The following is a 68,192-nucleotide window of genomic DNA, read 5'->3' on the forward strand; positions in this document are numbered from 1 at the left end:
TTACTGTGCAGGATCTGCTCAGCTAGAGCCTCAGTTGTGTCCACACACCCTACTTTACCCACTGTAGTAAGTCACCCTTATCACATTCAAGGGCAGCTGTGGCCTAAAGGTTAGAGAACCGGGCGTGTGACCGGAGGGTTGCCGGTTTGATTCCCTTGAGCAAGGCACTTAACCCTAATGCTCCCCGGGCGCAGAGGAATGCTGCCCACTGCTCCTGCGTCTGTTGTGTGTTCACTACTGGTGTGTTGGATGGGTTAAATGCAGAGGACAAGCTCACTGTTCACAGTGTGTGTGTGCAATCACAGAAACTTAAACTTATAAGTTTATATCATTTAAGATTAGGTATCCCCCAGTGGCCAAAAACAGTCTCATCTTTTTTTTTTTTTTTATCAAGTTTTGGGTCCTGATCATTTTAGCAGGCTAAACATCATAGGTGTGACGTGACAAGTCACCGACATTTTGAGACCATGAGATTCTACAGTGCTGATTTCCAAGATAACATTCTGTGTACTGAGAATTATGGTGGAGGTGACTTGGCATCAGAACCTATTTTGAATGTTAAAGTCAAAAACATGACGATGATATGGCAGTGAAATGGAAGCTGATAGACTGCTTACTGTTATACAGGATATTGCATGTAATGACTGCCATAATACAAACCGAGATAAGAGGAGCTTGTTGTGATGTTTCATTGCTCTAAATAATAAGATGATGGCTTAGATGTTGCTCACTACTCTCACCTAGTGGATGGCATTATGCATGAAGACAGTTTTATGAATTATCAGCTTGTGATAAAATTGTGCGAATTACAGTTCTGCTGACCCTTCTCTGAATTGTATTCCCAATATTACTCTTGTATCTACATGCATAGACACATATTCTTTTTCACACATACAGACATGCTAGAACAAGTATGAACACACACACACACACACACACAAACACACAGCTCAAAAAATGTTTTTGTGTGAAGACTGGTTATTGCTGCATTAAAGTGATTTTTTTTTTTTTTCAAATTTCAGATATGATTGATTTTCTGCACTCTCTGAATTTTGCTTAATACTGATCGGCCTTGTAATAGACTGTCAGATATGTGTAAGGAATACAGTTTTCATAGAATACAGCACAAACACTGCTGTCATGTGGAGATTTAAGAAATAATAGAACTGACCAAAAATATTTCCTTTTTTAAATTTTTTCGAGGCTACTCATGTATTCATAAAGCTCTCACACATTTCATAATCGTGGATTGCAAAATATACAATCAGACAAAAATGAATACACAGGAAAGACCGTCTCTTAGTCGAAACGTCATAGTTTCATATGTTTTCTGACGTAGCTAGAAGAATGCAGGGGTCCTTCTCAGTTTTCCAGGTGTAGTTAAGGCCCTGAGGTTATTCTACACTGCCTTTCCAATATTTCACAATCTCACTCTTTCCACCCCCACGTTTCTACCACAAGACCTAGACTGGCAAGGAAAGAGTAGAAACAAGCGCCTCAGAATGTGGGTGGACAGGTTTTTTTCATGGCCTCCGTTTCTTGTAGCCTCAAGTCTAACTAGGCCTGTAAAGCTCCACCATCTCTTGAGTCTCTCACTCTACTTCTTACTCTTAACCCACTTAAGCCTGCATCTCATGCTTTAAGCTTGTTGAAAAATAACAATGGTAGAGAAAGAGAAAAACAGTCTTTCATCAGTAGGTTGGACATGTTAAACTCCTAAGTAAGAATTATGCTGTCTTACAAGTATTTTGTCCAGTGAATTCCTGATAACTTCAGTTAGATAGAATCAGTAAGTGAACAACAGTGAACCCTGTGATATTACACATTGCAGCTCTTTTCTCTGGGTTTCAACTCCCAAACATGAGTCCCAAAAATAGACAGTTACATCGACTTTGCACATGGTGTTGCCTAAGTCTGAAATTCAGTACAATTAAAATATTAACAAAAGGTTATCAGGCTAAGCTATCAGTTAACTTGGATAGAAGTGAATCTGTCTTGTTTGTTCTTTAAGAGGACACCTCAGAAAACCCCAGGTTTTAACATTATACTGAGCAATACTAGTTGTACGCCCAGGAAATATTGGGCGTGACCATGTAAGATGTGAATCTGGCCTTGAAAGTTCTTTCTAAAATTAGTAAAAGAATAGAGTTCATAGGAAAACGTTGTGGACGTTTCATGACAAAACTGCAAAGGGTGTTGTGCAACCTTATTTTAACAAAGGTGGCCCAGTATAACTCAATAAGTGCAAGTCTCAAACAATCCAACTTTATACCCATGCAGATACCTCTTAATTTCTTACCTGATACTGAAATGAGAGTGTCTCTCCTTAAATAAGAATTCATAGGATTACTCATAAAAATGAGTTAGATTTAAGAGCATGGTTAGATTAATACCATTTAGTCCTTAACAGCCACGTTGTAGTGTAAGCTGCCCATATACTTTGAATCTATATCATGCATAAGTCTCTTTAAGCCCAGCATTAAAACGTGCCTAAGGAATGACCCCTGAATAGCAGTACATGATTGTAGCCCAGGCATATCTTTATTGTATATGTGTACCTTGAGGAAGTTGTGCTTTACATGTTACAGGAATGATGATAGAAACTTTTAAAGTCTGTACTGTTAGTTATACCATCATGTTGTGTGACACATAGGACTACAATTGTCCTCCTTAACAGACAGTTCTCTTTGTTATGTTTTACCTTTAACTTATTTTCATGTTCTCTATTCTAATAATCTAACAGCTTGCTCAAGTAATGCAGTGCAATGCTGATTTGGGGAAACCCACTTCAAATTTCAAACAGCAGATTTAGAACAGCATATATCTATTAACTTATGAGGTATTGCAAAATTAAACAGGCAAGTTAAACATTAATAGTTCATAGTGTTTATAAGACAAGGCTAACTAAGGACAGTTAGCCAACCATGGATGAGAGAAAACATCAGAAATGCTTCAGATTTTGATAGACTACCAGCTGACCATGAAAAAGTATGCATTCTCAATACATGAAAAAGCTAAATATTACCAATGAAATGTTGTTCATGTGGATGACACTGTTTTTTAGCTCTCTAAGTGTTAGCTGGAAGCTGAGATCTCTAAACTTGTGAGTTTCGCTGTTACACATTTACTAATGCCTGAGGGTCAGTTATTGACATCAGAATTCCCCTGACCATCACCGTGCACCGGAGCCCTGGTATACACATAAGTATGTGTGTGTGTGTGTGTGTGTGTATCATGTGTGTATGTGTGTGTGTGTGAGAGAGAGAGAGAGAGAGAGAGAGGGAGACAGAAATGGGGGGGGGGGGTGACACCGACAGAGAGGGTGAGAGAGAGAGAGAGAGACTGAAACTGCAAAGTGTGAAAAACAAAACAAAAAAAGACCTAGGGGAATTCAAGGGGGCAAGGGATTTGCTTGCATAGAGAATGTTTTCCTTGTGTTTGAGTGCCAAAGGACCTTCCCGTGAACCTATTTAAAGTTCAGACAATGATGTCATGCACTGCGCCCATGTCACAGACCACAGCACACAAACGGATGGATCAATAGACACACATTTCCTCACAGACTTTACTTACTCTTCGTACGGCCTTCAAATATCCCACCTAATTGGGAATTCATGACGTAGTCAAAATTCCGCAATACTTCATCTCTGTGATGGCTTTATCGATAGGAACATACATTATGTGCATGCTAAAGCTGATCAGTGAAGTCTCTGAATGCTGCCCTCTCTCTCCACATGTATGTGATCATAAGTGCGTGCCGAATTCTAGATTTCATTTTTGACAGTGCATACATGTTTCATGACATGAACATGTGTCAGATGTGAGGTGTTTTTAGTCTAAGAAATACTTGAAGCTCTTAATCAACTGGAAGATGAAACCAAGTCTCCTGTAAATGAATGCATGTGCTTCCCTCTTGTGGGTTAAATGAGTAAGTACAATTTATTTCCACACAGTAGGGTGCAAACTTGTTCATTTTAAATAAATAAATAACATCAATATAAAAAATAACCTTGTCATCTGAGATTCTCAAAATTTTTGGAAGGATAATTTAATTAAAAACCAACATTATTTAAGCTACAGTATGCAAAACTTCTCTTTGAACATTAAATTGCTGTATAAAGTAGATGTCTGTCCAGGAAACATCACTCTTTAATGTCCATTCCAAAACAAGTTGTATTTATGCTTATTTGGTTTTCTAATTGTGTAATCATGTGAATACAAAATGAGTTTAAGATAACAGATTTCATCAAAACATATATGAAAGGTCAATCTAAAAAACAGATGCCAAGAAAGAACACTGAGCCACATCCTAATTGTTTTGACTGTACTATGCTCCTTGTCATTTGATATTTCACTGACACAGATGTATTATCCTCAAAGAGCACATGCACTACAGATGGTGAAAGGTCCGTCATTACTCCACTGCAAAAAGACTTTTGGACCTGTCTGTTCTTCTCCCTGAAAATCTAACAATCATCAGATTGTAATAAAAAAAACAAAACAAATAAAAGTCATTACTTTTACGATACTTAAATCTTTCAAATGCTCCAGTCATAACATAATAAAATATTTTGCAGTATATACTCTTCTTATGTTGAGCTTTTGCTTGACACACACAGGAAACTGAGACCCGTTGCAAAATCAAAATGGTAGAATCAACTTCAGCCCATAGTAATATTAGAGATAGTATTCTGACATAAACACTAAATCAAAGACTAATCTAATAAAGAAAAGTAGGTCTGCCAAAACTTGTATTAGTGCTGTCTACAGGTCTAGACCCCCATATCATCTGTCTATCAGCCGTCTGTCCTAAAACCAGAGACCTTTTTATAGAACTCTACAGCAGCTGCCAAAGTGTGTCTAACACCCTTACCACTCCCATCTCGACCCCCTCCCCCCTCCCCAAAACCTTTCTGTCCTACCTTCACAAGCAGTCCTGAACAAACACACATACAATCATAAATACTGAACACACAGCCTCTACACATCAGTCATGGCAGACAAGAGCAGTTCCAAGGTTAGCTCCAGGCTTGCAGCGAGGAGACAGGAGAAAATGCTGGAGAAAAAGAAAGAAACAGTGACGAAGGAGGAGAAGGAGGAGACGAAGCCAGAGAAGGAGGCAAAAAATGAGATGAATGGAAATGGAGAGCCCATGGAGAATGGAGCAGAGGCTGCCGTCAATGGGGCTACCGCTAACGAGGAGAATGGAGAAACTAAGGTGGAACCCATGGAGCTGCCTCCGTTTGAGATCATATTAGGGTGGGTGAAAACGTGTGCTGCATTTATTTGACATTAAAATGCATGATTTCACTACAACACCGGAATATAAGGTTTGTTCTAGTATTACACGTCTGTTGTAATACTGAATTTTGCAGTGCAAGAAAAGAACTTACAAAAAAACCCTAAAAATAAATACATACATAGTAATTAAGCTTTAATTAACTTTATTTAACATTTGATGTTCAATTAACAAGTGATCAGAAAGTGTCATTGAAATCGCTATATGAGTGCTAGACACTATTCTCTATGATTAGGCATTCTTCTCATCTTGCTGGATTCTGCACAAGTATCCATTTACAAAGTGATAAAACACTGACCTTTCTTTTTGTCCTTTACATATTTGTCTTAAGGAAAGGGAATGGGAAAGCCCCTAGCATGTATCAGATTCAGCTTGCTCAGTGCAGATGTCATGATGGTCTATCATAATTGTGGGAAGGTTAAAAGATGAGCATGTCTATATAGGTCTACACACACACACACACACACACACACACTCACTCACGCACACACACCCAAAAGATTGAGAATTCCCTTGAGGTGAAGCTCCATTGTTATGCTTCTTAAAAGCTTAAAAGCCATTCATGTCAAGTACAGCATGTTCAGAATGGGTGCTAATATCAGCATTTGAATTTTTTTTTCTTTCTTTCTTTGCACCCACTGGTTTTCTAGCTCTTATAAGGTTGTAATCCTTAAAAAAAAACATATCCCCAGAGGCATCAAACGCACACCTAACACGGAATGGAGTTGAATTCACAAGCTTGGAAGTTTATTACACAGTCCAATTTACAACTCACCCAAAACGGGCTGCGCACCACGTAAAAAAATCTATTGACCAGCACAACGTTCACTGAAGTCAAGTGAAAAGTAGACCTCCCAAAAAAACCCCAAAAGTCAGTCATCTCTTTTCTCCTTCTCCTCGTCGCCCCCCCCCCCCCCACCCCCCAGCCCCGTTTTCATTTCAAAATAAAAGTTGTAGCACATTTTAAGTGCTACATGGTGAACAAAATCATATACTTCAGAAAGTTCTGAAACAATGTGATTAAGAGGTCAACTAACTCTGTTGTGGTAACAGACTGACAGCATCCCCCCCCCACCCCCCACCCCCCACCCCCCATCACGCACACACTCAGTTTATTACTCATTTTTAATTACAATTGACGCAGAACTTCTTACTACAGGTACTTTTTATTATTTTATTATTTTTATTATATTGTATTCTTATTTTTATTACTTTATCACAGGTACTTCTGTATTATGTCCTTTTATTGTATTTTTATTTTATTACCTGACTGAGAGATCCACACAAGAATTCCAATGCCCTTGTACACGTGTACCTGGGCAAATGGCAAATAAAAATCTTGAATCTTGAATCTCTACCTCTGACCAAAAACACTTGGTTGCAAATGAATCTTTCACAAAATCTTGCACTGCCATCCCGCCCACCCCATGAAAGGTCAAATACTCCCTCAAGGTCAAGCTACACTGTTACGGTTCATTCCAGTCAACACAAAGAGTATGTTCAGAATAATTGCTAATAAGTGTTAATCTCATCTTTTTTTGCTAAAAACTTGGCTACACATGGTTGCAAATTTATCTTTCAATGGCACAGTGATCCTGAGCAGACCTCAGAACTGACTCTAGAATACTCAACTGATCACAAATGGAGAGATTGTTTAACTATGAAATTGTGAAGTTGAGGTTTCATGATCCTCATTTTCACCTGACAACTGTTTTTCTGAATTAAAGATAAGGCTGTGAGATACACAATAATGGATCAAATGCCCTCAGTATAATCACCAAACTAATACACCACAGTAGACAACAGCAGCTGTGTTGTCCTCACACAGACAGGGTGCACAAGAGCCAGGGAAAACAGGAATAGAAGGCATTCAGAGACTACCTATTTTAGCAATACATATTGGAATTAACAAAAGTGTTACCAATGAGAAATTGTCGCTCTGTGTATTGTTTACCATGTGCTCTCTCTCTGAAGGACATGAATAATTATGGAGAGGTCATGACCGTACCGGATTTCTACAGTCAACACTTCTGTCGATCAAAACAAACATGGAAAAAAATTCTGTGGACTAACACAACTGCATGCAGTTTCAAAACAGGCTTCATATTAATCTGCCACACACCACACTGTCTCCAGATGACTCAGCCTTAATAACAACTTTAAATTGGGTTGTGGAAGCGAGAGAAGATTGGTTATCCAGTCTCTGTTGAGACAGTAGTTAAAATTAGCCTTACTGGCTATTCCATCTGTCAGCATGTGAAGGACCCTCTTCTCTTTCCACATCTAAATCCAATATCTCAAGCTCTTAACACACTTCAGAAAGAACCCGTATCCCCTGGATGCCATTCCCATTCAAAGCTACCCATCTTTAGACACCAGAGTTTCAAATGAAAATGTTTACCAAGTCCACAATGGCACATTTTCAATTGCTAATGCACTGACATGATGGAGTGTGGGCGTGTAAACAGACAGTCATGAGTTCAAAGCCATTTTGCGGCAATGGAATGCCAGGCACCTAACCCATATAGCTCAGGCAAAAATACTCAATGGTGTCAGTGGAATACACATATACAGGCCACACTATCCCTGAAGTGTTCTGAAGTACATAGATAATGGTAAAGGATTTACATACTTTGGTTGTTATTTTTGGAAATTACTAACCTAACTTCCTCTCCACAGGGATCGGATTGACCCCTTTTTCTTCAAATTCCAATTCAAGAACGTTGAGTACTCCTCAGGCCGGAATAAGACCTTTCTCTGTTACTTGGTGGACCAGGGTAGTAGCAATGAGGGTTTGCTGAGGGGCTATCTAGAGGATGAGCACTCCGGGGCCCATGCGGAGGAGGCTTTCTTCCAGCAAATTCTACCCAAGTATGATCCAGCCCTTAACTACACAGTTACCTGGTATGTATCATCTAGCCCTTGCGTCGCTTGTGCCACCAAGCTGGTGGAAATACTGAAGGAACGCAAGACCCTCCGTCTTAGCATCTTCGCTGCCCGCCTTTTCAACTGGGAAGAACCTGAAATTCAAGCAGGGCTGAAGGCATTAGCGGCTGCCGGTTGCAAGCTGCGCGCCATGAAACCTTTGGACTTCTCTTACACCTGGGACACCTTTGTGGAGAATGAGGACCAGAGATTCACCCCTTGGGAAGACTGCCAGGAGAACTATGAGTACTACCAGGAGAAGCTGGCAGACATTCTGCAGTGATAGTGAGTGACATCACAGGAAGCTACCTTAGTAGCCTCCACAGGCCCTTCCTCACTGTTACTGTAGTTTCTGAGGGGATTCTGTAGCACATTTGAGGCAAGGGCAAGGTAATCAGCACATCCTTTTACCAGGCTCTCTATATGAAACCCAGACAGAAATGAGGCTCCACTTTTTTGGTATGACCAGTAAACGGTATATTCATTTATGCATATGTGTTCACCAACGACAAAATATCCTCAACAGTTTTAAGATTTGTGATAAATCTCTCTGAATTTGTGGACTGTTGCTATTGTAAACCCAGTGACCCTCTCCGTTCCATCTAAAAACAGAACAATCTAGAACATAAATAAAAGCAGTGGCACACCTGTCCATGATTTAGAAGCCAGTCCAAGACTAACAGATGTGCAATACATCAGGTCAGGTGTTAGTCAGAAGCAGCACCGAGTAGTATGTTGCATGCAAAGGCTTGATTGCAAAACTAGCTCACATTACAGCACCTCATGATGACTCAGGTCTGAGAAGCAACATGTTAGCTCTAGCCTGGCAACAGTTCCTGGCAACCTTATTTATATTTTTCACGTCTTCAGAAGCATTAGGGCTTGGAATTGAACTCTGAATTTCAAAATTCATGAGCAAGACAAAGTTCAGCTCGAATTTGAGGAAAATAAGTTGCTTGTTCAGTTCACAGTTTTTCTCATCCTCAGGGTATGCACATTTGCTCAAGACAATTATAAGAGTAATTATGATTCCCAATATCTTTGCTGGATCTCAGTGGATAGTTTTGATAAATCTGGAAGCATTCATAATCCAAATTTAAATTTTTTGCTGATCCCAGTACAGACTATAGCAGCAGAACACAATAAACTCATGTGCACCTTGCTATCCAGTTACAGCTGAGAATGCATTTGCTTTCATTTGCACTGGCAGGCATAATGCAGCTGATCATCAATGCTGATGATGCATTCAGTTTTCTGCTGTTCAGGATATATGCATTAAATATAGATATATAATGGTAAATATTTTTGTTAAGCTTTGAAATGCACTGACAAGGGTTGTATTTGAAATATGCCATGTGTATACAAACTACCCTTTTTAAAAAAGGTTTTGTTTGATTTTTAATTTGCCAAATAACACTCTATTGCAACAATTATACTGAACTAGCTATGGTGACATCAGTTAGTCCAGTGTATTAGGACATTAATAAATTGTCCTTCAAACCCTTAGATTTTTTTCCCCAATCCTGTCAGTCAGTTAGACACGATCCATGTAGAAATTAATAATCATAACAGCACTGTTTTTTTATCATTACTGCAGGTAGCTGATTATATTTTGATAAGGATATGTAATATTAGCAGCTAGAACTCCCACCCTGTGTCATAGTGTCATACCTTGACTCTGTCTGATGCATTTAACTGCTCACAGCGTGTTCTCTTTGTCTCTCTGTTTTTTTCTCTCTCAAACAGTATCAAGACCATGAATAATGGATCAGTCTGATCTGATTTTCCAACTCATCTCTTTCCTTGTGTAAAGAACATGTCTGCCTGTAAGTGTGTGTCATATTTACCCCGCACAAGAATCTGTTCTTTCTGTAATGTAATGCTGCTTCCCTCAACACACCCTGGCTGAAGACAAGGCTAAAATGACAAATCCACATAAGCAAGTGCTTCTGATTTAGATAGAAGAGAAAAACATAACTTTTATGACAAAATGTGTCTCTGTAATAAATGATTACCTTTATTATGCACTAACAATAGAGAGGTCTTTTCAAGGCATTTATATAATGTAATGTGTTTGTGTATGTAGGCATAGATTGCAAATATTGTAACATCTGTAATGACAGAAAAGCAGCACACTCTACTGTAGCCATGAATATATGAAGAAAGAGATAATCAGTAGCCAGTTTTACAGATTCAATTTTTTGCTGCTCTTAAATATATGATTTATATCTGAAAATGTAATGAAAATTTATATCTGAAACTGTCTATATACACTTTATTTGTATTTCACATTTTATAGAAAATTGATTCAACTGACAAATTGTTAATGTAGACTTAAACTTAGTAAATTGTATTTTAACAAAATGTCAAATCAATATGTCTAACCAATTAAATTTTGTTATTTCAGTGTGCCATTCAGCATGTTGACTCACAAATCATCAACTGATTTTCAGTATTAGAACAATCACATTGAAAGAAGTAGTTACCTAATGTTTTTCACATCACAACTGAACTTTTTTTATGGATTAAGTGAAATTTACAGTTACTACAAATACAATGTCTGGAAAGTTCAACCTGGCAAGAAATGAAATAAAATTGTTTTAATCAACACTTTTTCTCATGGTTTACACAGAGCAGGTATCACTGCATGATATTTTGGTCATGCACGAGGACTGCATTTTGCTCTCATTTGGTACAGCATGATTCACAACATATGAATTTCTAAATGACCACAATGACAGACTAGTAACATGTCATTACCAGAGCCATCTACATCTTTTCTTTGTCCTTTATTTAACCAGATAAATTACTGAGAACAAATTCTCATTTACGATAATGATAAATAACAACTTTTACTCACTTGGCAATTTTGTGAGGCTGTGAAGAGCGGAAAGGATTTCCAGCGGTTTAACAAGAAGCTCTTTAGCTGCCCTTGCATACAGCACTTCTTCAAAAACAAATCCAAATGTCGGCTAAGTGTCAATGTTAGCAGCATGAGCTATGCAAGATTAATACATCATGAGAATCTTATTTGACTCTCATTCACAAAGCATGTAAATCAGTGAATCGTTCTATCAAACAACATTTTCAAGATGTTCAACATCAGTCATGAAGAGACTAACGTCCAGCCACTGGAGAATGTTCCGGAGTGTCGGAAGTGTCACTCCTTACACATTTAGAGGGCTGAAACTAAACTAATCTCTCTCTGTATTTACTTAATAATGCAAACAGTTCTATCCCGTATGAACAGATGAACTATAACACAAAATACATATTGTTAAGCAAAATTCAAGCTTGATAGGGTGTGGAATTGATGGGAAACTCTGCGCAGCTGCAGCTATTGGCAGACTCACATACTGACATTTGTACAGTGAGAAGTGTTGTCAAGCAACAGTCCATAATGGTGATGGAAAGCCGCAGGGCTGCGACAGGGCTATTTTTTGCCACCGGGAAGGCCAGCTGAGAAGTGGGGTCTGTAGAAATCACTCAGAAAGGTCTCCATTGCCCCCTTGGGGCTGCTGCTGTCTTCATAAGCCTGACTGAGGAGTTGCAGGGGACCCCTGGAGCGCCAGTTGGAGCCTATGTCATTCACGGCGGTACGTGTCTGGGCGGTGTGGAGCCCCTCTATGGCGCTGGAAAGCCAGATGAGTCTCTTCAGGCTTTGGATAGTTCGGCCACGATCGTGCATCAGCTGGTGCTCAGTCACTGCCCGCCTACACAAGATAATAATAAAGAGATTTGCTGCCATGTACATGAAGAATTTTTTGCCTTTAACTTTAGGCTATTCTGAAGCACTTTACACTTTACATTTGTGATTTTAATCAATATTTTCAAGCGATGGTTGTTCAATGTCAGACAAATGTCATAAAAAGAGATTGGGTGTAACTACTCTGAAAATGAAGCACTGTGATTAAAGTATGTTAAAAATTAACCACTACACTGAAACACTTATACTTGGTGTCTGCCACTGCACATACTGAAATAAAAAAAAAGATCAGTTAATAGAGAGTTCCATCACAAATATGACAATATTCATGGAAAGCCTCGGCAACTTGGCAATTTGTAACTACAAATAATTGAAAATGAATAATTAAGAATAACTTACCATGAATTGCACTTGGCTCACAAAAACAATTATAAAACAATATCACAAATTCCATTTGCTCTCCTTTCTCAACCAGACTTAATCTGTTTAAAAATAGTTTTGTTGTTTGTTACTGAATTGTTCCATCAAAAAATTGTGATCAGTGAGTATGATAACTCCAGCGCTTTCTCTGTATGATGTTCCAATATCATGCAGTCTTTCAATGTTGTCGTGGCAGATTCATGCTTATACTGCCCTTACACTAATTAAGATAACTAATAATTAAATGGTGGAGATCTCTCAACACTTACCTTTCATTTTCCTGACAATAAGCAACTGTAAAAACAGCAAGGGCCATTATAGCGACCAATTGCAAGGACCACTGAGACATGAGCATGGTCTTCAATTACATAACAAAGAGAAAGAAGATGTTGTTTTAATATCATAGACAGAAGTAAATATTGGTATTATGTAAATGTAAAAAATGTACAGTTTGACTTATAAGATAAAATGAAAATGGGATGGAATGGAAAAAAGTGAAAAAGGACAAAAAGTGACAAAGTACAAGTGAAAATCTCACATAACGCATTTAGTTTACTATGACATAGTATCAAAAATCTAGACAATATTTAACAAACCACATCACAAGAATCACAATTTAGTGGCTACATGTTTTCCATATTAGTTATAAAATAACATTAGAGGTACTCACCTAGTCCCTGTTGTTGACAGGTGAGTAGATCGTGGAACTATCCCTGATCTCTTGAGACACTTAACTGTCAGCATGTGTGTTGCCATGGCTTTTATACACTGCCCTGACAAATCCACCAACCATTCAAAATGCAAGATGCTACCTCATATGTATTTGGGTTTAAACAGAAGCTGTCACTCACCTCTGACACTCCAATGAAAAATGAATATATTAATTGATTTTTTTCAGAGGTCGCGTTCAAGCGAAGAAGCAAAAATACTTTATTAGGATTAAAATGCATTGCATGTCTTTTATTTAGTCATTGATATGCTGCCCTCTATCTCAATAAAAATGAATAAACTCTTTAATCCAGCAATTGGCTTATCATATTTGCTGAGCTCTACTGTGCGTCTGTGCTTTGCCTTTCTTATGCAAAAGCGTAAACAACTACTCAACACAGGACTGTTAATTTGCATTTTTATTCATTTAAGAGGATAAAAACTTAAAAGGAATGTTTACTTCAATTTTGTAATACAGCCTTATGCAGACTATACAAAGATTTATGGTTTGATTCTTGAATCTGAAGAAGTGCTGTGAGGAGAATTTCTAACATACAGTTTTGCAAATAGTAAATCAGTAAAAACGTCAGGAGACAATGACAGAATCCAGAAATTGTGGTGACAGGTTGCAACTGTCACACTGTTCAGTATCTATATATGGCCTGGACATTGTTCCGATTCAATCCTAGTTAAAATGCCTTTACCTTGGAACTGTATTTGAGCTGTGATACCAAACCCGTAAATTATACTGGACACACTTAGAGAATTGTTGAGGAACCTCTGTCGTCTTGACAACACTTCTTGGCATTGGTTTCCCTCAGTCAGAAATGTGGAATGACTGGGTGCAAGTCTATGAGGGAGTAGGAGCATAGGACCATACGTAGCATTACATTGCCTGACTAAGAATTCCTTTTTGTTCAAAGGTCTCTGACTAGCAACCAACAAAAAGCTAAAAAAAGCACGACACCCAAAGGCAAAAAGAAGATAATCAAGCAATTTAACGATGAGAGGTACACTGTGTTATTGAGGTACTTCTATTAAAAGTATGCTTTTAAAAATGATTTGGCATGTAAAACAACATCAGCAACAAGAAAAGTTATAGTTTGTTGCATATTGTGTGCATCAGAGTCCAAACTGTTGAGCGGGGTAAATCTCTTTGAGTGCACATTTTATATTCAATATTTTACTTTTTAAACATCTATATATGGTACTATAGTGAATTGCTCTTACAAAATTAACAGCAAAAACTAAAATAACTAAAATAATTTGGTGTCCATTGCCCTTGTTATAGCAAGTTATTGCAGTTGTGACCAATGTCCTTCAGAAGCACAAATCATATTGTCTCTTTTGGTTATACTGCAATAAATTTCATGACTGCAGATTTATTCAACAGCTCCACTTTTTTGAGGAGTTCATATAAAAGTAAAATCTCAGCCATTCTCAACAATGACCTTCCGAAAGATCAGAGGAACCCAGTCACAATAATGAGACACAGGTCAGGGATTAGGACATGCTAAAATGAAATGTTAAGAACAGGATGGTGTATGGCACCAATTTTCAATTTTGGCACCAATTTATCACAATGTTCAACAAGTGGAACAAAATATAGAAGCAACACTGACAAAGCTTCATGGCCTTGGGAGGATTCTACAACAGAACAGAACTTTTTCCACAATGATGGCTATACCCACTTGAATACTGATGACATGACGTGAATTTACAGAGTTTTGAAAAGATAAAAAGGTCCGAAGACTTGGGTCTAGTATTATTTGACCTAAGATAATTACATCTGCTACCAAAACTTATCAGCTAAAGGATCTGAGGGCTTCTTCGCCTGTTATAAGGTAACGTCGTATATCTGTGTGATTTACTTAAACTAATAATAATAATAATAATAATAATAATAGTCAATATGGAGAACGGTCTTCAGCTAAGTGGGGAAACTATCTGCGAAATGCTCGAAAATCTTATCTTGTGACTGAATGAAATCTACCGCTAGATAACACAGCCTAGCGGCTGTCGCGTTTTTGGCAGTATCTCATCTACAATAACAGGAAGTTGCGTTCTCTCTACGGCGATAAAGTCCGTAGGTTTTCCGCCTTCAACGCCATTTCAGTGGATCGGAGAATTTGAAGAAGCAGAAGGAAGTAACAGCGAGGTTCGGTCGAATCAAGGATAAGGTAATTTCTTATTTGATGTAAATTTCGCTAACGCCAATGTGTTTGTGTGTACGCTTTGATTTTTATCTATCTGATCCATGGCCAAGCTTTTTCAGTTTTATGCAATATTGCTTTTGCTGAGGAATTACGAATGCAGCAGCCATTTTCGATGGCTAGCTAGTTTTAGCCGTGTGGTGCTCTGTCTTAGCTTTTCAGCTAATTTGGCTATTGAATTATAGCCGCGCGGTTACTATCGTGTTAACTGGCTAGGCTAGCCAATTAGCAAAAGCTAGTTCTTACGAGATAGCCTTACTGCTAGTGCAAGGTTAGCCTTATATTTAGTAAATTATATTGCCCAATATTGTTTTGATAGTCTGTTTGGAAGCTAAGCATTTTGCATCTGGCGACTTCTGTAAACTGTATTCATAAGATTGCTCCTAATTAGTTCGGGCTAGCTTGTAGTTCAGAGGTACAACACATGCGTATGCTAATATATATAGCTAAGATCCAGCGGGTTTCTGCGCCATTTTGGATTACAAACAAAGGCTGAGATGTAGTTGCAGGTATCGTTGGAGGAAAAGTAGCTCGTTAGATTCGAAGTACAGTGAATTGGTTTAAACTGTGCGCGCCAGTTTAATTAATTGTTTTATTCCGTGTTACATTTGAAAAAGGAGAATTTGACAACATTAATGCGACTGGTTGCTAACGCAACGTTATTTCGTGTATCAGACAGCGGTGTCACATGCAAGATACAGTCAGCTACATCGCCTCATCCCTACAGTATTTTAACTAACCACAGACTAACATTATCCTGTTTACTGTGCTAAACTGGGTCAGTCCCCATGAGAGATCAGATAGCTAGGTAGAGACTGTGGTAGCGGGCAAGACATGAATAAATATCTTCGATCCATCGTTTTCTTTAGACGTATAAGTAGTAAGCTCTTATTTTAACATTATTCAAGTATTTGAGATGACATGGTCCTGTTACACTCGTAGGTCTTTTGGAGAATTTCCATGTGCTACGCATTTCCACACCATGCACCCCGTTTGAAGCCGCCCATCCTCCAAGGCCTTTTTTTGCCGTTTTGAAACATTAAGCACGCTTCCTTATTTTCAGACGTGTCTGACGCAGATCGGGCAATTGAAAACCATCCTTTTCAAATATTACTTTGAAAATCGTTAATCTTCCCTGTTTGTAAAAGTTATGTTTTGTGTGTGTGTCTGTGTGGAAAATGTGTATTACATGAAATTCTAAATGGATAATTCTTCTTTCAGTCTCTCATTCACGTTTGTGGAGTAACATTTTTTGTTTTTTAAAGTGAGGCCTAGTGAAATGGGAGGTAATTACACCACTTTTCATATCTTGCATGCCAATATGTCACAAAATTAGAGTCTCAGCCAAGATTCTTTACATGTTTTAGGTGATGCATTTATGTTGCCTTTTGTATGCGTACTAACAACATAAGGGGCTGGGCTTATGGCAGTTTGCATTTTTGCAGCAGAAATTTGCATAAGGATAGACTGGTTGAACTGCATGTTAAATGACTTGTTTATAATGTGGCTTTTTTTGAGGTGTCAGTCAAGTCTTCTAATATAGTTAATCCCAGTATGACACTGTAATGAAAATACGTTTGAACCTGTTACTTAGGTCTGCTGTCAACTGTACTGCTCCTGTTTTCAGATCCAGCCATGCACAGAGACTGTCCTCTTGACTGTAAAGTCTACGTGGGGAATTTGGGAAACAATGGGAACAAGTCAGAACTGGAGAGGGCTTTTGGATACTATGGTCCCCTTCGCAGCGTCTGGGTGGCCAGGAATCCCCCTGGTTTCGCTTTTGTCGAGTTTGAGGATCCTCGGGATGCAACAGATGCTGTGAGAGAGCTCGATGGAAGGTAAAGTGACAAACTGCAAGCAGGGCTTTTTCACACAACGCATGCTGCTGCTCTCTTTTGCATTTTACCGTGGTTTTGATACTTGAGTAACATTTCACTGTTGGGAAGATTGTAGTAAAATGGTCCTAGTGATGCCTCTGAAAATACTCTGACCTCAGTTTTCACTTCTGCTTTGCCTCTTGTTTTTACGTTATCTCACGTTTAGACGAAGTCTAAGTTTCAGTGTGTTTCGATCTCATTTGAATGATTTTCAGAACACTGTGTGGATGCCGAGTAAGGGTGGAGCTGTCTAACGGGGAGAAGCGCTCCCGGAACAGGGGTCCACCTCCGTCATGGAGTCGACGTCCACGAGATGACTATCGGCGCCGTAGCCCACCGCCAAGGCGCAGGTAACCCCCGTCTCCCCCCTCTCCCAGCCCACAGCCTGTGATATCAGTGCCAACTGTATGCGACTGATATTTCTATGACTCTCTTCCCAGTTTAACCTCCCCCATCCATGATGCTCCTGTTTCTTCCAAGCTCCGTGTCCTTTTGCACGTGATGTTATTCCAGACTTTTTTTCTGTTAATCTCGGGTCATGTTTCAAGGATTATGCTGCTGATGGCTTGCAATTTCTCCAGCAGTTTTCATCCCCATTGCCATTGATTATCATTAAACATTTCAGGGCATTAGACCCAGAGGTTTGGTGTAGTATGCTAATGCTTATGACTGGGTTGCTTAGATTTTTTTTTTTCCCCTTTTTTTTTTTTTTTCCTTCGTAATTACAACAATAGTTGATTAATCGGTTCGTAATTTATAGGGGTTTGGAAGTCTGCGTGACTTGGAGGCTTGTTTAAAAAAAACAAACAAACAAAAAAAACAAAACAAAAACAGAGCCAAATCGCAATGAATAAGGTAGCTCGCTGCCTTTTTGGAATGGCTTGTTTCTCTACCATTATACACATGCACTTGTTCAGTGCCAGCAACCCAGTCCTCTAGCTGTAGAGATATTTATGTAACTGGGGGTTAATTGATGCTAGTTTGGTTGCTATGAAGTCTTTTGTTTGATCTTCTGAAGGTTGTTTTTTTTTTTTTAATTTTTTTTTCTATATACCATATATATTAATAAAAATGAACCCCGTTGCAGAGTCACCACCATGCCTCTTCTCACCACCCTCTGAGTCAGTCAACTAGTCCTCTTTCAGCATCATGTGACCGTTGACCAGCGTGCCCAAATCAGCTTGGCTGGTGTCGTGTCACATGACCCAGGCATGGCCAGTCGTCAGGTCGCACCAGCCCTATGGTTCCTGAGCATGCTGTTCTCAGCCTCCTCCTCCAACCTTAAGCCAATCGGCAGCGGCCCACCTCACATTCCCGACCAATCAGCGTTTTACGTTCCCAAATGTCTACACTACAAACCACCAGCAACAGCCTTCGGCTATGCAATAAAAGCAGGAAAAATCCACTGCCAGCCCCCCTCCGCAAGCCAACTAATCACCTCGCAGCATCTGGCCAGTCCTATTCAGCCAATTCTGCCTACCCGGCCGACTGTCTGCCTCCCCTTCGTCATTTCTAGCTTGTTGAAAACCAAAAGACTAGTAAGTTTTTCCTGCTTCATACAGTTTATACACAGTTGTGAAATGAAGAGAAAGCTGCTTCTTAAAAGGGTAACATTTTATGTGAATCAAAAAGAGTTGGTATGAAAATTGGTGAATTCATATTCATTGTTTAAAAGGGGAAGATCTCCTCTGGGGACTTTTTTTTTTGTTTGTATGTTTTTTTTTTCTGCACAGTGCACCCAAGGTCCATATATGAAACTTATATTCAGGTCCACACATAGGAGCAGGTTACTTTACTCACTTGAGCATTCTGGTGCAGTGCTCACCTTGTTGACATGTTTTGATCCTTGGTATAGGTCACATGGACTTCTTGCGGAATTTCCTTTTCTTTCTTTCTTTTTTTTTTTCTCCTGTTTTTTTTTTTTTTCCCCCTCCCTTTGTGCGGTGCAGTTAAGCTCAATGAGTGACCAGATTGTGTTGAATAGAAGGCTTTCCAATGCTGTGCGAGGTCACCATTTTCACATGTGACACATGCTGTCAGTGCAGTTTAAGAGATTTATTACCATTCCACTCCCAGTTTAACTTTCCTTTTTGGCATTATTTGAGTGTTTGGCAGTTTTGCTTTCTTATTTTTTTATTTTCTGCAACCCTCACAGCTTAATTGCCAGTCTTCACCCTTATGAGGTGCCTCCCTCCTGCCATTGAAGTTTCAAACACCCCCCTCCCCTTCCCCAAAGTTTGGTCCCTCCATGCTCTCCATCCCCTAAGAGGGGTGTGGTGGGTTAGCTTTTGTGAATGCACATGCTTTTGACAACGGGAGGGGGTGGATGGATATCAGTCGGTGATGGTTACTCTGTTTCACGTCTCACACTCTTGTCTCTCGCCCTCTCTTCCCAGGTCCCCTCGTAGGAGGAGCTTCAGCCGCAGTCGAAGCAGGCAAGTTCATGCTACTCTTATTAATGATCACAGGCAACGCGGAAGGTGGCCTTCCAGATTGTTGTTGTTGTTCAGTTGATGGTTGACGTTAGTTTGAAGGATTGTTTTCCTCCCCTGACAACCTGCAGATCCCCTCTCCAGAGACAGGAGGAGAGAACGATCCTCTTTCTCGGGATCGTAACCACAAAACCTTCGAGATCTTTCTCCAGGTCAAGGAGGTAAGCCACCCAACAAAGAACATAGGTTTGAACATGTAATTTCGTTCGTGTCTGGGCCAAACTATCTTGTGCTTTATTTGGGACAGTCACTGAAACTTGATTTCTGCTTTCCCTCAACAGCCGCTCCAGGTCCAATGAGAGGAAGTAAAGACTCTTTTTTTCTAAAGCAGAACATTGTGGAAGCTGTGTCCAGACAGCTTGGAAGAGTGATCGTCATTTGAGTTCTTTGTGATGGACGTAAAGCCCTAGAGTCATTTTTTTTTTGTTTATTTTTTTCTATTTTTTAAACAAATATTTTAGCGGTTAAAGTTTTTTGTTCCTCCCTCCTCTGTTTTGTAAGGTAAAGTGTTCAGCTCCACTGTGAGTTGTGATAAGTGCATGAATGCAGGTGTAAGACTTTTCCAGTCTCTTGATCGTTTTATCCTGCAGCATTCCATCTCAGACATTTTTCTTTCTTTTTTTCTTTTTTTTAAGCTTTTGGCAATTTTTCTGAATGTAATCGTGTCACTAAAGTTTTTGCTGTGAAATAAACAACCTTGTATTTCCACTGGCATGTTTTTTTTTGTTTTGTTTTTTTTGTTTTTTCGGTAGTCCAAATGTGGTTGTGTTCTAGAAGCTATTTCATTATTCAGCAGATGTAGGCAGCTCTCCTTCTAGAGAACCGGAGTATTCATATTGAGTTCTTTGCTCAGTCCAATATAAACACTTGATTCATGCAGGCAAGGTTCTGATGAGCCTGTGAGCAGTAGAACCTGGTGTTTTACATCATGAATGCTACTCTAGAATGAGCGTTGCCTGCTTATGTTGGTCAAAGAGTTATCAATTTAGAGAGATTTCACCCCCCCCCCTTTTTTTCCCCTCTTGTAACATGTAAGTGAGCACCGTATTTGTTCATGTGGAGATTGCAGCTTGTGATGGGAAATGTATGGCACCATGAAAACAGTTAGGAGAAACTCCTCCCTCATCCTCTGTGTTTGTACTGTTTGTAACATGATCTGAATAAAAGCTGGTAAGCGAAAAGCTGTCTTTGTTCTTGTGACTCATTATTTTTGCCTTTTTGCTCTTTTTCCTCAAATATACATCCTACACCTGCCTTGCATGTCACACAGCTACATGTTTCGATTTTTCTGCCATGGGTTAACCATACTATATTTAATTGGAGGTCTTTACACCAATGGATAAGTAACTTTCAACTATTAAATATTTTGTATGGGGGGAGGGAGGGGGGGTGATTATCATTTGCTTCTGGTGTCCTATTAGGACCAATACCCAGTTTCTTTGACATTAAAGTGTGTACACTTAGTGTTTGCCTCTGTCAGCAGCAGAGGGCAGTCATTGTCCGTCCCTGAAAAAGCCGGCGTGTTTTGTGCTGACATAGTAGAAGCACTTCTACTGATCTGTCAGGTTTTATTCATTATGTACAATGGTGTTGTCACTGTCTGAAATGTTCAATCAGATAGATTATAAGATGTAGTATTTGGTTTAGTGGTTCACAAAATTTCTCTGAAATAAAGAGAGCAGCACCAGTGTAAGGTGGGAATGTCTTACATTCAGGCTGAAGAAGTGATGATTTAGTATAAAAGATGTAATATTTCAAGAGAGAAATCTGTTAATATACTGGAAATTTGAATGATATTTTTAAAAAAAATCACTATTTGAATCCTTATTTTTGTAACTAGGCGGGAGCTGAATTAGCAAACAGGTCCAAATATACTTTACATATAATTCTACAGTATCTGTTCTGAGCTTAACAAACAAAATGCTCAACTTCTAAAACAGATTCTGTGATACAAGATGAAAAAAGTGTTTTGGAAATGGGTCAAATAAGAAGAAATGCAACTTTGTGAGAAGCCATTGATAAACAGGCATTATAAAGCATTATAAAGCACAATCTGCCTCATGTAAATATTACAAATCATCATATTGTGCAAAAGAGATGTGGATTAAAAAATAATGTGTCAGTATTTAATGACCTCGCTTCCCGGATTTGGATAGCTGGCAATAAAAAAAGTTGTTCAGGTAATTCGTTACAAGATAAACAATTACATAACTTAAAACCTTAAGGTGGTGACTTACAAAGTCCTCAGAAAAATTCCCTCCAATTTTCTGAACAGAGGACAGTATTCCGGGTGTCTGTGTACTTGTGTTATGTAACCACGGGAGTTTGGTTGAGTGGGAATTTAACTCTTTCGTTGATCACATTCCAGTTACAATGTAATACTAATTCCAATTATTTCAATGTAATGATTCCATTAAGTTTGGAGAAACAAGGTATTTTGTGGATCCTTCACTGAAACTGAAACAAAACCTTCTTTGATAGTTCAAATGAATGGTTTTTAATATGAAAATACATGCTAATTTTTTATCTCAAGTTTGGGGTTTGAAAGCATTATGTGACAGGAGTGAGCTAAACTCAAGAGAGTAACACACATACATGTATACTTGTTCCTTTCCAGAAAATGAACCACAGCCTTATATTGTGTCTCTTACACTTCAAGTATGTCTTTCTTTCTTTTCTTTTTCTTTTTTTTTTGACCGGCCCTTCATCTAATGGGTTAAAACTTTCTTATCCACCGTGGAAGAATCTCGCGCCACCTCATCCAGAGGGCACTCACCCCTCCCCTACTGTTAAACTACCATAATGACATAGCTGTTTCATGTTAACCATACTCATTACATTCCTTTAGCTCTTACTTGTGTCATTATTGTTTCTTCTGTTCAACAAAGACTTAAATCAGTATGTGGCTGCGCTTCAGTTAGATATATGGCTCACGACAAATAGCCCATCTGTATTTCAGCACATTTCATGACGATTGTGTAGTTTTTCAAATGTATTTAAAACTTTAAAAAAACAAAACAAAAAAAAACAGTCCCTTCTTTTCTTCGTCTGCGTGATGGGTATAGGTACCTAACAAAACTGGCTATTATGATTTGGCTTCCTACTGTAGAAGGTATGAATGATAAGAATTAGCGGGAAGAATTTGACGGGACAATGCAGATTATCGGTGCTGGAAAGGACTGTTCACAAAATAAAGAGAAAATTGCAGCCTGTCAACACTTTTTTTTACTTTACAAATTCCATAAATGGAAGTATAAATTCTTTGTAATGTTAGCCAGGCACTAACCCCACCTCTCTAAATCGCAGGCTCTCTTTTGTCCAATTGCGTGAAAGTAATCCCACCCTTCTGAGCCGTCAACATCTACTACACGCACATATTCCACGTGAACCGGTGGAACTGCTTCTCTGCCGATTTTAGCTCAAAACTTCGCGCGCTTTCCCCTACATTACTCAACGCTCCACTGCGTCATAGTTATATGAGTCACAGTCTCCTAAGTAACATAAGGCATCGTCAAAGAAACTTTCTGCGGTTCAGACAGCGGCATTTCCACTAACCCTATAGGAACTGTTATGTAATGTGTTGTTCTTCAAGTGCGTTCAGGTGTGCTGCCAGCCAAAGGTCTCAGACTCCCGCCATTCATGAAATTATATCAATACGTATTGATCACCAGTTCTGATTATACCCAAAAGGAGTATTTAACTTTTTCCTTACTCTGCAGTTATATACATTCAGTGCACTTGGTTCAGCTTCCTTTAATAATGTAGGCCTACAGGCTTTTGGGTCAATTACACTGATAAATATGTTTCTGCAATTTGGGCAGAAATATATCATTTTATATCACTACAGAGGTTGTGAATCTTGCTGTACATGTGCATTAGAAGAAACCCATTCTTATAACTTCATATAATGTCAGTCTCCTATCAACTGTGAACTTATCCTGTTAATTGCAGAATGCTCCATCACTTCGCTTCCATTCTGAACAGTGGATTTCAGATCCATCAGACGTTAGAGGAGCATTTGTGTGACCCCATTTTTACTAATTAGTGAGAGAGACACTTTGAATGGTGCAAACAAAGTCTGATTGTTGAAATGAAGCCTCTAATAAGTTCTATGAAAGGCGTTCATTTTGCTTGGGAAAACATCCCTATTATGTGAGGCTCCCAATACCACTCTTAACAATTCCTCTCCTGTAGAACTCAGTTTTCTCACAACATGTCTCTCAAATATTGTGTGTCATCGAATTCAATGTTTCTGTCAGACATTAACACTTCAGCGTCCTTGAATGTGTTTTCTGTTGTTGAAAGTGTAAATTTGACAATCTCGGTTTTCATTCAGATCCACTTTCTATTTAAATGCACATGTTGAGGCTGAATGAACACTAAAAAACATTTATCATCATTCTAACTGCTTTAACTACAATGTGAAAAGTGTATGAGTCTCAACATACATTTTTTTTGTTCTACAGGGATCTGGCTTACAGTAACTTACAGACTATACAACCGCCCGCCTCTTTTAACACTGTTTCGACCTACTTTAACACTTCTTTGTTGATGAACATTTTAAAAGCTGATCATGTCTTGTCAGTTCTCACTGTTTTATATACAACTTAGTATTAATGTGTCTGATCACTTGACACGTGTATATGGATTATATAGGCTATTTAATTGTTAAGGCAATTTATAGAGAACAATTCAACTTTTGCAATATTATTCGATGTCTAAGTAATAGTATTATGTTAAAAAGTAGTGTATGACAGCCTTGAATATATGGTAAATTTCAGTTTAATTGCAATATATGAAAATCTGTACAATATTTCGTAAAATAATCAAACAAGTGTTCCAAACTGAGCAAAAGTGAAGGTCGGTTTCCTCACAACCCCTGTACATGGCCTGACAACACCTTGTGTACTCTCAGGCTTCAGTCATTAAGCACATTCAGAACAGGATGATCCTGGCCCCTACCCTCCCAAGATTGTCTGTGTTCTACTGTTCTGAATACTCTGAGAACCTGGAGCTCTGCCAGCTCAAGCAATGGAGGGAGCTGTTCCTGGAACCGAGACTTCACATATTGTGACAAACACATGGATATGTTCACAAATGTTAGCCACAAGCAATCTCCTAATGACTGACACAGTTGTCAGCCAAGTGAAAGAGTGTTTATATTGGTCACTAAAATGAAAGCGATAAATTTAGGTTTGCTTAAGATTCAGAAACTTTTGACTACATGCTCAGGATTTTTGTACTTGGTATTTCAAGGAAATTACAGAGGTTTTGCCTGAGCCATAAGTAGCACCAAATATAGTCTAACGACATTATTATGGCAGTGCACAACACAGAAGTAGTGATATTACATGTGAAAGACAGCATTTAGGTCCCTAAGCAACGCGACTGAATCAAACCGCATGCACTCACACACGCAGCAGAATTTTCACAGGATAAACTAGTTTTGCATGTGTTCTCAGTTTTAAAGTAGACAATGTATGTTACAGATATGTGACTTTAAGCATAACCTGCGAGGTACTGCCATTGTTATAATGAAAATAGACGAAACACTGGAGGGTTGTGTCAAAGCCCAAGCGTGACAGGTCATTATGGATGTGCCCCTGAACAAGGTACTTATCCCTAAGATTATGTCACAAGCAGGAGTGTGACCTCTGACACAGGTAGTTACAGCTGTAAATTGTTAGGAATAAGAATGTCAGCTAAATAAACAAAATTGTAACTGACCAAGGGATAGAATGTAAAACTAGGGAGCTTGAGAACAACTTGCAAGTTGAGTGACATAAAGACATCCCACTTGTGAAAGTACAGAAGCATCACAAAGTCAGCAGCACTATTCTCTGAAATTTGAGGGCTTTGGGTGGGAAAAGGCAATTTAAGTTAACTAGCAATTAGGCACATTTCACCAAATTGCTCTACAGCAGCTGCACAGATCCTGCCCTCATGAACAGACCCAACCTTGTTATCGACATAAACAAGCCTGACTTCAGGAACATGTGTACTGGGCGGAGTTTGCTCAAATTTCGGCGCTAACTCCAAACTGCGGGAGGGGTTGAACGGTGCTCTTCACGTGTGATTGTCAATACCCTGCTATGCCATACTGCGGTAATGTTAGCGCTCTAATCGCACCCACCAACCACACACACGCGCACTCAACTATATGGTTCTTCTGGCAATGTGTCTCCATTCAGTTTTGCCATTTTCAGGCTACTTTTGCAGCAGTTACTGATTTTAAGTCAGACTGCACTCTATAACCGAATTACTGTTATGGGCTGAAAGTAAGGTAATTGAGTTAATTAGGCCTACGATGAGTAAAACAGCGGAGGCCCACCCATGTGATTCCGAGTGGGTTTGACGCGTTAGAATGTCTCGTGAGATGGGAGGTTCAGGAGGAGCTTATGGAAGTGGACTGGTATTTCCTCAAACCGGAAAGTCATCCTGAAAATGAATTCACGTGTCTTTATGTGTTTACTGGGTTAAATACACGTGCTTTATTCATAGACTCCGCCTGTCTGCGGGAAGGGAACTTTGACGCCCACCCGAGTTAATAAAGCTTCACTTGAGACTACTTAGAGGAACACTTGATTAAAACGAAGGAGCGGTAGAGTCTGTCTATGAAGGTTCTGTGAAAGATAAATAAATCTAAACTTATGAGAAATTGCTTTCCCTGTTAAACGAAACAATTAATAGTCAGTGCTTTTCTATCCAACTGTTGATCAGTCTCCAAGCTTTCCAAGGGTCTTCAACGAGACAGTCGAGGCGTCATTCTGCAACGGTATAATAATACACTTGAGGATCCAAAAATAAACTACTCTTCATGTAAGTTGCATGCTTTTATACATACTTTTAAGTTTTTTAGATATTGTTCTAGCAATAAAATTACTAAATGCTTGATTAACTGAGTCGTTAGCCTTTGTAATCGCTGTTAATAACTTTTAGAATCGATTTACGTTTAGAATCCGTCTCATATTGAATAATGAACTAAATTAGGTCTCCCCTATTTTCACAAAGTTCGCCTGAACGTTTCCCCATTAATAAATCTGGTCTGTCTTTTATACATCTGCTAAAGTAGAAATCAGTTGTTTTTGATGTTCCTTATGTTCGAAATACGTTTTTATTGGTATGACCGTGAGATGTTTTTCTGGAACTTACAACTCAAGGAAGCCTTTCAGAGACAACCCTTGTTTGAACTTGACCGGTTCACACGAGTTCCAAGCTCACATGGAGAAAATCTTAGAGTAGGCAGAGCTTGGGGTGTGTCATTCTAGTCTTAGGCCAATCATTCACAGGTAGCACTTCCCGCCACAGTCTTGAAATTTTTTTTTTTGGAAAACGGCACGTTCCCGTAGTTTCAACCAATAGTCACTCTCCTTGAAATCAGCATGGTTATTGGATTGGTCGTTCAGTAATAAATGCAGAAGTCGTGTGCATAGATTTGGTGACGTAATAATTAGCATATGATTTATAAAATATAATTTATGAAAATTGCTTAAAAGTTCATTTCTGTACCTTAGTGTGAAGAGTCACTATTATGGAACGGAGACTAAGAAATAATATGACAGCAAATATCTTTCTTTATCGGAATATTAGTTTGACAGTTTAACGTGATTAAGCAGGGTAGTTGAGGTAGACTCGGACAAATGAGGAAAGCTATATAAATATATCTCAGTATTTTAAGATATTGTTGAAATTATTCATAATGAGTTAGAGAGCCCTTTTATATTCTGTACAATGATTTTATAACATAGTGTGTGGCCTCCATTGGGGGACTTAGCGCCAGTGGTACGAAACCATTTGGTTACCCCTCCTGATGGGCAGGTCTAGAAAGTCCAGGACGCGGACTCATGGCAGTGAGTCTGAGAGAACAGTAAGGGGTGGGGAGAATGTTCTTTTCCTCATCTCAGTCAGCCGGTTCCTGGCAATTCCCAAAAGATTGGGTCATAACATTACCCTCAAATGTCCCTACAGTCAGAAGCGTCAGATACGGCGTTCAGTTCTTGGCCAAACAGATTCCTCACTCTTTTGGTTTTTATTATACTTTTTTGGCTAGTGTTTCATTAAGATGTTTTGCGAGCTGAATTAGCTGTTGCAATTATAACCTCGCGTTAAGAGGAGCAACAATATATGGAGTGAAGACAGGCCCCAAGGCTGGGCTTTTGCAACTTGTTAAGGATGTGCTGTATGTGCTCGTGGGAAATGTCCCATCCCTTCCTCACAAGATCACAATAGATCTTCACACTGTTTCCCCTTTAGGAATGTTTTTCCTCAGGTGACCTGTTTCATAATGTTGCCTTATCCTGTTGGAAATGTATGTAATCGTCCTGTTAACACAATGAACGTTTGCTGCAAATATTACTTTTGTATTTTCTGTTGAATTAGGATAATTCCAGCAGGATTTATTGGATGGACTAAGGATGTATATGTAGTTTAAATAACATGAATCATGGTCCGTGTAGAACTAGCCTACTGTCTGTTTGAAATTGTAATCAGTTGGTGAGAATGTCCATTCACTTGATTTAGCTGAACATAATAATCCAGATGAATAGTACGGGGAGTGCAGAGGGCTTTAATAACTGTTACTCTGAAAAATTCAGACATGGATTATTGTAATTTATGACTTGGAAACATACAGGCTTTTCACTGGAGTCCACTGTTTGAACCACCAAGATACAGTGTAAGATAGGAAAATGGCGCCATCTAGAGTACAAATTGATTATAACAACGTGAAATAGAAGGACTTGTCCTTACATGTTACTGAAGTGCTATGTCCAGGCATGTACTAAACTTCAGCTCAGGGAAGGGCCTCATGAGTCACTGGTGGCTGGCCTTTAAATAGTGGAGCTTTATGAAAACTGGGCACTTGACTCTGAGCATAGGCAGTGTGAAAGAATCAGACGGTTTATGAGCTAGCTGTGTGTAGTCAATATGGTGAGTTTGAGAGCATTTAAAATCTGTTATAGTTATTCTGTTTAGTTTGTGTAATTGTGTGAAATTAGTCAAACGATTATGAATGTATTGTGTTTTTACTTGGTTCATTTTCTCCCTCAACTTTGCTCTGGCACTTAGTTTTTGAGGAACTGCTGCACAATAGTGTTGTTTGTTAACCAATAGCTTTTAATAATAGATATTTTGTCATTAAAATGAAGATTGTCATAGGAACTTTGCCACAGTAACTACACAATCTCGGACAACATGTCAGGTATCAAATGAATGACTGTTCATCCCTCTCTGCAGTGTGGAACAATGTCTTCATTCAAGCGCATTTTAAAGTCACTGGGAAAACGGGCCGACAAGACGAAACCTTTTCGGGCCTGTGGATCGTGAGCAGTTTGCAGCTAGAAATACCAATAACGCGCTGCAGAAAGACCTAGAGGAGGCTTCAAATCGCTGGGGCTTTGACTTTGTCACTGAAAAACCACTGGAGGGAGGCGACTTCCAGTGGGAAGGAGTCCCAGATGTCAAGGTGCCAGCTTTGTACCGCTCGTGCATGGTAGGAGATTTGCCTCGAGTCAGAGGTGCTGAGTCGACTTCCGCTGCTGCCTTAGTAATGGAGGTCTCACCAGGGCCATCTCACAATGGTAAAGAGAACATCCCATGCACTCTAGAGAGGTACGGAGATTCACACTGGGGTTTGGAAAAAACACCAGAGAAGAGGAACAAGCTGAAGAGAAAACAGACCAACATTACAGGTGTGCACATCCTCCTATACTGAGTCTTCATATCATCATGTGAAGCCTTACACTTTTTTAGTTTTTCCTCATTGTAGTTAATACGAATAACATTACAATGTGCCGCTGAGTTTTAAAACAGTATTAATGAAATTGTCAACAACTTAGGGTGAGGATGATTTGAGCGGAGACTGTGTCTAACTGCCTTGTGCGTTATCTTTTTAAACACAGATTTCTATCAGGCGAAGAGAAGGGTGGTGGCCACACCCAGGAAAACGGGTCAGTGATTCTGCGAGGCCTCAGGCAACAGAAGCCGCCAGTGTCTCTCCAAACACACACTACTTCTCTCAGGAAGCCAAACTCTGCACAGACTCTGTACATACTCTTACCTGAAGGACTTGTACTTTTGTACACTCACAAAACAATGTAGCTTCTCTTTCATATCCCAGTCATCATACAGCCTAACCAGTGTGTGACTTTCTGATCGGTTCAGTACCATCATACGAGTGTTTTGTCGGTGTAATAACACTTTTTTTTTTTAATGTAGAGGACATATGGCACTGATCCTTGGGCAGATAGGCATTTTGAGCATTTGTGTTTCTGTGTGCATTTCAACGTATTTCTAAATACAGCTTAAATTTTTTAATTAAAAATAAAAAAAATCTGCTGTATGCTGATATTTAGAAACACTTTGAATGCACTTAATGCTTTAAATGTTGTGTATCAGTCAGCCATGAGAACTTTGAATGAATCATTTGTTGGGATCCTATGATATTACATTCACAAGGCCCTTAAAGGACCAAATAGGACTACTTATATGGGAAGTCGATCATATGATGTCAGTATCACAATACTGCAATGAAAGGGTAATCTCACAAGACAGCATTAATGTTATGGTACCATGGTTCTGTTATGCTCTAAAGTGACACAGTGTGTCAAGAGAATCTTTACGTATGAGTCATAGGTAAAGCATTCCGATATTCCTTTATTTGTTTTGTACTGTTAGGATATGAATGTTTTTCTGTTTGTGATTCAAACTGACATCATTTGTCAAGCTTTTGTTTTGTTTTGTTGTTTTTTTTTTTTTTTTTGAGCACTTGCTGTATAAAGTCCTTGTTTTATTGTTTATGTAAATGTGTATGCTGACAGAATGGGCAACAAAGCTTGCATTCAGCTATCCTTTCATACACCCATTGGAATTCCTAAGGGCTGCTTCTGCAGGTTAAAACGGTTTTGACAAGCGTTGCAAATATTTAAAAAAAAAAAAAAAATCATTATAAAGCCATTATACAAAATATCATGTGATATCTTACCCAGAGCTATACCATTTGCATGAACAGTTACCGGGAAGGGACAACAATCTTGCCAAGAAAAACCATGATGTTGATTTTTAAAAAACGTGGCCTTAAGTTGCATTGAAAAATCAGAGACATTCAAATTTCTGTATGGAAAAATAAGTCTATTTATAGATCCTACGCTGATTCATCAGTGTGTAAAGATCTTGCAATATTGCACAAAAGATGTAGCCGAGAATATATCTTTATCTTTTTATGTTTGAATGTCAAATCTATGTATGGTGATTCAAATGACTATTCAAACCTACTTTCTTCAAGTAAGCTACAAACATGTTGTCGGTTTTAATATATAGTTCTGTGACGGGTGATGTTCAGGGTGTTCTTGGACTGCAGCTGTCAGATGGAAAAAATTTGTCCACTTTAATTATTTATTCTTTTTTTTTTTTTCTGCTGCTATGGGACAGATGGGGGACAGGCAGCATCAAAGCTCTCAGCAAACCTTTTAAATGATACCAACAGCTTTGTTTATTGTGCATTGCCCCAACAAAATGATGTAACACTTTACTTGAACCCTCTGTCACAAAGTAAATGTACCAGTGTCACACAGTTGGCTTGACGGCTGTCGTACGGATTTAATTATGGTTTGTTAGTTGTATGTATAAAACTTATTGTTTTATGCATATGTGACTATTTTTGTGAATCAATATTTTGGTGTAAAGCTTTCCCTTTAAGGTGATTAATTTTAAGTTGAAATTGAAAGTTTTCATAGCTGTTATGTAAGCCTGTTATGTCAAAAATGCGACCCTGCTATGATTGCCCTTGTGACAGAAGTGGTTCAGGCAAAGTGCTGTTGTAAATGCTTTGCTAATACCAACCTGCATTACCCCTAACATTGCACTTATATGTTTATGACTTTATAGATTAGTGTGCACGGGTCCTAAACCATGTGGTATGTCATGGAGTTAAGAGTATATACCTATTTATTGTTCAATAAATGTTGTATTGTAGGTTGTTAAAGTGTAATTGTATGGTATAAATAAAAATATTTGTATAATCTGTCGATGCCTCCAGAGCTGTGGATGTTTATGGAAGCACACTTGAGCTTTGGGTCTAGGAAATCCACAGAGGATATTTTAACAAAACAAAGGGGGGGGGGGGAAGCAGGTTTAGGTTAATTATGGGTTGCACCCACCTCAGTGTTAGCAAAAAATTTACATTTATGTTTGCAAAATATTTTATATTTAGCATTTTCTGGTATCAGATTAGAATAGTGGTGATGAAATGGGACCAGAGGGATTGTGATTAGGTGTGAATGCTAAAAGGTCTGATAAAACTGGTCAACTAACCAACGCTTTTTTGAGCATAACTCAGTAAATGTACTGCAAAACATTCTAGCGTAAAATATTTTTAAAATATTAAAGTCTGGAAGCTCTGTGTGGTAGCACAGAGAATGCATGCTTTGACTGTATTAACGATTCCTAAGTAAGCTGTATCCAAGTCGTCGATGATGTCATATACCAGAAACCAAACAGCAAAAATCTTAGTCAACAGCAATGAATTTAGGTGCTTTTTTTTTTTTTTTTTTGGCTAATCAAGGGCTCACTCAGCGTAAGCCGCGCCGTGGACACCGAGAAACACCCCAGACAGATGCCAGTTTTCTCTGAGGCACAATGACCTACTTGTTGTTTAGCGGGTTGCTAGGATGATGACGACAGCATTTTTTCAGTCTCTCACTCTTGTTTACATCCTCATATTGGTTTGCCTGTAGCCCTCTCCTCTCCTCTCCTCCCCTCCCCTCCCCTCCCTGTGCTGGGAATGTCCTGGTATCTGAGAGGAGCTGATAGTCTTATCCCCTCCCCCGTACAGAAGTCTTCATGCATTTCACACACAAATAGCACCATCGTCCCTACAGCTCCAGCTCCTCTAGGTCTGAGAGATCTGAGCGCAGATCAGAGAGCATCGTGAAAAACGCCCGCGTGGCGAGTACATCTGGCCGCGGCATTATCTTTTTAGCTGAGGCATAGCTCGTGATAAGTGAAGTTTTCTGTGTTCGGATATTATCGTTTTGGCCAGCGGATCAAGGGGAGTGCGGAGTGAGAGCTGGTTGCTTTTTGTTGGGCTCTCCATCCCCCGCGGTCTCCCAGCAGCTTTACAAAGCAACAGAGCCCCTCACCCAACGGCAGCCCCCAACCCCCAACCGCCCCCCCCCCCCCCCACCCTGAAAAAAAAATGGACAAGAGGATGTGTGTGGTGTGTGTCAGAGGTTTAAAACGGATGAGAGGGCCATAATGGCACAGGCACATGCACCCTCCCCCCTTCCCCCCCCCCCCCCCCCCCCCCCCCCCCCCTCAGTTTTTTCAATCTGAGCTCAGAGAGGCACCTGCACGCGTGCGCTAAGCTGCCCCCGCCCCCCCCCCCCTCTCTCTCTCTCTCTCTCTCTCTCTCTCTCCCTCCCTCCCTCTCTCTCTTTGCTTCCATCATATGTGGCTCAGTAGGCAGCGCCGTAATAAAGCTGGACCGCTAGCATTTGCGCTTAGTCTGAGGGCAGAGACAGAACTGCACAGAAGCAAATACGCAGTCAGCGAAAGAGAGCGAGTGAAAGGCGAAGATTACACAGGCACTGGGAGAGGGTGACAGAGGTATGGGTTACTGGAGCCTCAGACATAGATGCATTTGCTGTAAACAGTGGCACATCAGACTTAGATAGAGTGATAGGCTAAGTGTGGGGAAAGGAGAGAGGGAGAGAGAGAGAGAGAGAGAGAGAGAAGATTTGGGGAGGGGGAGTCTTGTGTGCTTGAAAGAGAGGGGTAGAGAGGAGGGGGAAGGGGTGGTAACGGAGAGAAGGATGGGCCTCGTACACAGACCTGCAGTGCCACTTCCAATCCTGGATTAAACAGTATGGTATGGTTCCCAAATTAATCTTATCGTCGCACCGGTTCCTTTTTTCTTCTCTCTGTTTTCTTTCACCATCCATGTTCCATCATCACGTCCATTTTTTCCCCCGTGTTTACGGTTTACATGTGTGAAGTCAGCACCAAATTTTTTTTGACGCAATAACCACCTATCATCTCTCATCTCTCTGCGGTGAATCCGTCATTCATTCTTTATTTTTTTGGGGGGGGAGGGGGGAGACCCTGCTTTTCCTCTTCCACCACCGGACTTGGACAGCAGCCATTGTTTCCTCTGTGTGTGTGTATGTGTGTGTGTGTTTGTGTTTTGCAGAGAAGGCATTGTGCATGGCTTCCTCCTCACTGATCTCCCCATACAGTCTGTCACTAGATAAAATCCTCATAATTTGGTTCGTGGAAAACAAATCGATGAAATGCCCTTCTGTTACAATGCTTGCCACGGTTTCTGCGTTATAGTCCACTCAGCACAGCCTGGCTTTTCATTGTAACCTACTTTCTAAAAATGTCGTCTGCTTTGCCTGTGGATCATAGCACAGAGCTCTCAAGCTCATCTGAGACTCTCAGATGCTAATAAAACAAGATCATGTCCACATTTGCCTAGTGAGATAAATGAGGACAGTTGTGTTTTATTTAATGGTGGGGGAGTTGCTTTCCTTTATTGTGGCCTTAGTTAGCCTGTCTTTCCTTCCAGCTTTTCTGGTGCATTGCCACAGATGATGATATGTTGTGATGTCTGCCATGGCAGAGGGGTGTAACAGTTAACCACAACAAACCACCTCTGAGGGCATGAAACACTATGACTGAGCTCAAATAGAAGCTCCCCTCGTACAGCGGTGCCTTCGGATGTTTGGCCGATAGAAAAAAAAAATATCTGGTTGATATGTTGTTTTGGTTCTGATACTGTTTTGTTGCACTGAATTTATTGACAGTTTGAAAGAAGAATTTGATGGTGAAAAAATGTTATTCTTTTGAATATTGCAATGAGTCTTTGAGTTTTTTTGTTGTTAATACTGATATTGTGAGTTGTGTTATTGTGATAGTTAGTTTTATCACATTTCACATGCAAATGAAAACAAATACATGTTTCATTTGCTCTTTTGACACAGATATTTCTGTCAATTGCCTTACTTTGACCAGTGGCGTCAAACTGTTCATAATATTTGTATTTTTATGCATGGTGGGATTATATGATTAAACTTTAATTGGATGTAATTTTCTCTGCTTCTTTGCGCTGTATATGACATCTTGACAACCTGCCATTATGGCAATTATCATCACTTACAACTGTTAGCACTGCCTGAGGAAGACCTGAGTGTTGATAAACATAGTGTGTGTTTTTGGCCATTTTTAAATCATCTACCTTCTAAGCGTTGTGTGTGTAGCTCAGCGAAACTGTGACTCTGTTATTTTGCATTACACTGGCCTGGCTTTGTTAATCCCTTGTTAGTTGTGAATGCTAAAAACTGAATGGTGCAGTCAGTTTACCGAGCAGTTTATGAAGCTAATGAGGTGGCATTGTAAGAGTCAGGCCCATCAATGCTTTATTTAGACAGGCACATGGGCGTTTTATTCATTCGCATGCTTGGTTGCATACCAGTCAGTGCCCGCTATAGCCCTGTGCTCAGACTGATTAATAACTAACAGGTGTTACAATGAGTGTGTCGTCTCCTCTCTCCCCGCTCTGTTCTACCTTCTCTCAGCTGGATAAGAGTGAGGTGTCTACATTAGGCCTGCCTCCCTCGACCAGCCATGGAGGCTCGGACGGTAACATCAGCGTGGACGCGGGGCCGGAGGGAGCCGGCGAACTCCAGAGGACGCGTGCTGCCCTGGAGCACCTGCAGCAGAAGATCCTGAAGATCACGGAGCAGATCCGCGTGGAGCAGGAAGCACGCGACGATAACGTGGCAGAGTACCTGAAACTGGCCCACAATGCCGACAAACAACAGGCCTCGCGAATCAAGCAGGTGTTTGAGAAGAAGAACCAAAAATCTGCTCAGACCATTGCGCACCTGCACAAGAAACTGGAGCACTACCACAAAAAGCTCAAAGAGATCGAACAGGTGTGTTGGTATGTGTACGTCCCGGCTGAAAAGCTTACTGAATTGAAATGACACTTGTTGCTTAGCTGTATGATGACAACGCTTAAGTTTCCGCATGGCCGGGTCTTTCATGGTTCAGCAGTACCTCTGGGAGGTTCACGATGTAGGCTGGTAAAGCTAATTGGCTGTTTTTGTCAGTCTGTGTTTGTGTGATGAAGCACAATCTCATTCAGTTATTTCCTTATTATAATCTCTTGGATGTATGCGGTGGATGTCTTCGTGCTAAAATATTTACTGTCCAGTAGATTTTAAAATTACATATTGATAAGCTTTGCTCTTCTTTTTTTTTTTCCTGTGGACTGACTTCGATTCTCGTTATCCTCTCTAGAATGGCCCTGCTCGTCAGCCTAAGGATGTCCTGAGGGATATGCAGCAGGGTCTGAAGGACGTGGGGGCGAACATGAGGGCTGGGATCAGTGGCTTCGGAGGAGGAGTAGTGGAGGGGGTAAAGGGAGGAGTCTCCGCTCTCACCCACACCGCCGTGGTGTCCAAGCCCCGAGAATTTGCCAGCCTGATCCGCAACAAATTCGGCAGCGCGGACAACATCGCTCACCTGAAAGACACCTTGGAGGATGGGCACCCTGAAGAAACGCCCCGGGCACTCAGCGGTAGTGCCACCCTCGTCTCCAGCCCTAAATACGGCAGCGATGACGAATGCTCCAGTGCCACCTCTGGTTCTGGAGCTGGTAGTAACTCAGGTGGGGCTGGTGGAGGGGCAATGTCAGGCCTGGGCCAAGCCATAGGGAGCCCTAGACTAGATGGTCACCACCACCATCATCATAGTTCCTGGGATGCCCTCCTGGAGGGTCTACAGGAGATCAAGGCCAGCCAAGCCCAGATGGAGGACGCCATAGATGATATGAAAACTCAGCTGCAAAGCGATTACTCTTACATGACCCAGTGCTTACAAGAGGAGAGATACAGGTAAACCAACCTTAACCATAGGGTTCTCTTAAATCAGAGCGTTTGGGACAGAGACATACAGATGAGGTCATCTTGATGTTTTTGCTCTGTCATCCAGATATGAGCGTCTGGAAGAGCAGCTGAATGATCTGACTGAGCTACATCAGAATGAAATGACCAACCTGAAACAGGAGCTGGCCAGCATGGAGGAGAAGGTGGCCTACCAGTCTTACGAGAGAGCAAGAGACATCCAGGTAAGAAAGAAAGAAAGAAAGAAAGAACGAAAGTAAAACAGTAACTGAATAATTCAGTAGTATTAGCTTGAGATCTTTATTGAGGAACTAAAATTAGAAACATACGTGGTGACACTAGAAAAACACTAGATAAAAGAACCCCCCCCCTCAAAAAAAAACAGTGCCAGCTATGGTTTTGAGACCCATAACTTACTTACTATATAATATTAGTACCGTAGTCCACTGGGTGAATACATTTAGGTTTACTGTATTTTTTATAGTGGAGTAAAAAAAACCCCACAAAACAATATTTATGAAAGCTTGCAAGCACTTTAATGTTGTTTTTGTTGTTGTCGTTGTTGTTTGGAAATTGTATATGCAGGAGGCGGTGGAGTCATGTTTGACCCGCATAACTAAGCTGGAGCTACAGCAGCAACAGCAGCAGGTGGTGCAGCTGGAGGGGGTGGAGAATGCTAATGCCCGTGCCCTACTAGGGAAGCTCATTAATGTCATCCTAGCCCTCATGGCTGTGCTGCTGGTCTTTGTCTCCACCATGGCTAATTTCATCACCCCACTGATGAAGACTCGTGCGAGGGTCGTTGCCACTGTACTTCTGGCCGTCTTTCTAGTGACGCTGTGGAAACACTGGGACTTTTTGGAGCTGTGGCTTCTGCCCAGCTGAGCCTGCTCAGAGTGGCTTAGGGTCACTCTCAGTTCCCCAGCCCCTCCATCAGCAGGAGACCTGAGCCCCCAACCATGACATGTCGCACAACTTGAGAGACACCCAGGACTCTCAATGAGAACAGAATGACTGTGATACATAACATTGCACTTTGTCATCCAATCATTTTTTTTTTGGGGTGAAGACAGAACAGTACGGTCAACAACGCATTTTCTTATAGATGATCTGTTGGTGGTGTAGGCATATGTGATCGCCTTTTATGGGCTTACAAAATTGGGATTGGATTCATAGTGATTTGTCAAGGCTTTGGAGCGGTTCAGATGTTTATAGTAGCTGGCAAAATAACTGCCTGGTTGCTAGAGTTAAGTATGTTTGTCTGTCACAAATTCTGCTGGCATTCAACTGTCACTTTGGCCACTAGAACATTCTTTCATAGAATCTATGTTCTTTTTTTTTCTTGTTTCAAATTGTTGAAAAAGAACTGTCTCACATTTTGCTTTAATCCAACGATTGTTTAAAGTTACATTATGGCTGGTTGTATTCCCTATTTGCATTTTCTCAGTAATATAGCACGAACATGTTTAAGAGAAATGCAGCTTGGTTCTTGGACAGAATGTTTCCATACTGTACATGTTTATGCATGCCTCCACACTGGCATTCATATATTTACAGTAAATGTGATGCTATAACTTGCCATAGAGAACATTCCAGCAAAGTTGAGCTCATTTTGGCTCAGTGACATGAATTCGCATCAGTGTTCATTTGTTGTTTCTACACAATAAGTTGGAACTTGTGTCATGCTTTTTTAATCATTGGTTCTTAGAGATATTTTATGAGGAGAGAAAAAAAAGGTACCTGTTTGTCATTTTTCTTTATTATATGTACCATAAAGTGATATTAGAGAATGAAATGGCAAAAAAAACAACTAATCACTACTGCTCAGTAATCAATAAGTAAACCCATTCATCAGTGCTATTTTATATTCACAGTTGTTGTGTCTTACAATGCATCATAGAGTCTATGTGAAATTCAGTTCACTGGCATGTATGACAATTGCTTCATATTTCTACCCAGTTTGCTCAATCCATCACATCTCCACTGTTTTCTTATTAAAAAGTATTTCTAGGATGTCTAATGTTGTGATTGATTTTGATGTGAAACATCACAGAGATTTTGAACAATCTCTTCACCGTCAGGGAGTTTACATAGGAAATCTATTGTGAAAGTGAAGATAAATAGAGAGCGTATTATTTTATGTTCCACCACATTCCTATCAGAAGATGATCTGGCGTTTTAAAGTTTTAAACTACACGTGTTTAAGGTCTCATTCTGCTCTATTGATCACTAACTGTAAAGCATCGAACACTGACATGCACCAATTACAACATGCAACATCCGCTCAGCACATAGATTTTTCAAGTTGTTTTTCCAAATGGAATGTCCAGTTTAACAAGGCAAATATGACCCAGCTAGCGCTCTCTCTCTCTCTCCACCACCGACATAAGCAAGAAAATCAATGTTGCGTTTTTCGAACAAAATGATCAAGACATCTATTTCAAACAGAAACTTTACGTCTTCGGCGTGGATAAGGAGAGAATGCGTGCTCCTCACTGCATGCCTTGAACACCATTTTCAGTAATCCACTGTTCATAGCTCTGGGACATGAGCAGGCTAAATACATCAGCTTCAATTCAACTCCATGTCCATTCACTAATCCCCCCCTGGATTATACCATTACTCACACTTAACTGCTCCCCTCTCACATCTGCTAATCTCACGGCATTATAAGCACAAAAAGCAGTTTAGGTTGTACAGATTTGAAATGATGGTGACACAAAACAAAGAAATGCCAATTCGAGACAGCTGACAATTCCTAATTTAATCTTCTTAAAAACATATATAGAAACTAAAATTTCAGTGTGGGATAACTACCCAGTGTAGTCATGGTGTTGTAAATTCATAGGTGTAAAATGCTGGGGGTTGAAAAAAGTAATGAACTCCTGCTTTTCAGCGAAAGTAATACAGACATAAAGATCCTGAGCAAGAGTAAAAATACCCAACAGACTTTGAAGATTTTGCTTTGTAGATGTATGCAATGGTGTGTTCAAAATCTTCGGACTGGGATATGACTGTCACAGTTCCAAGCTTCATGCTGAGTATTTGTTGCATAATTTGCCAATTTGAAGAAAAACTCTTCTTTGTAATTTGTTTAAAAGAGGAAACATTTTTAAAAATGCTCTTGAGTTAAAGTACGAGCACTAAAAAAATTAATTACATTCATAAAAATAGGCTTGATACATTTTTAATACTTAATTCCCTCTTTTACAGTAACTAATGGCCTTTTAACTGTCGAGTATTTAAACATATTAAAGAAGAAATGCGGTTGCTTTGTGCATGTTCTCACTTCACGCCTCTACAGCAGAAAATACTTATTCAACAAGCAGCAGCTGCAGTTTAATATAGTGTAATAAGAGATTCTGCAAAATGGCGACATCTGGTGGCGAACATATGTTCATTACTGGTTAAGTAATTCCGTTTTGTAATCTAAACATTAGACTAATAAACGATTATATTAAGAAGCACTCATGCATTCCTCAGCAATAATTTGGGAAAGACTGGAGTGAGAGTAAACTGTGTTTATAAGACACACAATAACACAGTTTAGCCTTGTTCATCAAATACAAACTCAACTGAAAAACCTGACAGCTAACACCTCATTGCTGAACACAAATCCAGCTAAGGATAAATCCAGTACCAGTCTCACCTTCAGCACTCCATACACATTTACAACTGTCTCACTTGCTAGGTCTACAAACACTCAGGTTCCTGCAACTGAAGTGATTTCTTTCAGAGATCACTGTCTATGCTGTGTTTTATACCATCTGTTACAGGATTCAAGGCTTCTCAATGCTTAGGAAACGTCTAGAGAGCTCAAACACTTCCTCAGTTGTCAAAATATGAAGATTTGGTTATAGTCAGTGGGCAAAGATGATGAAGTATGAAGTTTTGGTTATAGTCAGTGAGTAATGATGGTGAAAAGCGGGAGTATTCTGTAAATTGGTTGGTATAATGTATATTGAATGTGGGGAGACATTCTATGGTAAAGACTTGCAAGGAATTCAGTGAGCTCAAAAACAGTGGTTTACGTAACCCATAACGAAATAAACACAAGAAATAGGACGGTTACGTTGTAGAACTTTTAATCACTATTGTCAGGCAAATCCCATGTGATCATTGAGTTAACAGGTGCTCTCACAATACACGACAAAGGTCGAAGGTCAGAGGCCAGCAACTGACCCCTGTAGTCAGTTCTCTCCACAAAACAACAAAAAAAAGTAATTAAAAAAAAAAAAAAAAAAAAAAAAGACATTCATCGTCATTAGATTGTTTTGTCATTTACAAGTTGTGTAAATGAATTTTTCTTCCCCAACCCTCCCCCACCCCCGATTTGATTCATAGGACAGCAAATGTAATATTTCCTGATTACCTCGTAGAGAGTTTACAACCCAAATAGAAACAGCACTGTAGAAAACAACTGTATAACAAAGTTGAAGAATTCCTGATTTTGTTTTTTGATTTCCTGTCATGATGTCACTAATATATTGCTCTCACGTGCTCCACAACAATGAGCGTCAAACTGTTCTAACATTCAAATTTCATTCACATGGTCCCCTCCATCCACACCCCTCCTCAACAACAGTACAGGTGCCTCCCGGTCCAACATTGGACTAAAATCGTGATTATGAAGCTAATGCCACATAACAGCTGCACTGTTTCATATGTCAGTCATCTCTAAACCGTTCGTTTTTTTTTTTGTTTTTTTTCCCCCCTCCTTTCCGCAGGCTCTCACACGAAGTGGATGCCACTTTACCATAGCATTCTGTTCACGGAGTAGAACTCTACACAGGTGCTTGGATGTACTCGCTATGCGATCCCTGCTCAAACAGACCTTCCCTCGAAACAAAAAAAAAAAAAAGGTCAAGTCAGGGTGCATAGGTTGGTCCTAAAATGCCCTGGGCAAACGTGTTGGTGGAGAACAGGAGGTAGGTCTGAATCTCGCTGTTCATGGCAGGTTACAGACTTGGTTGTTTGCAGCCGTGTCTTTGCGAAGATCTGAGAGAGAGAGAGAGAGGTCTTAAGTCGACCTTTGTGTGTAGAACAGGATGTATGCCTGAGTGTTGCACACCTCCTCCACACTGCAAACGTTCATCTCCGAGTCGTTACAGTGAACCCAGAAACCTAGCGATACACAAAAGATGAAAGGTTACCACCAACAGTCTATATTACTGACACATGGCAATACAAACAGCTACCTTCAAAGATGAGCGCTGTCTCTTTGAAAGTCGAGCTACAAAAAAACAACAAAAAAAAAAAAACAGCAACGTGGCATTTAACAACACTGGAGCTAAGGTCTAATATTCTCCGCGGCGGTCCTCCGGGTGAAATGCGGCTTGCAGTCGTACTCAACTTAAAATCAAATATACCCCTAACTAAATCACATCTCCACAATTACGCTAACAAATTCCCCTTCCAGTGAAGAAACATGAGCGTACTCACCACCCTCTGTATTGTAGCAGTAGGCGGTGTAGTGCCCTGAGCCAAAACCTTTCCCATGATGCATGACTACAGCAGACAAGTCGTATACAAAGCCCTCTCTCTGAAGGGACGAGGCAGAGTCGGTGCAGCAGTAGGGTTCGATGTTCAAAACTTGGTCAAATGCCACATGAACACCAATCTTTTCCCTGTGGTTTCGTCCTGACCATCTGTAACGGCGCCACAGATGGGGGGAAAAAACAAGGAACATTTGATTAAAACGACATGCACGAGTGAGAAACGGAAAACAGCCAACTGCCAAGGACACTATGAATGAATCTTTAAAGTAGCTACGATAATCTGCGGGCAAACTGAGAGAAACCTGTGGATAAGGTGGCAATGGAATGCAAATGTTATTATCCAAAGCTCCCGACCGCACAGAGAGATTTATAAAATGATACAAATATAGCTGACAGCAAAAATGTGGCAAAGCACAAATGGAGTTAAGATATTGCTCTTAATGATCCTCTAAAGGCCAACAAACTCTCAGAAACACTTGAGACAAAGCAACTTATTCAACAGAATAAGAGGAGCAGACGTGGCTTATAATGTCAGAGACGGTGCCAGGAGCAAAGGGCACCATATGCACACTCTCAGTGGTTGGGATTGAACATTTACGGCACGGTTTTAAAGGCAACATTTGCTTCTCACTGGGATCTATGGGATAAAGTCATATCAAGAGAAGGTCAGAGGACGAACCGAAAGCGTTTGAGGTGCAGCCGCAAAACCTGAGGTAAACGATAGATCAGCAGCTGCTTACAGGCCTCCGTCAGAGACAAAGGCTTGTGAGATGTCTTCCGTCTCTTCCCTGTCAAACAAAGCGCACGCATGTATTAGGAGAGAAGGTTACGGAACTTAATGCTAAAAGTTCTAAGAGCCATCGGTAAGCATTCAGAATATTCGCTATGCTTATCAGATATTTTGATCAGGCATTAAACTCCTACATGAGTCACTGGTAGATGGATATTTGAACACGGTGTGGAGAGTGGATGGTGGGTAGTTTGGTACTGACTGTTGCAGTAGTTGCAGGCATAGATACTGCCCTCCAGTGCCTCAGTCTCAGTGAACTTAGCCAACATCTCAGTCAGTGAGCAGCTGCGTTGGCACATCATGGAGCCAGAGCCTTTCTCTATGTTGTGATAGCGCTCAGGGAACTCCAGCGACAGGTCCCAAAAAGGCTCCACCGTGTTCGACTTGTGCTTACAGGACAGACACGTGACCTAGAGAGACCACAGTAAGACCACAGACACAATGGTGAAAACAGGACTTAGGCTGAGCTTTGTTGTTTTAAGATTGTCCGGGTGCACGCCATTTGACACGAGCGTCATTATCGGTAAGCGTGAGATAATTTACACAGATAAAGCATCTATGTAGCATAACTACTCATCTCTTTGCATCGTAACTGAAATCTGGCCACATGAAAGCGCCACGTTCATTATCACATACCTACTTCCTGTACAGACAGTGAAAGTTACTGTCCTATAACAGCAGAGTGGATCTGAAAGACTAGGCCACAGAAACTTCACCCAAGTGAGACGCTGGAAACTAAAGGCCTACCGAGTTTATTCGATCTCTATTGCATTCAGCTGAAATGTGCTAGTGATGCCTACTGATGCTTGATGCGAAATGAGCAGGACACAGTCTTGGTCATTACCTGGCTGAGAAGCTGCCCGTGGAAGATGGTGTTGAGAACCTTTAGCACCTGCTTGGACAGCTTCCTCTGTGTGATGGGGATGACGATCCTGCGCTTGTTGCCGTCTGACTCCAATTCCTGTTGCACTTTGTCCAACAGCTCACACAGAAACTCCTGCGCGTCCTGCTGGTCGTAGCCGCGAAAAGCCGGAATCAGGTTCCACACCGAATGCAGCATCGCGAAGGGCGACACCAAAGACCAGCGACCCGACCACATGACCCTGAAGAGTGTGTGCAGCTCGTGGCACAATGACATCTGCTGGCGGGAGGAGGAACGCGGCTCCTTGGGCTGGACAAGTTCTGCCGCGCTCAGGCTGGGTGGAACGCTATGCTTGCTCCCTACGGACAACCCCCCGGCTCCCGCCTTCCCCACACGTCCCAGGGAGCAAGTGAGAGCGCTGGCATTGCCCACTACGGCCCCTGCTACTCCTTTAACCCCCTGTGAGTGGTTGGTTTTGGCCAGTAGCTCCTCTGTCTCACAAAGGTCCAGTGTGAGAAAACACTCCCTGAATTTCTGCAGGTGGCTCAACACCTGTAGGATTGAGTTCATGTAGCAGGTGTTTCCGAGGTTACGCAGCCCTGTAACACCTGGCGCTAATCTACGACGTCGGGCTGACTGAGACACATGATACCTGCGCATTTTACCAGTCCCGGCGTTACCAGGAGGCTTGTTGGAAAGGGGCAAAAGCGGCTGCTTTGAAGGAGGTGGAACGCGGTCCGGAGGGTCACGAAACTTGCGAGGGATGAGGGATAGGGCGGTACGGGGTGCCTGAGTGAGGAGTCGAGCACTCTTTCTGGGCGGGACGTTGGCCAGCTCTCCCATGAGCCTCTTCTTCACCTCCTTGCGCTGACGTCGGAGCTCCTCCTTCTCCTGTTCTTGCTTCTGGTCGCGTTTTCGCTGCTCTTCCGCGTGTCGACTCCTCCATCTGTGCAGCGCTTTGCTTAGAAGCACCTTCCTCCTGTGCCACAAGGCTGTTGTCATGGCAGGACGCACTGCCACGCTGTCCTTGCCAGTCTCCCCTGGCCGGAGGGAGCATTCTCCTGCTGATGAGCGCAGGGAGCGCTGACCAGGGCTTCGCACAGTGGATAGGGCACCCCTGAGGAGCTTGAGGTCCCCCTCTGCATTGTCATTTAGTACATAGTCTCCGCAGGCAAAGCAAAAGACATCCAGTTCTCGCACCTCCATGGCCAATGGGTGGTGTGATTCCTGGTAATGCTTGAGGGAGTGATCCTCCATGTAGCGGCCACAGGCCACGTGTGAGCACTTGAGGCAAGCCCACACAGACTCCGTGGTCTCGCAGTCCACACAACACCATTTCTGAGGGTTTAATATGGAGTGGTTTTGCCTCAGCCGGAGGCGTCCCACATGCTTACAGCGCTCCATCGGTTCGGATGCACATGTGCTCTCAGAGTCAGGATGCTCTGCCTTGGGTCATGAGCCAGCTCATCCTAGTGTGAAGGAGGTCAAGCATGTTAAAAATGAACTTGTGATGAACATATGTATATATATTAAAAAAACAACTTGTGCAAAATGTGCAAAACAAAAATGAGCATAGTGCAATAAGCTGCAGAAATCTGAAAACAAACTTACTGTAAAAAGGGTTTTGAATATACTTTGACATACATGAGGGCACCATCACACCTGGAAAAAAAAACTGTCACAGTAATGTCCGAATTACTGTACTCTCCTTAAGTCGACGGCATGGCAGTCATTCCAGCATTCTGTGGAAGAAAACTGCAGAGTTAAAGTGCGTATGTTCGTTTAAAAGCTTGCGTGTTTAAAGGTAATAACATCCTATCCCATCCTATTATCCATCGAACAACAGTGCAGTAATAATAATAACAACAATAATAATAATAATAATAATAATAATAATAATAATAGAATCTACACGATAGAATTTACTACTTTCCGATTGTCTTCAAGTGTGGTACTGCGCTGGTTTTCAGTAGTACAGGATATTTGGATGAAGCAAGGTTAAACTTTGAAAGAGAATAAACAGAAAGTACGCCAAGAACTCTTCTGAGAACAAACTGCGCGCGGACACGAAGTTTTCGACTTACTGAGAGTCGAACTGGCATTCAGCCCCAGATTTACCACGAGCTTGTAAAATCAGTAGCTAACCAGCAACGAGACAATCAGCTAGCTAGCTGTGTTACACAAATGAATATGATACAATGCCTCCGCGATGGCTGACGTTACTTTGCTAATCAATTCTTTAACTTGTGTCTAGTCTTTTGAGAATTAAATGTGTCAGCATGATAACTATAGTTTCTATGTAGCTCGTGAGATAATTTCTGTAAATTACTTAGGTCGTTACTGGATGGTTAACTTCTCGTCTGTGTGTGATAGACTGTTAACTAATCTCGCTTGGTCTGTCGTCTTCAGTAATAGCAAGCTCAGTCAATTAGCAAGTACAGCTAGCGAGTGGCTACTTGTAGCTAGCTTCTAAGAAACTACGTGGCTTAGGCTAGCCATGTTATTGTAGTTTAACCATCTTTTGGATTATTCGATATGATAACATTAACCTCGCCGACTTCCACTCACCGACAAGGTCATGATTGTTTATGATGCGCGTACAATATTGTCCTTCCCAGCTAGCTGTCCGCTAATCTGTTTGCCGGTGTTTTCCTCTTTTAAAAGACAATGCCGACAATCAATAGCTAGTAAGCTAACCAGCTAAGCTGTGCTATAGTACTTACCAGAACAAAGAGCACTCGTAGACCAACCCTGCTGAAATTTCTCACGAAAACTTTTGCTTTTAGTCGTTAAAAACGCTGAGACAAATCTTCGGATGGTGATGTTTCGACAGAGTCACGGGGATGTGAAATATATTTAACAAATCAACTTTTGTTTAAATCTTTAAACAAAACACCAGGAGGTCAACCTAGATTAAAGTCAGAGATCCTCTAAAACACCGAATAGGGTCAATCTACAACTTTAAAACGTTCAGTACTCACTCCGTCGACAATAACCGACAACCATCTGCATTTACTTTGTTCAAAGACTAAAAGCCTCTAAGTGTGATGTTTTTTCGTCGTTTTAGATTTGTATATGGTTTTATTTACCGCCATCATCAGCACGCGCGAGCTGTCACAGATCCCGGGTCAACCAAACTAGCCTGGTTTTACAAACCCGTCGCTCTGATTGGTTTCAAAGTAATCAATCTTCCGGAAAACTTTGACTCTTATTGGTTAACAGTACGTCGGTCACGTCTTCGACTTCAGAGGGTGGGGGCCCACAGATTTACCGGTACAAGATTAGGAACCTGTGATTTGTGAATACGGTTACTGCCGTGTGTAAACATTGTCCTTGAGTAACATTTCGCTTATTTCGAAAACTACAGTCTACTCAATGTTACAATAGTCACTCGAGTTATTTTGAGAGGAAACTTGTCAAATTCATTTCAGTGTGCCGGGACATTGTCACGTTCCCCGCAGTTTCACAAAACTTCAGAAAGAATATGCTACAAAACTTTACTTTTGAAGGATGCATGATATGGATGTTTATTAAACAAAAGAAAAGGAAAGAAAACAAAACAAAAGAGGTCGAGTCAATATTTTTATTATTGAGTTTAAAATATTTTTGATTGGAAAATGGAGGGCTCAGTATGAAAAAAGAAGTCCTGCAATCAAAATGCCATTATGGAGTAAGCAATTATTATTTGAAAGTAGTGAAAATATGTTTTTTTGCACTGTGTAAACCATCTATGAAATAATCCTATACGTTATACAATTGACAAATTATGCACTTGGTTAAGGCATTGACCAAAACGGGTTTACAGTTAACTAGTTTGCATTCTTTCAGCTATTTCTATTTGTAAGCTTTACCTTTTTTTCTGTAGAAATAACATTTACTTTAAATTAAGGACAGACAATGAACACAAAAATGAAGATATTAAGGGCATCAGCTATTTGTTGCGTGGCACACTCATTTTCCACGAGCTGACTTTTAGTCCTTATCCTTTTGAGATGGCACATCTTAGCGCACACTGGCTCCTGGTATCACTTGCTGTTTGCGGACTTTGCTGAAGAGTTCTAAGTACTGAACCATTGTGTCCATGCAGTCTACAGGTGCATAAAGACCCTCAGGTTTGGCAGCAAAGACAGAGGGCAGTTCAGGAACATTAGAGCCCAAGAAGCTTTGCATAAACTCCTTCATGAGGTTCCAGCAATCTCCAGGAACAACACAAGCACAGTATTCCACCTAAATACACACACATACCATTAATTAACTCTACAACGAATGTAAAGTAACAATACTTGGAGCAAATAAATACATGATCAATACTCTCTTACCTCAACTGAGATACCCCTTGCACTAGAACTCATAGTCACTGTGCCAACTTTCACAAGAAAATCGCAGTAGCGATACCGAGTGCCTCGACTCTCCACTTTGTGGCCCTTTGCGTTTTGGAAATGACTCTTAAGCTTCACCATCAGAACATCAAAGTTTACATCGGCAGTCAGGTAAGGTCCTCCCTCAAACAGAGCTAAACAGCTCAGGGGGGTTTCTGAGTTATGCATGACATACAGGAGTTTGGAAGGTTGCCCTATGAGTGAGAATAAGAGAGAGAGAGAGAGGTTTACGATAAGCTAAAAATAAATATTTTTAATATGTAAGCAATCAAGTAATCAGAAGAGCCTCAATAAAACACTGTGCCTTTCAGGAAAAAAAAAGGAATCGGTTCTACTTATTAGTAACAAATGGAAATACATATGCAGAAACACATATTTGGAAACCATTCAGGTATGAAAACTAACAGCACAAGCATGTTTGTTTGAATGGATATCCTTACCCATCAGGCAGATCCTAATCACTACTGTAAATTAATGTGTATATGATATGCTAATGATACATACTGTTTTACACAAATGAATAAACTGTGTCTCAGTCTGACTGGTCTCAATCCCTCAGTGAATTCAGGCAAATTACTACAGTGGATCCCAGTGTCAATAGGAGGTTAATGTACTCTTCTTACCACTTGCATTGCTTGTAGCATGATACGTCTCACAATCTACAAAAAAGCTTCCCTGCTTCACGGCACCTAGTTGTTCAAGCTTCTTGTGCAGCATATCCACTGTCTGTTGTACACTCTTTCCCTCCAGTATAGGAACCTGGCACACACTTCATGACATTTGAAATGACATGTTATTATAATTCGAAAATGGGTTGTGAGAGCTAAACACATATCAGTATTTACATTGCTGCGTTGTGTACAATGGGCTATGGCCATCAACGTCCTCGGTAAATTAGCCGTCCTCTAAACTGACGCTAGCATTCGACTTTAAGTTAAAAAAGAAATACAATGCTTAGTGGACGCATAGTAGGACGAATTAAGCTGCAGCTAGCCATGTAGCTAGCGCTCCTACATCCATACAGCCTAGTCTTCCCGCTCAATATAATTGTAAAAGAAATGTATTGAAATTTTGAAGTCTGCTTGCACATCGGCTTGGTAGAATCCACAAACCGGTGGTAAAATCGAAAAATGTGTGACACTTACCATGTTACCCCCATTTTCGGATATACTCATCGCTTGGCTAATTCAAAACTACATGCACTCTCCACTACTTCCGCTTTGTACCGGAAAAGATCTATGAAACTCACAAATAAAGTGAGAAGAAAATAGATGAATGTGGTTTATTCAGCAGCAGTATTTCGCAAAACCAAATAAAATTCCACCATCACATACCTAATTTCATTAAAGTTACCATTTATTGCTCCTACATACAGTGGGCGGAGTTACTGTTTAAAGTAAGTATCGTAGTACAGACCTGATTCCGGTTCAGTTACTGGCAGTTTACCTTCGCTGTTACCCTGTTGGTAGAATTGCTTTAAAGCTAACCCAGATCAGTAATTTCAGAGACGCCCATTACAGTCGCACTTGTAATGCGTCAACGCCATTTGCTTTTGCGGAACCCACGTGTGGATACCCTCGACAGAACAAGAGCTAAAGTGGGGCTAAAGTGACATGTTCTTGAATCAGGAATAATACTGTCCTCCAAGCAAGTGAGATTATAAATACGACCTCGGATATGCCGAAAGTGAAGAAGTCAAGAGGTGGAGGAGGGGAGAACAGTGGTGGAACGGTGGCTCTGGCCGACCAGATTCTTCAGGGGGATATGGTGCGAATGCATGGCCGGGTAAAGAGTAGAGATCGTAAACAAGAGAACGAAGATGAGTATGTGGATGAGCGATTGTCGCGAAAGATTCTTGAACAGGCGCGGATACAACAAGAAGAACTCCAGACGGAGTTTGGTGTGACACCAGAGGCTAAGAAAAAGCCGTCCACCGTCTTAGGCAAGTATCCAGAGCCTCTTCTCACAGCAGTGTTAAGTAAACTAGATTGTTTGTTTAGCTTCTTGCATGGTGCATCAGGGTTGACATGTGTACTTTTTCCCCCCTAAATTATTTTTTAGCATTGAAGTACGTAGTAACTGTGTATCATTGCAGGACCTGACACGCAGGATGGAGACTCAGACGAAGAGTGGCCAGCTTTGGGAGCTGGTGAGGAAGAAATGGGTGGAGGGACCGAGGTGGAGGTGGATCCTGACGATGAGAAAGCCATTGAGATGTTCATGAACAAAAATCCACCAATGAGGTGAATACAGTATTGTCTTTCACATTGCTTATCTCTGTCTAAAACCAATATTTTCTAAGTAAGGCTCTCCAAATTCCTTACCCCCTCAGCTGCTGTAAATGTTGATTATAGATTTTTACATCAGGCACTGAGTTCAGCTTTGAAATCCAATCCAGAGAGGACTCAGTTAATTTAATGATGTTAATCAGTTTGCAAAGTGCTTATATCGGTAAAATAGGGCACATACATGACTGTTAAAGACTCTTATTACTCCCATGTTCTTGGCTGAATTACAAACAACTGTGGCCAGATTAGCCAGATAATTCACATGAGAACCTTGTCCTAGTGATTAGTTTTGATAACTGATATGATATTCTTTATGTCAATGTTATGTTGAAGTTTTCAGTGAATACGAGTTTTGCAATGCAGATTTATTGAGTTTTAAAACAAGATACTTGAATACACATGTCGAGATCACAATTACTGATGTACTTGAAAATAAATATTTTGACAGCTTTCTCCTCAAAATATAAGTGGCCTTATTAGTTACTGTAGAATTTACTATAGCGATGGTTCTCTGTATGAAATGCAACATATGAACTCATAGCTAATGTCTCGATAGGCGAACATTGGCTGACATCATCATGGAGAAGATTACAGAGAAGCAGACAGAGGTGGGAACAGTGATGTCAGAGGTGTCTGGCCGGCCTATGCCACAGCTGGATCCAAGAGTCATTGAGGTGTACCGGGGTGTGCACAAGGTGAGCCATCTATTTTTTATGCTCAATTGAGTTTGCATGAGTTTACAGAAGTGATATATTTGAGTGGTTAAATACTTTAAATCTGCACTTTGACTGCTGGGATTATTCCTTGATTATTCAGTCTTATTTACGGTTTAAACTACGTTCAAAGTTTTTACAACTTTGAAAAACAAATATTTTAAAGTATTCAGCAATTAAAAACATAATAAGTATCACTTCAGTCTTTAAGATCAGAGCATGTTTCATGACCAACATACTGTAGGACTCTTAATGTTTACTTAATTATCAAGTTAGATGTTGACACCCACAAAAAGTGACACCCACGTCAATAAACACACACTAGGAGCATTCCTTTTTTGTTTTCATAGAGTTTCGATTGTGGATGTCCCATGGAATATGTGAAAGCTGATCAGTCATTACCTCCTCTTAACTGCAAAATGTGGCATCATTCAGTATTTTACAATCCCTCATACACAAGTTTCATATGTCCAGTCAACATTCCAGTTCTTGCCAAGACAAGGAGACGGGATGATAAACATAAATTTGTACCTTTAAATGAAAAACATGTCTTAACAATCCTTTCTAGGTTCTTTCAAAATATCGCAGTGGAAAACTTCCCAAGGCTTTCAAGATCATCCCAGCACTGTCAAACTGGGAACAAATTCTCTATCTCACAGAACCAGAGACCTGGACTGCCGCTGCTATGTATCAGGCCACAAGGTTAGTGAACGTACAATGTGTATCATTCCCAGCACAATTTAGATATTGTGACAGACTTTCTGCACCAAATTTGAGGTTATATTCCTCTGTTAAACATGTTTATCATTATGCTTGAACATGAATTACCGGTTATGTTTTTATTTAATAGGGATTAGCTAATGTTCCTTTCATATTCTCTAATTTTGAATAGGATCTTCTCATCCAATCTGAAGGAGCGTATGGCCCAGCGGTTTTATAATTTGGTGCTGCTGCCTCGAATTCGAGATGACATTGCAGAGTACAAACGACTAAATTTTCATCTTTACAGCGCACTCAAAAAAGCTCTTTTTAAACCTGGGGCATGGTTTAAAGGTTAGTCAGACTTAGCACTACCAAAAATAGCTCATGTGAAGCTTATTTGAAGTATTGGAGTACCAAACTTCTTGTATTTAGCAAACAAATAATGTGGACTGTTGACCACTAGGTGTCATATGTGACTAACCTGATGAAAAATACTTTGTCCTGACAAGCCAAAATGAAGTGTGCATTAGTGATCTGTTGTTTTTCTCTCTGTACCCTATACAGGGATTCTGATTCCTTTGTGTGAGTCAGGGACCTGCACTCTAAGAGAAGCCATCATCATTGGCAGCATCCTTACCAAATGCTCCATTCCTGTTCTGCACTCCAGGTAAATCATCCCACATGCAGATGTTTTCTAAGATAACAAAACTGCTGGTTTAAAGATTATAAAGGATGAGTAGGGGCGTCTCACATTATTTGTTTGTTCAAAAGACTGGCTACATTTCATTTAAGTAGTTTGGTAAGTTACTATAATATGTAGATTTGATGTAAAGCGTCCTTTTCTTGATTTTAGAAACATGTTTTGATACAGAATAGTGTCTTTCGTTTTTCTGTCTGTGCTGTGATGAGACATTGTGATATTTTAACAAAGAAGGGCCCAAAGAAAGCTCTGTGCTTTCCAAATAGTGTTTCAGACTTTTAATCCACCCGCTGAGCTGTGCATTTACTCACGTGTTGTGTGTGGGTTTTTTTGGGGGTTTTTTTAGCCTTACAGACTTACTGTTTTATAATCATTAACTTAGTTCACATAACTAGAGAAGCTTCAGGCAGTCTCCAAAATCCCCAGACGAAAGAAATGATATGGGCTTTTTGCTCGTTTATTTGGCCATGACTTTACTTTGTCTGTCTTTTTGTGCGTGTGTTCCTTGTCAGATGCAATCTAAGCTGACAGGTATTCCAGTGGATAGTCAAATTAAGTTGAACTTGATTTTATCAATAGATACACCTTAGCAGTTTATTATCTGCCCTGACCACAGTTGGTCACTGTTAGTGTGGAGTATACAATTTTCTATTTGCAAACTCTTTTCCAGGGCCAGTTAAAAACCCTCTTATCTTTCCTATCCTCAGTGCTGCTGTGCTGAAGCTTGCAGAGATGGAGTATAACGGAGCCAACAGCATCTTCCTGCGACTGTTGCTGGACAAAAAGTACGCACTGCCCTTCCGTGTCCTGGACGCCCTCATAGCCCATTTTCTGTCTTTCCGGAACGAGAAACGGACACTCCCAGTGCTGTGGCACCAGAGCCTGCTCACCCTGGCCCAGCGTTATAAGGCTGATCTGGCTTCCGAGCAGAAAGCAGCACTGCTCGAACTGCTCAAGATTCAAACGCACCCCCAGATTTCGGCAGAGATTCGGCGAGAGCTTCAAAACGCTGAGTCTAGGGACGTTGAGGTGGCCACTCCTGCCATGTCAATGGACTGAGTGTTGACTGAGTGCTACGGGTGTTCGTTGTCCTCAGATAACCGAGCTGAAAGCCGATGTATTCAACAAATTTCTATACAGATTCTGACACCAGCTTCAGACGAACCTAACCTGTGTTCTTTCACCCATTTTTTTCTGTTGCCCACTGGTGTCTAAAACATGGTTCCCAATAGCAGTCTGGTCACATTAATTTTAGGAATAAATGAAATTCCTTTGATCATTTAAGTTTGAGCAGGATTACGGATAGAGTGCATTAGCACTGCCCTACCAGTCAAAAGTGGGTTATTAAAATGATGTATGTTTGTACATCATAAAAACGTACTCAAATGTTCTTTTTCCCCCTCAATAAACAGGATAAGACACTTGGTTGCATCTTGTTGCGCCTATAAAGCAATACTGAAAAAAGCCATTCTTGCACAGCTGAATTGAGAACTGTTGGTAATGGGTAACTCATGTCATGCTACAGGTGTGTCTGTATTAATTCGACTTTAATGTGTGGTTCTTGCAAATCAAATAAAACATGCAGCCTGAAATACTAAGTGAAAACAGTTTATTTTTAGATAGCCCATTCAAAGGTAATGGTGTAATGAATTATCGCCTGACATCATAATGTGTGTTTTGACAGTTGATGGTGACCTCCGCTTGTTAGCATGTGCATCCTGCTCTGTTCTTTGACTTGGTTATGGGTAGGCATCGAGTACAGTGATATGCAGACATTATGCGTTATGATAATAAGTAGGTACTTTTGGCGGATACATTTTGTCGGATTAGAGCGTAATTAAACCGAATGTGGCACGCGACATCGACGATTGGGGAAGGTATCGAATGAATATTCAACAATATCGAATTAACATTAACATTCACGTTGCGTCAGGATTTCAAAAAAAGTATTTCGAATGATTATTAAACTGTCTAGCTAGTAATGAATTTTTTGACCGGTTAACAAGTGAGTCTGTTTCTGTGTTTGGTGATCGCTAACTTGCTGGCTAAACTTTGTGGTTTGGTATGCAAGTTGGCAAGGTCGTGTGATTTTTCGACAGATCTTGTTACCTCTCCGATGGAGTTAACGTGCTATGAAGATGAAATTCATAAATCTGCCTCACAAAACCCATCAGATCATGTCAGCCCTAAATATATAAGGGCCTTCTGCGACCCAGCACTGATCCACGATTGCCGAACCTTGCAAAATCTTTTGAATTTGGAGAAGAATAACCTAGCTTCACGGTCTTACTTTGGCACCGTGCAAACAGATATTCAGCCATACATGCGAAGAATTTTAGCTGTTTGGATGCTACAGGTAGGGGGTGTACAGCACACGTCAAGCCTAATCCATGTCATTCTTCACTTACTGCTACATAAGAAGTATAGCCTACTTGTTTAGCAGTTATAACATGGCAATTGCACAGGGAACAGTTGCCTAAAATTCTGCACGTCGTAGTTTTGTACATCGGATCTAATAATAAAATTCATAGACAGGAGGAGTTGGGACAACTATGTCTGGTGTTCTTTAACAGGTCTGCGAGGAGCAGAGGTGCGAACAGGAGGTGTTTCCCTTAGCCATCCACTATCTGGATCGTTATATGTCTCGCTATCCTATTGACAGAGGCAGTCTACAACTTCTTGGCACTGTTTGTATGTTTTTGGCCTCCAAACTGAGAGAGACAGTTCCGTTGAGTGCTTCTAAGCTATGCATTTACACTGACCACGCTTTCTCCCTTTCTCAGCTTCTGGTAAATAAATTCCCAATAATTTTTATTTATCAAATCCTATACATTTGTTTCAGTATTTCTACGCACAAGATATTTGACATGAACAAACCGTACTCTGAGGATAATGGTCTGACCTTCATTTGCATTATTAACCTCGGGATTGCGTGTCAGTCAGTTGGGGAGCTTTTGAATGTGGACTGGCATAATCAGGATTGGCAGCTGTAAAATTTAATGCATGTTTCAGGAGTTAGTTCAAAGTGCAATAAAAATGAAATGTTTGTCTTGCTGATGTGTGGTTTGGTATGATAAATGTCCTTTGAGTGGATTGAATTATTTTTCAGTATGATTAAAGTTTACTTTTTTTTTGTAGCAGTGGGAGATGTTTGTAGTATCTAGACTGGACTGGGATCTGGCCCCTGTCTTGCCTTCTGACTTCTTAGAACCGATTCTTCAGAACTTACCAATCATCCCACAGAACCTTGGTGTCCTGCGAAGACACACCCACTCCTTTATTGCGCTTGCGGCGACAGGTAAGGATGAATGTGAGGTGTGTCTTACAAAGAAAACACTCCAAGTTTGAAAGGAACACTCTGGTCCTGTAAGGCAAAATAAAGGCAGAATAAGTTCATAAAGATAATAGGCAAATAAGAATAAGAGCACAGATTTGGTTTTGTCAGGGATGAAACAGTTATCAATGTAATGATTTAATCAAGGCCTTTACCACATTTTATCTTTTACTTTTGCATGGAATTTTTATTGATAGTAAAAGACTTCAATAAAACCATTGTGCAGAGGCAAGAATTTGCGTGCCATTCCATGGCATCCTAGACACTATTGCGATACTTCTGTTATATTCCGCTTTCACGTCACTTTTCACTTTTACACGGTAGCAAGTTTGGAGAACAGTTTTTAGTTGCTAGGTTTGGTGTGTCAGAGTGTTAATGATACCATATTGTATTTATTCATCTTAATTATGAGCTTATAAACAGGAAGCAACGGGCATACAGCAGCCGTAACTTTAATGTGCGAGGGTCAGCAGGGTTTTTGTAAGCCAGAAGCCAGTTTGGGTAATCCTGTATTGTGTAGTGTGAAAGCCCTGTGTCCCACCATTCTACTGCCTCGTTTCCCACGAATCTCCCAGCAGGTTGCCTGAGGTGACCAGTGGCTAGACGACTCCGTCACATTACACTGAGTGTATGTCTGTGAGACAATTCCATTAATTTCCAGGGCCCATTTTGTGATGTGTCGTGGGAACAGTTTCCCAAGAGTCTTTCTTATCTTCTGTGCTTGAGGTTCTTAGCCAAAAGGCATTGGTTATCAGTTTTGGGAGCTTGCTTCCAAAATGTTACTTATTGTTCATTAAACTTTGGTCCACAGTAGCTGCATTCCTGCCCTTTCGTTCACATGGGCTAAATGTAGTAGTTGCCACGATGGCCTATTGAGTATTTATTAGTGTCAAAACACACACTTTCTTGGCTTGCACTTAATTCTTACACAAACGTATCTCAAACTGTACTGTAAAAAGGTCTTTGATCAGCCTTATAACTATTTCAAGGAAATGGAAGAAAAATAAGTTTCATTATGTTGTTTATTCTGTATCCCAAGGCATGTGAGTCATTCTTCTATATCTGTTCACACAATAGGTGGCTTAACCACTACTATATATTTCTTATTCCTGAGAAGTACTCTAATCCAGAGGATTGTGTCTTTTGTGTCTTTTTTCCACAGAGTATAGGCTCTCTTTGTTCCTTCCCTCCTCCATTGCCTGTTCTTGCGTTGCAGCTGCCATTAAAAGACTCAGGCTCTTGGAAGAGGCTCTGTCTGCTGATTCCTTTTTCCAGCCAATGGCTAACCTCTTAGCTACTGACTTGGTGAGCCTGTTTTTTTCCCTCCTCTTAAACACCGAATGAAGCAGAAGCCACATAACAGGTTTTGTCAACAAATTCAGAAGTGATTGGCGAACAGGTTCTTGACTAAACAGAAATTTTCACAGTCATCATACTCTCACAAAAGATGTTTTGCCCTGCTTGACAGCTCTTTCATGAGTCTTTCTCAAGGGGGATTTTCGATAGGAACATACACAGCTACACCCATGCTAGATTGGATTAGAGCCCAACCGATACAGGATTTTTAAGACCGATACCAATTTCGATATTTGAGGAGTTAAAAATCCCATAATGATGTATCAGCTGATATTCTTTCTTTTTTATTCAGAAACACATAACATAAGCAAAGATTTTCCCTAACATTTGTTATGTGTGTAGTTATTTAAGAGTCCTCACCAAGATAATATGACATAATATGCAGTTTAAAATTAAAGTTTTCTTGTCATAAATAGTGCTTTCAACAAAAGTATGACAAAATACATTAAAGTTTTGATAAATAAGAGTCGGCTGTATAAAAACACAAAGACGTTTAAAAAACTATCAGATCCGTTATTAAAGTATAGCGCACTACTACTGATGAACAAGTAGTGTGTGTGTGTTGTTTGGGCCTGCCATATGAACATCAAAGAGAAACTATAAATAAAACAAATCAAGCACAAATAAATGAACCTTGAGAAAAATATGGGTGAAATGAACATAACATATAACATTTTTAACAAATACTTGGCAAATAAACTATATACATTAAAGGAGGAAGGGTGCTGTGTGGCTCAGCAGTAGTAAAGAACATTAATTCTTCAGTCCTCAGTACTTCCAGTCCATCAGGGGCAGGTTGTAATACATGAAGCAAGGCTTCTCTACATTCACATAGTTTGAGAAAATCATAGTTTTGCATAGTTTTTAAGATAAACTGTGTAGTAAACGTATACAGTGACTTAGAGTAACCGCTGCTGTCGAATGCATCTAATACTACATGACTGCCCGCACCGAAGACTTGCGACTTTGGGATTTCATACTACACGTTTGAAAGAGAAGCTAGATAATTTTGTTTGGCTACCAAGCCATGTTAGATACTTGTTCAGCTCACGCTTATTTACGTGTCCCCTCTGGTTTCATAATTTCTAATGCGCCGACTCTAACTACAGACATGCGAGTCGCGGATATATTACCATTGCTTCATTTAGGTAGAATAAGTTAAACGCTATAGTTTACCCAATCATTAATGTTAGTGGTCTTCCACTGATATACATGGCATTAGCTAGCTTTGTGGGTTCATCCTCCATCTCTTCGTTTCTTTTTTAGTTGTCATTTATCGGCCGTTATAAACACTGGTACCGATTTATCTGCAGTTACTAGCATGCCGATTTATCAGTCAGGCTCTAGTTTAGATCATAGCAGTTTCTGTTATTATGCCTTGCAAGCACTCGTATATGACTTCATTTTCATTATCAAACAGTTTTCGGGTATTCCATCTTCACTTTCACTCTCTCGCTATTCCCAGAAGTCCCTCTGTAGCTGTTTCAGACAGCTTGAACTGGTCCTGGAGCTTAATCTGCCTTCCTCCCAGACCACGACTGAGGAAGCTTGTCAGTCTGGAAAGCCTGAACCTGAGATGAGTAACACCCCTACTGAAATTCAAGATGTAAGGCTCTCTCCTCTGGAGAAAATAAGCCCGGGGATCTCAGAGGTCCAGACAGAAGAGTGGAAAATGAGCCTGGAAAATGTCCCACCTGCTCTTCTGAACGTCTTAGATAGAGATGCACGTGCTGATGCTTGACCCTGAAACTGGAATAGCTCTAGGAAGGGTTTATAGTGAGCAGTGTATTGTGTTCACATGGTAATTAAGCTATGTTACAGGGCTGTCCTCTGCAATGTCTTGTTCTGGTAGAGTGGAATAGTACTACGTCATGGTGTTCACTTAACTTGCTATTTTGAGTTTTTAATGTTTGAGATGTTAGCAGTGTTGTTGTAAATACAGTAAATTTCCTTCCCCTTTTTGACAGGTTACTACACATTAGTTAATATATTTATATTTTTAACAGTAAGTAGCAAATATTTTATTGTATCTCACCCTATGCACTTTGATTGTCGTGGTGTACTTGAGAATGAATTCTAATTTTCACTGTTGCCTCTGTCATTTTAACTGTGAGAGGAATGATTCAGATTCATCTGCAAGCTCTCTGCACCCTTAAAGAAAGTGGATGAGTTTAAGGGAACAAAATGTTCTCTCGCCAGTCCTTGCTGCTTGAATTCTTAATGTTCTGACCCATGTGTGTAACATAGTTTAGGTCTTGTTAATTTCAGTCCAAATTTATGTCATTTCTCAGACTGTTAACATGGTAGGCCCTACAATAAAATATTATAAAGCACGTTCAACAAACAAAAGGTTTGTTTTTATATTTGACTACAATAAACCCAAAAGTGACAAGACGAGAACCGTATGTACTCGTTTAATGTTTTATTGCTCCACTGAGGCAAACCGGATCAGTGGGGATGTGCACAAGTTGGTACAACAGATAAATCAGGCACTTTGGCAAACAGACATGTTCAGGCTGGCAAATGAGATTTCTGATTGACTCACATCACTCTGTTTAGAGTGAAACTTCCTTGTTTGTGCTGGCAGTTGTTGGGACAAGAACAGATACTTGAGTTAGAAAACACTGGCATAGGTCAATGTAGCCAAGTGTGCTGTGGAAAGCCCCACTGATTCCAGTTCAAGCCAGGCAGAGGAGAAAAAGGCATTTTTATCTATAACAGTTCACTCCCAGGTCACATTCATATCACAAAGTGAATGCCTGAAAATCCCTTAATTTAAGAGTTGTCAGGTTACGTTCATCTGGAAAGATATGGTGTATAAAACATTTAAACACATACAAAAAACATACATCACATTTGTATCATTGCGGTTTTATCAACTGCAGTGGTGAGACAGAGCGTTTTCAGGTACTTTCTCCTCGTATCTGAAGACAACGCAAGTTCAATCCAGTTCCAAAAAAAAAAAAAAAATGAAGAGAAAATATCATCAAAGGAGGAATAGGTCAAAACGTTCAAGTTCAAAATTCAATGTTTGTGTCCAACTTTTGCCTGAAACTGGCAAAGAACCAGTTTTGAACAGTTTAGCCTTGAAAACTTGCAGTAGACATCACCACAATGATGAACTCTCCTGCCTTCAGAGACATTATAAAATATTACCCTTACTGTACCTGCCATCTGGCTCTGTTGACTTGTTATGAAACACATGTCGGGAAACTAAAATATCATAAGTCTTCATCATGATATTACACTAAACAAATGGTGCACAGTCATATTCAGTGCATCAGGTGAGTCTAGACTGTTTATAGTTTGTTGTAAAAGTGAAACATTAACAGGGTTTCTCACTCGAAAGTCTAAAGCTTAAAGTGTCCTTCTACAGAAACGACCCCTTATCGCTCACTGTGCTTTGCACTGTCAGACCTTTGACTTTGTTATCAGATATCTACTACTTTCAAGCAGCAACTGAAAAACTATATTGATGTCAATCAACAATTTGTTCTCACTAATCTTTGGTCGGTTAGGTTTTTTTTGTTTTTTTTTTGTGAGCCCACCTTCCTCAAAAACAAAATTAGCATAAAGTGTCGACATTAAACATTCAGGGGAAACATCAACAGGCTGAAAAATTATTACACCAAAATTATTGAGTAATTTGGAGTTTCATCTCTTGCAAGTACATATGAATTCGTATGGTCATCTCTCTAAAAAAAACTGCCAAACATCACATTGCAAAATAAGTCTTTAGGTTATTATTTCAAGTCTTCTAGATGTGATTTTTGATGATCATATGATATTAAAAAATGGAAGTAACTATACTGTAGGCCTTTTAAAAGATCCTTTTTTCACATATTCTATTGTCTCTCCCATGTGTCTACATTTCCCTTAAAAGCAACAAATTTCACCTTTTTGGTTCCTACCTCTCTCTCTATTCCTTTGGTAAGCAGGAATGTACTAGAGATAACATCATTCTTCATGGTTCACCTGTAATTTACTAACCTTGCATACACTACATCCATGTCACACATAGCCATCTCAAGTTGCTTATATTGCCATTACGAGATCGTAAGATTATTAGAAGGTACCGTTTTTAATCTTGCAAAAATAAACACGTGGTATCTCAGCTTGTAGCAGTTCCTCTGAGAGCCTGTTTATAAGTCTCAGTCACATTTACACAGTCAGTGATGGAGAAAGCACTATCCACCATATTAGCCTGATAACAGTTCATATCCCAGAGGCCTTTTCGTCTTCTTGTTCCCTGCAGATGCCCTGGTCCATCCTCCCTGAGATCCAACAAGTTATCTGCTGAGACACAACCTCTCATGGAGCTAATGTTCTCTGGCCTCTCCACAGATGATGCAGCTCTATCGCGGTCAGGCAAGTCCAGTCTGTCAAAAGATTCAGAGGAAAGGATACTGTCCTCACTGATCGCCCCGCCCGGCCGTACCTTGGTGGTCCCGTGTGGCAGGCAGGCAGCTAACTGGTCCAATGAACCAAATTCTTTAAGGCCACCAGAGGAGAACTTGCCGTGGCGTTTTAGGATGCCCTTTCGGTGTGGAGGAGCAGAGGGGCACAGTGAAGCCTGAGGTGTCTGGGCACAGTCACTGCTCTCAGGGGAGGAAGAGTAGTATCCTGACTCCCTCTCCGCTGGTTTCTTAAGGATCCCTTTTCTTGGCGGTGGTGGCGGGGGAGGCTGGGATGGAGTAGAGGAGAAGACAAAGGTGTTCGGCGATTTTTCCTCCATGGCTGTACTCTGAGCTTCATTTGAAGTCTTCTGCTTAAGGCTACCCCTCTTTTTCAAAATACCCTTATAAGGGCGAGCAGTGGACCCTTCCTGCATGGTCTGGGAGACGTTGTTCTCCTTCCGAGATCTCCTTACAGAACGCTGACGGACCACGTCCCCTCCAGCCCCGCCGCCAGACCGCAGTAGGCAGCGCATCTTGGAGCCACTCTCCAGTAGTGGACGGGAAGTCCTGCGAAGCCAGTCACCAATGCGGGCAGGTCCTGCTGCTGTTGCTGTTGTTGTATTCTGGTTTGTGGTAGTCATGTCCCCTTCAGCCAGCAAGGGCCATTGATAGCCCCAGTTCAGCCACCAGTGTCCAGCTATCTCTTCCAGTGTTGCTCTCCGTTCAGGGTTCACCATTAGCATCCAGCGAATCAAACCACAGGCATCTACATTGGCAGAAATGAGAAAGGGTTCAACCTATCAGAATGACACTGACATCACAGATGGACTTCAAGGACTTTATAAATATGGAAGTGTTTGATTGTACTAAAACGATTATCAATGTATCCAGATGGGTTTTTTTAAACAGATAGTTTTGTTCTATAATTACATGTTTATAACATAAAATTAGGGGCAGGAGCTTCAAATAACTGAAGAAAAGAAAAGACAATAACACACGTGCATGCAGCGTCCTCTCTCTACTATGTGGCTTACCAGATGGTTTGGAGGGTTTCCGGTATTCCCCTGTGCTGATCTGCCTGACCAGGTTCTTGTGGTTCTGTCCATCAAAAGGCATAGCTCCATGAACCAGGATGTACAGCAGAACTCCAAGAGACCAACTGTCCACTTCGGGACCTTTGTACGGCCTGCCATTCACTATCTCCGGAGAGGCATACAGGGGACTACCGCAGAATGTTTGCAGGTACTCGTCACCATGGTACAGGTTGGAGAGTCCAAAATCAGCAATCTGTAAAACGACATGAATGTCAATATTTATTAAAAAAAAAACAACAACAACAAAACAAAACAAATTAAGTTGTCAATCTAATGCCGTAATAACACGCTGAACCACTATTTTATTGCTAACGTAAAATAAGGAATGCAGAAGTACCGGAGATCAAGCAGAGTTCTTTTCAAACTAGATTGTGATATGGATGAGATGAAAGAAACTTATCTATTCTAAAAGTAGTGGGAATAAAATGTGTTACATAACTAGGTGTTGTAAATTTTTATCTGTTAAATTGTTTTATCAGGATTTCACATGTGATGTGCGCCGCAGGTTTTTGCTCTCGTACCTTCACGTTGCCGTTGCCATCAAGCAGAATGTTCTCCAACTTAAGATCTCTGTGCACTATCCCATTCTGTAAAACAGGAAATAAGTTTTAAATTCGTATTCAAATGGCCTGCAGAAAACATGCATGGCCTTACTTTAACATGAATATTGTGAGAATTTAATGAGCATGATTTAGTATATGTCTATTTCAGGGTTACAACCAGTCAAGTGGAAGCAATCAGTTTTTTTTTTTGTTTTTTTTTTAATGTGGAGATGAATAAACAGTTTGTATCAAGTCTCCAGGACAACATCACAATGTTAGCCAACACTAAGACCAGCCTACTGATCGTCTTACAATCTCTACAGAAGCACATAAAGCATTATGGCGATAGGAGTTATAAAATAATCCTCTCTGAGCAAAGAAACAACATTGCAGGACAGTTCTGGAATGTCAGCTATGCTCCATTGTCCTCCTCCCTGTAGGAGGGCATACCTTTCATTACAGGGACTCTGAGCAGAAGATTAAATTTAGCCCTGCTTTTAAAAAATGCAGGTCACACAGTTCTCCAAGTGGTTCTCTCAGGATATTTTGACAGAACAAGAGAAAAAAAAAAAAAATATATATATGACTTTCTTGTGATAGATGTAATTCAAAAGAGCGCAATTTCATTCTGGTTAAACTCTGGACAGTGGAGATACCCAAGAACAAACCTCAGTTTTCACAACATAAGCTACATCTTGCAGCACACTACATCTAAAAGCCTGCATTATATTTTGGAATGTTAGATGATAGTGAATGTTGAGTATAAACTTCAGTTATAAACTATTACTTGGGAATTGTTACTGTAGTTCAAGTTGAGCTTCCAACCTCCTGGCAGACTGCACAGGGGCAGAAAGGCTGAGGATGACAAGGGGACACAGAGCCTGTTTGTTCTGTGCTCTCATTATTGTGTGGGTATCTGTGTGTGTGTGTGTGTGTGTTTCAGAGGGAGAAGAGAGCCATGGAGAGACCAGCCTGCTGGCCTTTAGCCTCGACGCTGCCACTCCACAGCTCCACCGCTTCATTACACCATGTTCTCAACGCCTAAGCGGACTGTGAATAATGAGGGTTATGTAAGCACGCCGGGCTTTGTCTCTGTGTTAGGGAAGAGGCTGTTCTGGCTTTTTAGATAGCGTGTACGCGTACAATCAGAGCATTGCCAGTGAGGTTCAGTCTGTTGCTGACATATTGACCCCGGGCCAAGAGGTGGGCCGACACAGCCGTAACACCACGTTTAAACCAATCACTGATCATTTGAGGGTTAGGGTTAGGGAGAATGGATCAGAGGATGCGAAAGCAGTCTTAACGTAAGGTTGGATCAGCTTGTGGGGGACCTTCTGTGATTCTTTACCTTGTGGCAGTAATGCACGGCTGACACAATCTGCCTGAAGAAGTGTCTCGCTTCTCGCTCTGTGATCTTCTGCCGGTCACAGATGTAGTCGTACAGGTCGCCCTGACTTGCATACTCCATCACGATCACAATTTTGTCTTTGCTCTCAAACACTGAAAACCACACAAACAGAACAGCTGTATAAGCACTCACAAAATAGCAGTATTGTAGGGTTGGCGTAGGTTAGGTGCACATTGGAGTTGGAGGGGCAGCTCTGAACCCTGCCACTTATATAACCAACACTGGGTAACAGTGAGACATCAGACTTTGCATGATGGAAGTTCTCTCGCAACAAAGAAAATATCAAGATCCCTCATGTGATATCATGGTTGCTTTTAAAAGACTGAGAGTTTTAGAATTTGCTCAGCCATTTCTATGGAACTATTCTGCATGAAATTGAAGTTAAAAAAAATGACAGTTACTTAAACAAATAAACATTGCTGATGATCTTGTATTTGTTTTACCTTCATATATGGTGATGATATGAGGATGGTTCAGTGAGGACATGATCTCAATCTCTCTTCGTATGTGAATGAGATCCTGTTCATCTTTAATCTTCTCTTTTCTGATTGACTTAATAGCCACCTTTAGTGGGGATAAAAAAAAAACAGAGAATCAGTAGACGTGGGTGATTAAGAAAGTCGTATCCGTGATCGTTCCGTAAATATATTTCGATTTTCTAAACAAGTACGAGAGAACACTCTTGTAAAGGCACTTAATGTTTTGTTGAAATGACTGCATTGAAATTTGGATGTTAAGATCAGACTGATCCTATTTGACAATTAGTTATGTTAAATTCTGCCTTTAGTTTTCACTGCAGTTAATGTGCTTGATATCCCAAAGGTTTAAATACTGCTTGTAGATTTTTTAAAGACATGTTTTGGCTTAAATTGGTGAGAATTTAAGCCAAATCCTCAAAATTATGTCCATGGAGTTTGATATATCTCAGGATCTGCAGTTCATACATTCCTACTTTAAATGATCTTTTTTTCTGCTTATTTGTCTATTGATCCATTCTAGACCACTCATTATTGGTTTAACCTATTTGCGTGTACAGCAAGTCAGATCTAAAAAGATTATTTGCAAGATAATAAATACCTGGAAACCATGTTTTTCCCCCCAAAGAGTATCCTAATGTCCTATGGGTGAGAATCTATGGGTTTCAATAATAGAACTTATTTTCTGTCTATCCACCTTTAAACCTGAAACCGTGTGCTTGCCTCGGGGGCATTTGACAGTAAGTGTAAATAAAACACTGGTATCTGAGGAGCTATTGTAATGGGTATAAAAGAGAGGAGGGTGGGACATATTTTAAGACGTCCAGAGGTCAATCTGTCATCTGGCTAGTCAACTGGTCAATACATCATCATCTAGTGAATTGTCAGTGGAACTAAAAAAAAAAAAGAAAAGAAAAAAAAGAAAATTCAATGAAACTGTAAACATTGGTCAGTACGAGTGTTCCTGAGTGACTATATGAAGGGTATGTATGTATTTCTCTATGTGAATGTGACAATGTGAGACAGCAACTGGTCACCTGTTCAGGGTGTTGGTTCAGGGTGTTCAAATGGCAATGTGTGACATAATGCATATTGAACAAAATGTGGTGTTCACTTTTTGTGCGTTTGTGTACACAATGAGATTAACACAATTTGTTCACGTCTTTGTGTGTTTAATGTAATGATGCACAAATGCTTAGGATTCCACAGCTCTGTGTGTGTGCGTCATCGGACACCCAAAGAGGAAGGGTGAGGGGGGGGGAACAGATGGCCGGTGCCTCAGATGAAAGTACGATACTGAACTGCTCTGTCTTTAATACCAAGTCGCAGAGCACACTTTACAGACAGAAATGAAGACGTGAAATTCACACGCATCACCCCAAATTTTAATAAAAATATATCCCTGTGATGCGAAGTCACAGATCAAAACTGATGAAAAATCCCACAGCCATGCAACCGGATGATGCAGAGCTGAAAACTACATATGTATTCAACAAAGGCAAGTTCCGCATGAAACTATCAGCTGTTTTCAGTATTCACTATCCATATTTAGAGTGGTATGTTTAATGTAAGAAGTTAGCTAGGTCGCCTTTTTAATTTGCCTATGAAATAAAGTTTCCTAACCAAGGCAATAGAGCAAACCACAATAGGGCTGTCTGACAGCAAAAAAAAAAAAAAAAAGGAAAAAAAAAAAGGATTATTCAAGATTATTCATTTTTCTAGAAGTAGAAAACAACATTTCAACAATGCATCTGTGAAAATGTGTCATGTAATGTCATTACAATGTAGACAGGCTTTCCCCTAAACTTCAGTCATTCAGTCATTGTGATTCATGAGCATTTTCTGTTTTCTTATCTAGACAGCAGTGAAAGGGAGTTACCGATGATGTCTCTCTAATTCCATGACCGCTGAGTCACAACATGTTTTCCACTCTCTTCCATGGGGACGTTTCACTTTAACACGTATGGAGCAGGGCAAACAAATTGTGTTCATTTTTAGAAACACCTTTAGCACGTGACGAAAATGTCAGATGGTTACGTTATTTTTGCTGCACCAATAGTGTTCACCTGTCTAGATCTGTTTTAGCAAGCCCAGGTGTTTGAAGAACTCTGTTTAAGGTATAGAGCCACATGGACAATGGCAGTTAACCAAGTAATCACATTTATTTGTCTTGATTTATTAATTTCCTTAAAAAAGGAAAAAGTGTAAAGGCTGTTATGCAAATCAGTGTAATCATGTAAGGATAAGGAAGTATGTGGGTAAACCCTGTTAGATTTTTGACAGAAATGTGCCGACTTTCACTTCCTGCTTCTCTCTGTATGAGGAGGGAAAAGAAGAATTTGAAAAATAACAGCTGTCAATCTGTAACTATATTAACTGACTGAATCCATGTGGGTGTGATGGACTAAATTATTGGTGAAAATGAAATATAAATGACATAATTCGTACACTGACATGGCTCATGATAAAACCCCAAAATTAATATACCAAAAAAATACCATATACTGGTATATCATGGTATCAAAAATATACCATTTTGGCTTGCTCACTGCTGGTTTCCCACTCAAATTTCTGATCAGCTTCTTTCTGCTAATGTCTACTACCTGCATGCACTGTAGCTCTCTTTTACAAGAGTGTAAAGAAAAACCTCACAGCTAAACACATTAAACAGAATGTAGGGTTCTCCAGATCACCAAACGTTTACATAGATTGCTAAATCTAGGGAGAAACAATGGCACGGTTGGTGTGCACCTCTTGATGAGGTGATCAATATGTATCATAGTCCCAGGTAATGTGACATTCTACAAGACAGACAATACTCCACAGTATTCATTTAAAAAAGAAAAAACAGTTGACTCCTTCCAATGGAAAGATAGTCAACTGAGATGCTTGCATGTAACAGGTAAATACACATTCTAAAAGAACTCTTCTGGTGCCAAGCTTTTGAAATCATTTGATAATTTTGATATCTTCGGTGGGATAATTCAGTGTTGAAATAGTTTTAAATGATCTGCCATTGGAATCCTTTACTGATATGCTGGTCAATTTTGTTGCTTCTGACTAAACTGATTATCAAAATGAAAAAATCTTAATGGGAAAACAATGCCAC

At 40.3% G+C, this 68,192-nt stretch overlaps 10 protein-coding genes across 14 annotated transcripts in view; 6 read left to right on the forward strand and 4 right to left on the reverse strand.

The window, feature by feature from the left end:
* Positions 1–4,993: 4,993 nt before the first annotated feature.
* Positions 4,994–8,507, forward strand: apobec2a (apolipoprotein B mRNA editing enzyme, catalytic polypeptide-like 2a). 2 transcript variants are annotated; one of them, XM_030777869.1, is made up of 3 exons: positions 4,994–5,119; positions 5,159–5,259; positions 7,979–8,507. In XM_030777869.1, exons 1-3 carry the CDS (start codon positions 4,994–4,996, stop codon positions 8,505–8,507), a joined length of 756 nt encoding a protein of 251 aa, XP_030633729.1. The 2 variants fall into 2 exon arrangements, with proteins under 2 accessions (XP_030633729.1, XP_030633728.1); XM_030777868.1 differs by having other exon boundaries at positions 4,994–5,259.
* A 3,150-nt stretch (positions 8,508–11,657) lies between these two features.
* On the reverse strand, positions 11,658–12,705 carry pth4 (parathyroid hormone 4). Its single transcript, XM_030778346.1, has 2 exons — positions 12,620–12,705; positions 11,658–11,937 (listed from the first exon to the last, which is right to left on the reverse strand). The coding sequence occupies exons 1-2, from the start codon at positions 12,703–12,705 to the stop codon at positions 11,658–11,660; spliced, it is 366 nt and encodes a 121-aa protein (XP_030634206.1).
* A 2,473-nt stretch (positions 12,706–15,178) lies between these two features.
* On the forward strand, positions 15,179–19,795 carry srsf3b (serine and arginine rich splicing factor 3b). 2 transcript variants are annotated; one of them, XR_004025388.1, is made up of 6 exons: positions 15,179–15,238; positions 16,493–16,557; positions 16,899–17,109; positions 17,364–17,498; positions 18,236–18,686; positions 19,545–19,583. XR_004025388.1 is itself a non-coding variant. In XM_030777156.1 (6 exons), the coding sequence occupies exons 2-6, from the start codon at positions 16,551–16,553 to the stop codon at positions 19,762–19,764; spliced, it is 444 nt and encodes a 147-aa protein (XP_030633016.1). In that variant the 5' UTR covers positions 15,179–15,238; positions 16,493–16,550; the 3' UTR covers positions 19,765–19,795. The 2 variants fall into 2 exon arrangements, 1 of the variants encoding a protein (XP_030633016.1); XM_030777156.1 differs by lacking the exon at positions 18,236–18,686 and adding an exon at positions 19,717–19,795 and having other exon boundaries at positions 19,545–19,587.
* Positions 19,796–28,883: 9,088 nt separating this feature from the next.
* cdkn1a (cyclin dependent kinase inhibitor 1A) lies at positions 28,884–29,927 on the forward strand. The gene is given in 3 exon segments (XM_030777880.1): positions 28,884–28,919; positions 28,921–29,329; positions 29,540–29,927. Coding segments are annotated over 3 exon segments (501 nt in total). The 3' UTR covers positions 29,596–29,927.
* A 5,237-nt stretch (positions 29,928–35,164) lies between these two features.
* tmcc2 (transmembrane and coiled-coil domain family 2) lies at positions 35,165–37,429 on the forward strand. Its single transcript, XM_030778347.1, has 4 exons — positions 35,165–35,572; positions 35,940–36,535; positions 36,633–36,768; positions 37,130–37,429. Exons 1-4 carry the CDS (start codon positions 35,165–35,167, stop codon positions 37,427–37,429), a joined length of 1,440 nt encoding a protein of 479 aa, XP_030634207.1.
* A 4,043-nt stretch (positions 37,430–41,472) lies between these two features.
* Positions 41,473–46,821, reverse strand: usp49 (ubiquitin specific peptidase 49). Of its 2 annotated transcripts, none has more exons than XM_030777545.1 (7): positions 46,784–46,821; positions 45,306–45,436; positions 43,677–45,163; positions 43,035–43,242; positions 42,722–42,830; positions 41,987–42,192; positions 41,473–41,668 (listed from the first exon to the last, which is right to left on the reverse strand). In XM_030777545.1, the coding sequence occupies exons 3-7, from the start codon at positions 45,096–45,098 to the stop codon at positions 41,565–41,567; spliced, it is 2,049 nt and encodes a 682-aa protein (XP_030633405.1). In that variant the 5' UTR covers positions 45,099–45,163; positions 45,306–45,436; positions 46,784–46,821; the 3' UTR covers positions 41,473–41,564. The 2 variants fall into 2 exon arrangements, with proteins under 2 accessions (XP_030633405.1, XP_030633404.1); XM_030777544.1 differs by lacking the exon at positions 46,784–46,821 and adding an exon at positions 46,418–46,480.
* Positions 46,822–47,694: 873 nt separating this feature from the next.
* Positions 47,695–49,307, reverse strand: med20 (mediator complex subunit 20). 2 transcript variants are annotated; one of them, XM_030777569.1, is made up of 4 exons: positions 49,219–49,307; positions 48,697–48,842; positions 48,014–48,267; positions 47,695–47,921 (listed from the first exon to the last, which is right to left on the reverse strand). In XM_030777569.1, exons 1-4 carry the CDS (start codon positions 49,230–49,232, stop codon positions 47,697–47,699), a joined length of 639 nt encoding a protein of 212 aa, XP_030633429.1. In that variant the 5' UTR covers positions 49,233–49,307; the 3' UTR covers positions 47,695–47,696. The 2 variants fall into 2 exon arrangements, with proteins under 2 accessions (XP_030633429.1, XP_030633430.1); XM_030777570.1 differs by having other exon boundaries at positions 48,688–48,842.
* Positions 49,308–49,630: 323 nt separating this feature from the next.
* Positions 49,631–54,036, forward strand: bysl (bystin-like). The gene is made up of 7 exons (XM_030777552.1): positions 49,631–50,015; positions 50,169–50,316; positions 50,918–51,056; positions 51,643–51,776; positions 51,967–52,127; positions 52,341–52,443; positions 53,184–54,036. The coding sequence occupies exons 1-7, from the start codon at positions 49,751–49,753 to the stop codon at positions 53,533–53,535; spliced, it is 1,302 nt and encodes a 433-aa protein (XP_030633412.1). The 5' UTR covers positions 49,631–49,750; the 3' UTR covers positions 53,536–54,036.
* A 556-nt stretch (positions 54,037–54,592) lies between these two features.
* On the forward strand, positions 54,593–58,907 carry ccnd3 (cyclin D3). Its single transcript, XM_030778349.1, has 5 exons — positions 54,593–54,832; positions 55,050–55,265; positions 55,615–55,774; positions 56,973–57,115; positions 58,632–58,907. The coding sequence occupies exons 1-5, from the start codon at positions 54,593–54,595 to the stop codon at positions 58,905–58,907; spliced, it is 1,035 nt and encodes a 344-aa protein (XP_030634209.1).
* A 1,222-nt stretch (positions 58,908–60,129) lies between these two features.
* Positions 60,130–68,192, reverse strand: part of nuak2 (NUAK family, SNF1-like kinase, 2) — a 9,812-nt gene continuing 1,749 nt past the window's right edge. The window contains exons 2-6 of the mRNA XM_030777549.1: positions 65,051–65,171; positions 64,548–64,699; positions 63,179–63,244; positions 62,598–62,850; positions 60,130–62,329 (exon numbers count right to left, since the gene is read on the reverse strand). Coding sequence (XP_030633409.1) covers positions 61,278–62,329; positions 62,598–62,850; positions 63,179–63,244; positions 64,548–64,699; positions 65,051–65,171 — 1,644 coding nt within the window. The 3' untranslated portion in view covers positions 60,130–61,277. The remainder of the gene's footprint in view (positions 62,330–62,597; positions 62,851–63,178; positions 63,245–64,547; positions 64,700–65,050; positions 65,172–68,192) is intronic.

Source organism: Chanos chanos, chromosome 6 (assembly GCF_902362185.1).
Source record: "Chanos chanos chromosome 6, fChaCha1.1, whole genome shotgun sequence".
Taxonomy (NCBI): Eukaryota; Metazoa; Chordata; class Actinopteri; order Gonorynchiformes; family Chanidae; genus Chanos; species Chanos chanos.

What these genes read in the sequence shown, in the direction of transcription:
- apobec2a (XM_030777868.1), top strand. Translation starts at nt 4,994, where the DNA reads ATGGCAGACAAGAGCAGTTCCAAGGTTAGCTCCAGGCTTGCAGCGAGG. An exon ending in CCGTTTGAGATCATATTAGG is followed by an intron (nt 5,260 to 7,978) that starts GTGGGTGAAAAC and finishes TCCTCTCCACAG; the next exon opens with GGATCGGATTGACCCCTTTT.
- pth4 (XM_030778346.1), bottom strand. Translation starts at nt 12,705, where the DNA reads ATGCTCATGTCTCAGTGGTCCTTGCAATTGGTCGCTATAATGGCCCTT. An exon ending in TATTGTCAGGAAAATGAAAG is followed by an intron (nt 11,938 to 12,619) that starts GTAAGTGTTGAG and finishes TATCTTGTGTAG; the next exon opens with GCGGGCAGTGACTGAGCACC.
- srsf3b (XM_030777156.1), top strand. An exon ending in GTGAGAGAGCTCGATGGAAG is followed by an intron (nt 17,110 to 17,363) that starts GTAAAGTGACAA and finishes AATGATTTTCAG; the next exon opens with AACACTGTGTGGATGCCGAG. An exon ending in AGCCCACCGCCAAGGCGCAG is followed by an intron (nt 17,499 to 19,544) that starts GTAACCCCCGTC and finishes CTCTCTTCCCAG; the next exon opens with GTCCCCTCGTAGGAGGAGCT.
- tmcc2 (XM_030778347.1), top strand. Translation starts at nt 35,165, where the DNA reads ATGAGTGTGTCGTCTCCTCTCTCCCCGCTCTGTTCTACCTTCTCTCAG. An exon ending in AGCTCAAAGAGATCGAACAG is followed by an intron (nt 35,573 to 35,939) that starts GTGTGTTGGTAT and finishes TATCCTCTCTAG; the next exon opens with AATGGCCCTGCTCGTCAGCC. An exon ending in TTACAAGAGGAGAGATACAG is followed by an intron (nt 36,536 to 36,632) that starts GTAAACCAACCT and finishes TCTGTCATCCAG; the next exon opens with ATATGAGCGTCTGGAAGAGC.
- usp49 (XM_030777545.1), bottom strand. Translation starts at nt 45,098, where the DNA reads ATGGAGCGCTGTAAGCATGTGGGACGCCTCCGGCTGAGGCAAAACCAC. An exon ending in TGCCTGCAACTACTGCAACA is followed by an intron (nt 42,831 to 43,034) that starts GTCAGTACCAAA and finishes TTTGTTTGACAG; the next exon opens with GGAAGAGACGGAAGACATCT. An exon ending in CTGCTACAATACAGAGGGTG is followed by an intron (nt 41,669 to 41,986) that starts GTGAGTACGCTC and finishes GTGTATCGCTAG; the next exon opens with GTTTCTGGGTTCACTGTAAC.
- med20 (XM_030777570.1), bottom strand. An exon ending in CAATGCAAGTGGTAAGAAGA is followed by an intron (nt 48,268 to 48,687) that starts GTACATTAACCT and finishes TCTCACTCATAG; the next exon opens with GGCAACCTTCCAAACTCCTG. An exon ending in CAAGGGGTATCTCAGTTGAG is followed by an intron (nt 47,922 to 48,013) that starts GTAAGAGAGTAT and finishes GTGTGTATTTAG; the next exon opens with GTGGAATACTGTGCTTGTGT.
- bysl (XM_030777552.1), top strand. Translation starts at nt 49,751, where the DNA reads ATGCCGAAAGTGAAGAAGTCAAGAGGTGGAGGAGGGGAGAACAGTGGT. An exon ending in TGTACCGGGGTGTGCACAAG is followed by an intron (nt 51,057 to 51,642) that starts GTGAGCCATCTA and finishes AATCCTTTCTAG; the next exon opens with GTTCTTTCAAAATATCGCAG. An exon ending in ACCTGGGGCATGGTTTAAAG is followed by an intron (nt 52,128 to 52,340) that starts GTTAGTCAGACT and finishes TACCCTATACAG; the next exon opens with GGATTCTGATTCCTTTGTGT.
- ccnd3 (XM_030778349.1), top strand. Translation starts at nt 54,593, where the DNA reads ATGGAGTTAACGTGCTATGAAGATGAAATTCATAAATCTGCCTCACAA. An exon ending in TCTCCCTTTCTCAGCTTCTG is followed by an intron (nt 55,266 to 55,614) that starts GTAAATAAATTC and finishes TTTTTTTTGTAG; the next exon opens with CAGTGGGAGATGTTTGTAGT. An exon ending in ACCTCTTAGCTACTGACTTG is followed by an intron (nt 57,116 to 58,631) that starts GTGAGCCTGTTT and finishes CGCTATTCCCAG; the next exon opens with AAGTCCCTCTGTAGCTGTTT.